The 71,843-nt window shown below is 43.0% G+C and overlaps 3 protein-coding genes across 3 annotated transcripts; 1 reads left to right on the forward strand and 2 right to left on the reverse strand.

Moving 5' to 3' along the window:
* Positions 1-9,324: 9,324 nt before the first annotated feature.
* Positions 9,325-18,728, reverse strand: LOC308133589 (ras-related protein Rab-5A-like). Its single transcript, XM_080501038.1, has 6 exons — positions 18,590-18,728; positions 16,164-16,394; positions 15,427-15,578; positions 13,587-13,709; positions 12,471-12,564; positions 9,325-10,927 (listed from the first exon to the last, which is right to left on the reverse strand). Exons 2-6 carry the CDS (start codon positions 16,327-16,329, stop codon positions 10,812-10,814), a joined length of 651 nt encoding a protein of 216 aa, XP_080357164.1. The 5' UTR covers positions 16,330-16,394; positions 18,590-18,728; the 3' UTR covers positions 9,325-10,811.
* A 799-nt stretch (positions 18,729-19,527) lies between these two features.
* efhb (EF-hand domain family, member B) lies at positions 19,528-27,793 on the forward strand (the record flags this gene model as incomplete). Its single annotated transcript, XM_080501277.1, has 12 exons — positions 19,528-19,609; positions 19,701-19,760; positions 20,732-20,869; positions 21,411-21,564; positions 21,651-21,761; positions 21,985-22,114; positions 23,741-23,808; positions 23,895-24,031; positions 24,126-24,333; positions 24,435-24,653; positions 25,705-25,886; positions 27,758-27,793. Exons 1-12 carry the CDS (start codon positions 19,553-19,555, stop codon positions 27,791-27,793), a joined length of 1,500 nt encoding a protein of 499 aa, XP_080357403.1. The 5' UTR covers positions 19,528-19,552.
* A 2,063-nt stretch (positions 27,794-29,856) lies between these two features.
* On the reverse strand, positions 29,857-36,150 carry LOC308133657 (m-AAA protease-interacting protein 1, mitochondrial). Its single transcript, XM_080501122.1, has 5 exons — positions 35,726-36,150; positions 34,754-34,825; positions 34,042-34,168; positions 33,625-33,769; positions 29,857-30,802 (listed from the first exon to the last, which is right to left on the reverse strand). The coding sequence occupies exons 1-5, from the start codon at positions 36,143-36,145 to the stop codon at positions 30,700-30,702; spliced, it is 867 nt and encodes a 288-aa protein (XP_080357248.1). The 5' UTR covers positions 36,146-36,150; the 3' UTR covers positions 29,857-30,699.
* Between the last annotated feature and the right edge of the window lie 35,693 nt (positions 36,151-71,843).

Genomic DNA, 71,843 nt, shown 5'->3' on the forward strand with positions numbered 1-71,843 from the left:
TTGTGTTTGTGGAGTTCTTCTCAAGTCCTGAAGCACGTTCAGTCCTTGTGAAGGTCCCTGGTCTCACTTTTGGAAAATCAGGCACCGTTGGTCGAAGCCCTAAAACCCGAAATCAAAATCATCAAATCAAACTTTATTTATAAAACACTTTTCACACACAAAATGTTTCACATAAAATAAAAATACGTGCACACCCTCACCACCAACCCCAACGGCCTGGGACAAAATATAAAACCTGATGTAAGAATGTCCGGGTCCTGGTGATCCAGCAGGCTGATCCACTACTGTGGGCGTAGTGACAGAACTCACCATGACCAATGAGACATTTAAAAACTAATTTTTAAATCTTAAAATCAATCCTGAAAGGCACGGCAAGCCAATGCAGTGACGTTAAAACAGGTGGAATGTGCTCCCGTTCTCTGAATTCGAAGGCTGCTGAAGGCTGCTGATAGTTTTCTGGGAAACATACTGTACACACACATATATATATATATTACATTCTCTTGTGTGCAACTATCCTGTCATTTAATTATTTGTGCAATGCCGAGTTGTTGAAATGACTGAATTTCCAAACGTGGGATTAATAAAATCTGACCTTATAAAACACCGGAACGTCTTTCCTGTATGTTTTGTTTCATTAAACCTTTTGTTTTAGAAATGGATGACATTCTGTACTGAAATGTTCCAAGACATACTCGAGACAGTATTTTCCATAAAGCTTTTCAAATACTGTGTGTCAGCAGGAATGTGTTGCGTGTAAACAAAAACTAGTTTCCCCTATGTGGCATTAGGAGATAAAGTTACACTGAATAACAAAACCCATTGGAGTCATATAAACATTTTATTTACAGTTTTCAGTTCACATCTGTTCATACAAGTTTTCCACATTTTCAAAACATACAAAATAACAGTAGTGTTAAAAATAAAGCTAAATGTGCTTCTCTAAAATGTATTGATCAACCAGATGACAGTTTTTGAGCCTTTGTGTATCTCAACAGAAATAGAAACAATTTTAAGAAAAGGTTCTCATTTTATGTGGAAAAACTTGAAATTTAAAATGTTCCTGAAGCAAAGTCTCGACAGTGTTTGATTCAGTCACGTTTCCTTTTCAACTGGATGTTAACTTCTTATTCTGGGCTCAAGCTCCACTTCCTGAATGAAATCTCCCAGTCTTCATGACTTCATCCATTATGAGTTTTCACATGACGCCGCAATGAATTACCATGACGAAAGCTTTCCCCACATGTTTCACAAGAGTACGGCTTCTCACCTGTGTGAGTTCTCATGTGGACCAACAAATTAATGTTTACACTGAAACTTTCCCCACATGTTTCACAAGAGTACGGCTTCTCACCTGTGTGAGTTCTCATGTGGACCAACAAATTAATGTTTACACTGAAACTTTCCCCACATGTTTCACAAGAGTACGGCTTCTCACCTGTGTGAGTTCTCATGTGGGCCAACAAATTAATGTTTACACTGAAACTTTCCCCACATGTTTCCCAAGAGTACGGCTTCTCACCTGTGTGAGTTCTCATGTGGGCCAACAAATTAATGTTTACACTGAAACTTTCCCCACATGTTTCACAAGAGTACGGCTTCTCACCTGTGTGAGTTCTCATGTGGGCCAACAAATTAATGTTTACACTGAAACTTTCCCCACATGTTTCACAAGAGTACGGCTTCTCACCTGTGTGAGTTCTCATGTGGGCCAACAAATTAATGTTTACACTGAAACTTTCCCCACATGTGTCACAAGAGTACGGCTTCTCACCTGTGTGAGTTCTCATGTGGGCCAACAAATTAATGTTTACACTGAAACTTTCCCCACATGTTTCACAAGAGTACGGCTTCTCACCTGTGTGAGTTCTCATGTGGGCCAACAAATTAATGTTTACACTGAAACTTTCCCCACATGTTTCACAAGAGTACGGCTTCTCACCTGTGTGAGTTCTCATGTGGGCCAACAAATTAATGTTTACACTGAAACTTTCCCCACATGTGTCACAAGAGTACGGCTTCTCACCTGTGTGAGTTCTCATGTGGGCCAACAAATTAATGTTTACACTGAAACTTTCCCCACATGTTTCACAAGAGTACGGCTTCTCACCTGTGTGAGTTCTCATGTGGGCCAACAAACTAATGTTTACACTGAAACTTTCCCCACATGTGTCACAAGAGTACGGCTTCTCACCTGTGTGAGTTCTCATGTGGGCCAACAAACTAATGTTTACACTGAAACTTTCCCCACATGTGTCACAAGAGTACGGCTTCTCACCTGTGTGAGTTCTCATGTGGACCAACAAATTAATGTTTACACTGAAACTTTCCCCACATGTTTCACAAGAGTACGGCTTCTCACCTGTGTGAGTTCTCATGTGGACCAACAAATTAATGTTTACACTGAAACTTTCCCCACATGTTTCACAAGAGTACGGCTTCTCACCTGTGTGAGTTCTCATGTGGACCAACAAATTAATGTTTACACTGAAACTTTCCCCACATGTGTCACAAGAGTACGGCTTCTCACCTGTGTGAGTTCTCATGTGGGCCAACAGATGACTGTGCTTCATGAAACCGTTTCCGCATGTTTGACAAGAATGGGGCTTCTCACCTGCGTGAATTCTCATGTGGCGCAACAAATTACTCCATACTTTGAAACTGTTCACACATGTTTCACAATGATACATCTTCTCAGCTGTGTGAATTCTCATGTGGCTTAACAAACTAGTGCTTGTACAGTAACTTTTACCACACGTTTCACAATCATACGGCTTCTTACTTGTGTAAGTTCTCGTGTGGGCCAACAAATCACTATGGACACGGAATCTTTTCCCACACGTTCCACAAGGATACGGCTTCTCACCTGTGTGAGTTTATCTTGTGGACCAACAAATGACTGTGCTGACTGAAACTTTAACCACATGTTCAACATGAATATAGCTTTTCACCTGTGTGAGTTTGCATGTGGATCAACAACCTTCTCCGTACAGAGAAACATTTGCCACATGCTCCACAACAGTACGGCTTCTCACCTGTGTGAGTTCTTATGTGGATCAACAAATAATCCTGTCGGCTGAAACTTTTACCACACGTTTCACAAGGACACGGCTTCTCACCTGTGTGAGTTCTCATGTGGGCCAACAAATTAATGTTTACACTGAAACCTTTACCACACGTTTCACAAGGATACGGCTTCTCACCTGTGTGAGTTCTCATGTGGATCAACAAATGATCCTTTCGGCTGAAACTTTTACCACACGTTTCACAAGGGTACGGTTTCTCACCTGTGTGAGTTCTCATGTGGCACAACAAAGTACTGTACCTACTGAAACTTTTCCCACATGTTTCACAGCGATACGGTTTCTCGCCTGTGTGAGTTCTGATGTGATTCAACAAATTACCGCGGTGAATGAAACTTTTACCACACGTTTCACAAGGATACGGCTTCTCACCTGTGTGAATTCCCATGTGGCGCAACAAATAATCCGGTCGGCTGAAACTTTTACCACAGAGTTCACAAGTTACTTTCTTCTTATCAGTGAGAGTTTCTAAGTTCTGATGTAATTTAGGTTTTTTACAGACATTTCCACCACGTGTCTCCTCACAAAGAAGCTCTTCACATTGGGCCTGGTTGTCTGATGCAGGGACGTCGCCCAGACCGTCACGATGAAATATGCTGCTTTCTTTCAGCTCTGCATTTACAGTTGATTCTGAGTCCAGACATCTTCTAAGAGGGTGGACTTCAGAGTCACGAGAGACGAACTGATCAGTGTCCAGTACTTCTTCTCGTTCATTCAGGAAACTTTGCTCCTCAATAGAAGGAATCTTAAAGAAACCACTTTCAAACTTCAGTGTGAGTCGCTCTCCCTCCTGGCTGGTACCGAGGTGCCGGTGCTCCTTAATCTGTGGAGGTTCTGCTTCCTCTTTTAACTGGAGAAGTTGTGGTTCCTCTTTAATCTGTAGAAGTTGTGGTTCCTCTTTGATCTGTAGAAGTGCTGGTTCCTCTTTAATCTGTAGAAGTTGTGGTTTCTCTTTGAATTGTAGAAGTTGTGGTTCCTCTTTGATCTGTAGAAGTTCTGGTTCCTCTGGTTCCTCTTTGAATTGTAGAAGTTCTGGTTCCTCTTTGATCTGTAGAAGTTGTGGTTCCTCTTCGAATTGTAGAAGTTCTGGTTCCTCTTTAATCTGTAGAAGTTGTGGTTCCTCTTTGAATTGTAGAGGTTCTGGTTCCTCTTTAATCTGTAGAAGTTGTGGTTCCTCTTTGAATTGTAGAAGTTCTGGTTCCTCTTTGGTCTGTGGAGGTTCTGGCTCCTCCTGTTCTTGAGAGTAGTTTGTTTCCTGTTCAAAGAGCGTCTCTACTCCACTGTCACGGTGCTGTGGGAGTTCTGGAGGGACAAGAAAGTACAAGATCAAAGGTTAGTTACATTACTTTGGAGGGTTCAGATTTAATAAAAAACTAGCACTGCAGCAGTGAAAATAAAAATAATTCATTCACCTTTTAAAAACAGCGCGCAGTTGTGTAATTAACAATGATGGATTAATAATTACTTTTGTTTGGAGTAACTTTTTCTAGGTGGTATATTCACTAATCCTCTCTTATATCCCCAGGACATTCTGTTAACTGTGTACCATGCCACCAAGGCCCTCCAGGATTTCACGATGTTGCGATCGCAACTATTAACACAAAGTCAACACAGCCAGTCGTGGTGCGACAAAGACTGTGACTATGGCTGCAACACCGAATCGATTATGTCGATAATAATCGACTGATAAAAGTGTTGGCGATTAATACGCTTATCTAGTTGTTGTGTCGTGCAATAAATGAGTGAGTCGCCGTGTTGTGGAGCCGTTTACGTCACTTGCAGAGCCTTGTCAATGTTGACTGACTGGAATAAATGTAAAAAAATTATTTTTATTTTTAATCAAATTGCCAAGTGAGTTTAACGGAGCGAGGCAGAGCCAGAGTGGAAAAGCAGGCCCCTGACTGCTGATGGCCAGCAGGGCAGAATGAAGGAGCCTGTGAGCCTGAGCTCAGGGCAGTAAAACCCAGGCTTTACAGATTCAAATCCTTCAGACTCCAGAAGTGTAGCAAAAGTCACTTGTACAAAATCAGCCGATTGTGAAAATGAGTGACGCGAGTTGTCTGTATTTTCAGGATGTGAATTCAAATGCGTAGACTTTTCAGATTCAGGTTCACGTCGACACGTTCTTCTACACATTGACAACTAGTTTTGCTCCAATAAAACCCCCACAGGGAGGGGAGAAGTTGTGGTGACTAAAGTGTAATGCTGTGTTGTTGCTGTGATTACACTTCAACAACAGAGGGGGCGCTGTGTTGAGATGAAGAATGAGTGTAAATTAAGTTACACAAGTTATGTGCCACTGAAAAAGGACAATGCCTCGTTGAAATCACTTCTGTCTTGTCTTGACGACATCAAAACCTGGATGTCACTGAACTTTTTAAAATTCAACGAAAAAACGACAGAAGTGATGGTGTTCGGCCCGAGCGCCACTAGTCAACCGCCCTCGGTCGATTTCGGCCCTCTGAGACAATACATTAAGCCTTTAGTCTCCAACTTGGGTTTTAAAATGGACAGTGGTTTTAAATTGGAGCGGCAGAGAGGAGCTATAGTGAAGTCCAGCTTCTTTCACCTGAGGCAGCTGGCGAAAGTAACCAACTCACTTTATTCTGGAGTCAGCCAGTCTTCCCTCACCAACTCACTTTATTCTGGAGTCAGCCAGTCTTCCCTCACCAACTCACTTTATTCTGGAGTCAGCCAGTCTTCCCTCACCAACTCACTTTATTCTGGAGTCAGCCAGTCTTCCCTCACCAACTCACTTTATTCTGGAGTCAGCCAGTCTTCCCTCACAACTCACTTTATTCTGGAGTCAGCCAGTCTTCCCTCACCAACTCACTTTATTCTGGAGTCAGCCAGTCTTCCCTCACCAACTCACTTTATTCTGGAGTCAGCCAGTCTTCCCTCACAACTCACTTTATTCTGGAGTCAGCCAGTCTTCCCTCACCGACTCTCTTTATTCTGGAGTCAGCCAGTCTTCCCTCACAACTCACTTTATTCTGGAGTCACCAGTCTTCCCTCACCAACTCACTTTATTCTGGAGTCAGCCAGTCTTCCCTCACAACTCACTTTATTCTGGAGTCAGCCAGTCTTCCCTCACAACTCACTTTATTCTGGAGTCAGCCAGTCTTCCCTCACAACTCACTTTATTCTGGAGTCAGCCAGTCTTCCCTCACCAACTCACTTTATTCTGGAGTCAGCCAGTCTTCCCTCACAACTCACTTTACTTTGGAGTCACCAGTCTTCCCTCACCCTCCAGTTGGTGCAGAACGCTGCTGCTCGCCTCTTAACTGGGGCAGGGAAGAGCGAGCACATCACCCCCATCCTGGCTTCCCTCCACTGGCTGCCTGTGTATTTGAGAGTCCGTTTTAAGATTATTTTATTTGTTTTTAAATCTTTAAATGGTCTGGCCCCGCCTTACCTCTCTGAGCTTCTTCATCCATACGCTCCTGCTCGGTGCCTCCTGGAGGTCCCGAGGTCCAAACGGAAGCTCAGAGGGGAAAGAGCCTTTTCCACTGCCGGTCCTCACCTCTGGAATGCCACCCCCCCCCTCCCTCCCCCTCCCTGTTAGACAAGCCCCCTCACTGCCCATTTTTAAAACTCGTCTTAAAACCCATTTTTATTCTTTGGCTTTTACCTCAGCGTGAGACTCTGGTCTGGTTTTAGTGCCTTCGTTTTTTATTGTTTTAACTTTTTATGTTTTGTTTATTGTTTTAACTTTTTATGTTTTGTTTATTGTTTTACCATCTGATTGTTTTTATTGCTTTAACATGTTTATTGTTTTAATGTTTTAATGTTTTGTTTATTGTTTTACCATCTGATTGTTTTTATTGCTTTAACTTGTTTATTGTTTTAATGTTTTTATGTTGCCTCTTATATTTGTATTTCAATGTACAGCACGTTGTCTCAGCTACGGCTGCTTAAAGCGCTTTATAAATAAAGTTGAGTTGAATTGAGTTGAGTTACAAGCCCCGTTGATCCTGCTCGTGGCTGCCGTGGATAAATAAAACGATGGAGATCCTCCACGAGGCACAGTCACGTGTTCATTCACACTTTTCCACACCTGCTCTGTGTGACTTCATTTCAGGTTCCAGGTGATTTACAGAAGCCTGCGCTGAAGATCAATCTCCTCCTCGTGCTGGACGATACTTTCCTCAAACACGGTGAAACGTTCCGCAGCAGTCAGTCTCTCGGTGATCAAATCTCTCAAAGCCTGAACGGAACTAAACTGAGCAGCAGGAGATTAAATATTCCCTCTGTGAGACGCGTTCAAACAGCTTCCCTCCGAAGTTTCTTCTTCTCGCTGTCATGGAGGCTCACAGCGTTTCAGCTTCATACGGACCCCTGCTGGACGGAGGCGGAACTGCAGGTTATTAAACTACGTCTGAAATAGTAGGAGCTCGTTTATGAACGGGCTGTCACGTGTATTCTTCAACTAGCCATTATTGATGTTCACTGTAAGACCCAACTAATGACCATTGTTGTGGAATTTTGAGGGTACAAACACAAGCCAATTGACTGAAAGCAAGGACTCCGCTCCAACAGACGTTTTAAAATTGTTAGCTTTATTGATCTTAAGGTTTTATCATTGGTTTTTAAATGTCTTAATGGTCATGTTGAGGCCTGGTTCTGTCACTATGGCCCACGGTTGTGGAACAGAGCTGTGGAACAGAGAAGTTACTCGTATTAAAACTAATAACTGCAGTTCGTTGCAGGCTGCCAGAAATGTTGCTGCCGCCATATAGAACAACTTCTGACACAACCACATTGAGTAAACTCAAGAGTTCTGAGGATTGGCATGAAGCCAGAAACGATCCATCCCGAACCATCCGTGACCTTGGCGCCTCTGCACACGAGCCACAAAGTCATCAGTAATTTCCCGATCAACCTTTATTCACCGCGGCCCGGCCCGGTGAGGCTTCAAGAGGCCGAGGCCACTTCAGCTGCCAGTTTAATTGGTTATTTATCCCCCGAGCCGTGAAGCCTCACGACCTCCTCGCTCTCATCTCCTTGAGAGAGAGAGAGTGGGTGAGTGAGAGAGAGAGAGAGAGAGAGAGGGAGCTGCTAAATAAGGTTGCGAGACCTGTGAGTCTTGTGATTGGGCTTGTTGAGAGTTCAGAGGCTGTAATGTGGAGTGTGTGTGTGTGTGTGTGTGTGTGTGTGTGTGTGTGTGTGTGTGTGTGTGTGTGTGTGTGTGTGTGTGTGTGTGTGTGTGTGTGTGTGTGTGTGTGTGTGTGCGTGTGTGGCATCAAGCCAAAAGCGGAGAGGAGGCAGGAGACGGAGAAACACTAAAAACCCGGCCGAACTGAAGAGACACTCGAGTGAGAAATTGCAAAAATGAGTCTGTCGAAGGCGCCGATGATTCACAGGTTCACACTTTAAAAAAAACAAACAAAAAAAAAACAGTTATCTGGGAATACAACCCCCCTCTGATCCACACACTTCACACCAACAACATTTTGTAACCACCTTTGTTTGTAGCGTAGCATTGTCTGCGTACACCTTTGTGTGGTTTTGTTATCAATTAAAAAACAACAACCAACAGCTCCCACTAGTGGCCCAACATGAACGCTACATTGGCGCAGTGGAAACGCAAATCTTTTCTGGAACAAACAAAAAAAAGCAAAAAACTTTTTTTCAATGGAAATGTGATGGAAACGGAACATGAAAGTTTGAATTCCTGGACCTTGGAAGGATTCGTCTTCTACGTCAGCGAGTCCAGTTGACTTGAGAAGAGTCTCTTTCCTGTACAGAGAAAATACATGAACACACAACGTGTTTCCCCCTTTGTTTGGCACATAGAAACTGAAGGTGAGAGACTAGAATTCCACTTCTGATAGCACAAAGTCACAAGACGTTATTTTACGGAGGTGCCAGCAAAGTGATGCAAACTTTGGTACCTTTGTTTTTATTTTGATAGATTTTTTCAAATTCTTTTTGTTGTTGATTTTTTTTTTGGAGGGGGGGGGGGGGGGTTGCTTCTCCCAACTTATGGACTGACTCACTCGTGAAAAATGATGCGTGTTTTTAAACCACCGTCTCTTTACAGATTGGCTTTCAGTACAGTATTTGTGTGTGCAGCAGATAACCTCAAGTTCTGATTCACCAAAAAAAACTTTAAAAGAAATAAATTGGAAATTTTTCCACCTTTTGTTGGATAAAGTTCTGGTTTTAAATTGAATATTGATCTTAGGTGTTCAATTACTTACAAATGTGAGTGAAAATAAGGAGCGAACAGGCGTACAAGAGACCTCTTTATTGAATTTATTAAGTTGTATTCAGACACTCAAAACTGATCAGCCCATCACTAGTAATGCTGTTTTACATCATTAAAATTCATTGAGCTGAGAGAGAGAGAGAGAGAGAGAGAGAGGTTAATGATGCTACCCGCTCATAGCCGAAGGTTAGCAAGTTCAATACAGTCCGTCATATAAAATCGAAGGGCAGTCATCAATAATTAAAACATGATCAACACTGTGCAATGCAATAAAAGTTCCTTTCAAACACGACCATGAGGAAAAAAAAAAAGAAAGAAGAAGAAGAAAGTAACAAGACACCAGAGAGGGATTTTTTGTCTTTTTTGTGTGTTAATAACACTACATTTACCTAAAAAGACCAACCACTGCTTAACATCCGACCAGTTGGTGACGGAGGTCTAGAATGAAACCAAAAGAAAAAGAAAAGGAAAGCAGACCCACATGGAACTGTACAATTGTTCGGAATCTCTTGAGAACATTTTCCCCGGTGACTTTTACGAGCGCTGCAAGCTGGAGGAAGAAGACGACGCTGCCACATTGCACCCAGAAGCAACAGTTTGTTTTTTTTTTAATTATAATGCCGTTTTGTTTTTTTGTGACAATGGGTTGTAGTCCGATTCTATGTGTGCCGTTTGAACTCTAATCTAAGAACAATTCCACCCACTGTTGAACCCTCCACGACCCAGAGATGAACAGAAAGTGACCAGATGAACAGTTTCACACAGAGTTTCGCAAGAAAACTCACCAATCGGGACGTTCAACAGTCTTTATGTTTGTATCGACTTGTGGCGAAGCGAAAGAAGAAGAAGAAGACAAAAACCCTATGACACCGTCTTCATGTGGTCCTCGACACGTTCCAGAGCTTTTCCCCCGCAACGTGGCGGCGGCCATTTGTTTTTTTTCCTTCTTTATTTGGGAAATGACAATTTATCCCCCTGCAGGTTTTCCCAGGAGGAGGCTTGGATCACACGATGGATGGAGGGATGGAGGGATTCCCCGGTTTTTATCGGAACCATTTGAGCAATAGAAAACAAACAAACAAACAAAACCTGCACTCAAATAGATTATTACAGAGGAGGCGGGGGGGACACGAACACAGTCACACGTTTCTCGCTCTTCTTTCTTAAAACGGGGGTTAGCTTTCCAACCAAATGACAAGATGGAAATGTGTGTTTTCTTTTAGGCGTTGTAGTGATACATGCATCCATTATACTGATATACACTTCTTAAAAAAAGTTTAAAAAAAAAAAAAAAAGAACATAAAAAAAAAAAAAAAAAGTATTAGAAATGCAGCTATACAGAGTCTTTTAGCTATTCCAGGGGAGTGAGGAGGAGGAGGAGGAGGAGGAGGAGGAGGAGGATGAAGGTCAGGTCTGACGTCAGGAAGCAGAGGAGCCCCATGTCCACGTGGTGTGAGGATGTGTGTGTGTGTGTGTGTGGAGGTGTGTGTGTAGCTGGGTGGTGGTGGGGGGAGGGGTTAGTTACTGCAGCAGGGGCGGCTGGTGGGCTGAGCCGTCTCTGTGAGGTCGACGCCCCGGGTCCGGCCGCTGCCGCCGCTCGCCGCCTGCGGCTCGTTCTTGGGGAGCTTCTTTGCTGCAGAGACAAAACAGGGCTTAATGAGGGCTCACGCTTTTATTCTGAAGTGGGCGCTTTTAATGTGAACGGCCTTCCTTTCTCCCCCCCCCCCCCGTAGCGCCGAGCCCCGGGCGCAGTGGTGGTGAGAATTAAAACGCTTAAAAGAATGTTAATAGACTGTTGTTCACGTACTTTTGCGCCGACTGCCAAATATCACATTTCATCAAGTCGCGTTTGATTCTCCGAGCTGCGTTGAGCATAAACTACATTTCCCACAATGCATGGCGATGAGTTCACCCACGAAGTGACGGCGCCCCGCCACCAGATGGCGTTGTACAAACACCGACGCAATTTTCGACAAGTAGATTTGAGAAATCCAGGGTTCGTCTTTGTTGAAGTTATATTTGGGTGTATTTAGAATCTCCGATGGGGCTGCAGGTGTCGACAGCAGGGTTTCAGGATCGGAGCAGGTTGACTCAATATTCGTGGGAATATGTGGGAAATCTGGACATATAATACCGTCTGAACTGCTGCAGAGGGTTTTTTTTTTATGTTATTAAAAAATAAATCTGCTCTAAAACTGTGCGTTTACAAAATAATTTAGTAAACAATAGTTTACAATCCAGTTTTTAATGGTGATTTATCCACACATCTCACTGTCTGGGTGTCGTTTACACAACGGTGCTGGGAGCCACTGGAAATGCATCGTTTAAAAAAAACATTCCAGGGTGGAACTTTTCACAAACTCTCGGGCTCAAACACAACTTTCCTGAAAGACTGCTTCTGTGCACGCAACAAACTTCCAATTTCTACTCTACTAAAATATTCCCAGAACTTTAAACATGATGATGACGTGAACTTCACCATTACTTCACCAAGACAGGCGAAGAAAAAGCAGATTTCGGGGAGATTTCCTTCATTTTTTTTGTTATTCTGTAGACATTTTTAAATCAATCTTGAGCAGTTTAATCAATAGCGTAAAGATCATAATGTAAAAATATTAAATCTACTCTTAAGGCAGAAATCCCACGACTAAGACAAACAGCACATGATTTTTTCCCTCTAGAAACTCATCAATTAACACATTTCCGTGTTGATCCGCCTCCACGTGTATGTGCACACACACTTCATATATACTGATATACTCAACTCTCATCTCCACCTCCAGGTGAAAACAAGCCTTACAGCGCCCTCTGCTGGAAAGATTTAGTCACAACAGCTTCGTCCCAATTCAATCTTTAACACTAAATCTGATCAAACACTTTTTGAAAACGTAAAATGTGTGAAAATTGCTTCATTTTGGGATTAAACAGTAATGAAAAAGGCGAGTGCGGCAAATAATTGGTGAGTGGATTAAGACTATTTAATTAGGCTTGTGTGTATCTGCAGTTGAATTTAAATGAAACATCTCAATGTGAATCCAACAGGTTAAAACTGAGTGCTATTCACTCATTCACACATATCACAAGTCGAAGAAGATGTATTTGTCGAGCTGAGATTGAATAATTGTGTTGTAAATTATTATTAGACTGAGGAAGAACTGAGGCAGAGCTGCTCTCACCGATGGCCATGAAGATCTCATTGACGTTCATCGAGGTCTTTGCTGACGTTTCCATGAAGAGCAAGCTGTTGTCATCTGCGTACGACTGTGCATCCTGCAGGAGCCACAACAACAACAACAACAACAGGAAGTGTTTAGACAAACAATCATGACATAGAAGTAGAGATGCACCATGCTGCCCCAAGTATTCGTACTCTTATTGTGAAAAACATCCCTGATAAAAGCCGTCAGGTGACGTGACATTGTGCTTCAGCAGCGTCGCCATGGGAACACGGGAGAACAGGAGCCACTGGTTAGATCCTTCAATGTTAATGACTGAAGTAAGACAGACTAAATTATGTTCAAAGTACCACATAACAAACTAATATGAAATAAGTAAATGAATGAATAAAATAAATAAATGCAGGCATTAATACACCAATAAATCAATCAATCAAAAATCAATCAAATAAAATAATAAAATACAAATAATTAAATCGGAACATTTCAGATGCAATTGCGACTCGTATCGTCTCCTGTTTTGTGTTTTTCTGGTCATTTATTTTTGTGGTTTCTTCAGAAACTGTTTGCTGAATTGTCAATAATAAATAATAGTTCGTTTGTGCTCTTTGTGTACGTGCTCCCACTTTCCCCCCAAACCCCCAAATCCCTGACACTTTGACTGGCAACCTTTTCACCTTTTTGTTTTTTGGGTGCAATTTTTTTCTAAAACCGTTTGTCGAATCGTAAACAACACTAAACACTATTCCCAAACCTTCTGCACGCTTTGAGGCTTTTTTTTGTACTCATGCACCCAAAAGAGTTGGCAAACAAAAATAAACAGGCACCGAGGAGAGGAACCAGGCACACAGAATACAAAGTGAACTAAATAAACATCCTGGTTAAACAGGAGGTCTCTCTTTTAAATAAGTGGCTCTTCTGCTCTAACTTTAGACTGCAGCAGCAGAGCTGAAGGCTTTTCAAGCTTCAGATGATAAAAACAAGCCTGATGAGCCGCTCAGAAGAGAAGTTTGGGCTCCTCTCCAGAACGAACCCAGCAAGAATCCCTCTGTGACGTGTTTGAAGGCAGAGCGTCGCCGGAACCTCCCGGAAGGTGAAGCTGAAGTTCAGACTGACCTGGAAGTCCAGCGCTCTCTTGTTCGCCAGGTCCGCCTTGTTCCCCGCCAGAGCTATTACAATATTTGGACTGGCTTGTCTCTGGAGCTCCTTCACCCAGTTCTTCGCCCGTACGAACGACTCCTGGCAAACAGGGGGGGGAGAGAGAGAGAGAGAGAGAGAGAGAGAGAGAGACAGAGACACAGAGAGAGAGAGAGAGAGAGAGAGAGAGAGAGAGAGAGAGAGAGAGAGAGAGAGAGAGAGAGAGAGACAGAGAGACAGAGACAGAGAGAGAGACAGAGAGAGACAGAGAGAGAGAGAGAGACAGAGAGACAGACAGAGAGACAGAGAGACAGAGAGACAGAGAGACAGAGAGACAGAGAGACAGAGAGAGAGACAGAGAGAGAGAGAGAGAGAGACAGAGAGAGAGACAGAGACAGAGACAGAGAGAGAGAGAGAGAGACAGAGAGACAGAGAGAGAGAGAGAGAGACAGAGAGAGAGAGAGAGAGAGAGAGAGACAGAGAGACAGAGAGAGAGACAGAGAGAGAGAGAGACAGAGGGAGAGAGAGAGAGAGAGAGAGACAGAGGGAGAGAGAGAGAGACAGAGGGAGAGAGAGAGAGAGAGAGGGAGAGAGAGACAGAGAGACAGAGAGACAGAGAGAGAGACAGAGAGAGGGAGAGACAGAGAGAGGGAGAGAGGGAGAGACAGAGAGACAGAGAGACAGAGAGACAGAGAGACAGAGAGACAGAGAGACAGAGAGAGAGAGACAGAGAGACAGAGAGAGAGAGAGAGCGAGAGAGACAGAGAGAGAGAGAGAGAGAGAGAGCGAGAGAGACAGAGAGAGAGAGAGAGAGGACGGTTACAGATCCTGTGACGAGTCGAGCAACAAGGAAGAACAAAAACCATCCTGCACTTTCAAATATCTGCTTGATATTCAAGAAACCTGAACCTGAGCCAGAATTGTACGGTGAGAATAAAAGAATAAGTGGCAGATTAATGGATTGACGGAGACAAACAACGCAAGAAATCCTAAAAGATGCACCACGATGAAGCGCCGTGCAGGCAGCTGCTTCGTTCTCTTCTTCTTCAGGCTTTTCCGCAGATTTAATCCAGATTTCTTCGGCTCAGAGGCTGAAAAGTGGTTGATGATTGTTGGAAAACACTGATGTCAATAATCTCTGTGATACTTTGTCAATATCAGGTTGAAAAATAAGAAAAAAATATTTTAAGTTGGGTTGAAGAGAAATAATTGTGTATTTGATTGTTTTATTTCTATTTAATCTGAACCAATTCTATTGCCACGACGCCAACTAACCTCACCGTTCACTTTTTTTTTTTTTTTTAAATGTGTTTAAAAAAAAAAAATTTTTTTCATGTTTGTAGAAACATTTTCTGGCATGAAATCAACAATTATTAAAATATTTATTCTTTTATTTATTTTTCTAATAAATTTTAGTCACAAAAATACTACAATTCTTTTATTTGTAATGATAAAAAACAAGTTTCAAGAAATGAGAATTAATATAATAATAATAATAATAATAAATATGCACGAAAGGGAATTTTAATGAGCTATCAAAATGTTGCTGTTCTAATACAACAAATAAATGTTTTTTCATCTTTTCACTCCATTTTGAGCACAAACTAAATCCTTCATATTTCAAAAGGAGTTAATCCCTATACCTCATCTACTCTCACCACTACCTCATTGATCCGACTGACAATAATCAGATTACTCAGGTCCTACTCGACTACTTTGGGGATATTTGAGTCTCTGAATGAGGAACTTTTCTCCAATCAAGGAGCCTGAAAGGAGAACGAGGATCCACAAACACCTCCGGAGCCCGACGGCTCCTCACCTCGTTTGTGATGTCATAGACCACGATGGCGGCCTGCGCTCCTCTGTAGTACATGGGAGCCAGACTGTGGTAGCGCTCCTGACCGGCCGTGTCCCAGATCTCAAACTTGACTGTCGTGTCGTCCAAACATACCGTCTGGGTCAGGAAGGCCGCTGCAGGGGACACGGAGAGGGACATTGAGGGACGGGCGGGACAGTGCAGAGGTCCGTGCTGGACATACACATTTTTATCTTTCATTTCATTCATACGTCACGAGGGCTTTGAGCGGAATCGGCTAAATAATGCTTAGAGAAGGTCAAACTGATTAGAGTAGACAAAATAGCTTTACCTAGAAAAGGTCAAAAGGATAAACACTCAAAACTCAACTAAAACTAGTAAATCCACCAAATTAAAAAAATCCCAAAACAGCTGAAAATGCAGTAAAACGTCAACCTTCCCAAACTGTCGTGAAGAAACTTCCTAAACACGAAGCGAGTTTTTGTTTCTACATCAGACTATGTTTCCACTTCAGAAGCTATTTTGTCATGTAAAGTTAGTGTGTGGGATCTGATTGGCCCGTACAGCTTCCAGGAAGAAGTCCACTGGCCCCGGAACATGGATTGTAAAATTAGCGGCAGACCAAAGCAGGAACTGGCGCCTAATTGCTGCTTCTGACCGGTTCCATCATTTAATTGTTCGGTGTGGCTTCTCGCTGAAACGCCACGTCTCTCACGGCGTCCAGCCTCAGGGGCACGTACCTCCGATCGTGCTCTCCTGGAACTCGTGGAACTGACCCTTGACGAATCGGAGCACGAGGCTGGACTTGCCCACCGCCGACTCTCCGAGGAGCACCAGTTTGAACTGGCAGATCTTGTTGCCTGCGTTGGGCCCGTTGGGCCGCGTGGCTCCGCCCCTGTTTGCCATGTCGCGCTGCGCGGTGTCGTCCCCCCGGGGAAGCTGACGGACTGGGAAGGACGAGAGGAAACCACCTGAGGGACGAGCGAGAGAGAGAGATGAAGAGACGAGAAAAGTTTTAATGACCTTTGAGGGTCTTTGAATTTGGAATGTATTTCGTCAGTCTTCAGAAAACAAAACTGAACAAACGACTCAATTATGAGACGAATCAGCTGAAAGGTTTTCGTATAAAGCAAAAGCTTATTCACACCTTCTCCGTGAGGCTCTCAAGATAATGTCACACAATCTGGTTTACAATACACATTCAATATATACGACACACAAGTTTTATATATACAGTTTATATATAAACATCAAACATATATTTATACATACACACACATTTACACGTACACATGAATGTACATGACCTACACATGATATTAATAATATACTATTTAAATTTCAATTACATTTTAAATACAAAATTTAGTATGGCAACATTTAAATTAATATTCTTCTGTATCACATTATATACTTTGAATTATGTTTATTAAGAAACAATATATGTTATGCTGTTATATACATATTCTATGTCATTGCTGTCTTCGGTAAAACTGTTGCTCTTCTTTCTTATACTTACTGATGAAATATGATTTAAAAAGCTTTTTAAACTGGGTTCCTGTTGGCTCTTTGCCATGATTACATGCTAAACCAACCACAAGAAGACTTTAACGTCGACCTAATGTTTTGTATTTATCGCAGGTTCTACCCGTCTTCGGATTGTGGCGATCCGATTAAATGAGCGAACGAACAATCGTTCTTCATCCACCAAATGTGGGTCTGACGTGAGCATCGGCAGCGCTTCAGCAAGTTATTGATAAGTCAAGATGTTAAACGCGACTCAAACGTGATTGACTGTGCTTGTCTTTATAATTTATGTAAACTTGAAAGGTTCTGATTCCTATGTGGTCAAATTTGCATGTCTGCATGACAGAAATTGCAAAATAGGTAAGAATTGAGGATGAAGACGGCGGGCCAAACACGCTGGGACACTGGGCCTCGTCTGGCCCTGGGGCCAGAGTTTGGACAAACCTGTCTGAGTTATGGCTTTTCATAACACAGATGAGTAAAATCTTTGAAACAATACAGTCACTCACATAACACCCGTCCGAAAATGTTGGTAAGACTCTCAAAAACTGTGAAATACTTCATATTTGGTGGCCTGCGTGGTAGAAGGGAGGTAAATGTACTAATAACAAATATGGAGAAAGACTCTGACTGCTCATGTTTTAGGGCTGATTTGAGATGATTGGGTTCACACACTTGCAAACGATCACAGATTTTTTTTTCAAAAACAAGGTGTAGCGACAGGTACAACACATTAAGAATCCTACTTCGCCCTGCGGTCTCAGCAATCTGATCGTAAAGGTCAGAAATACACTGAAGTGTTCCATTGCGTGAAAAAGTTGTCCAACTGGTGTGACTGTGGGAATCTGAGCAAAACAACACGTCTGTGGGGCTGGCTGTTTTACAGGGGATTATGACACTGATCGGGGCTCATGTGAAGGTAAAGTTACAACAGAGATCTGAAGTTCAGACATGACCAAAAAACAACAACAACAACAACAAACAACAGCCATATTAACACACAACAACAACAACAGATTATCTCCATAACCTCGGACGTGTGTCATCGCCGCCGTACGAGCAGACACGGGCGTGGAAATCCAAAAATAATGCTTTGTAACTTGGTTGAAATCGCATTACGACACAAGAGATAACCACAAATAACCTGTTCTGTTAGTTGCTAGCGTTAGCACCCAGTGCTACTAGCTGCCCAGTTCAAAACAGACACACAACCACAACAACACACATCCGGACGATTTAACGGAAAGCTTTGCTTCGGGGTCGGGTCGCAAACACGAACCGACCTGCACCGATGTGTGACATTTACGTAACGTTTGAGAAACGCCAGCTGATCAGAGGGCTTCTTTTTTTTTTTTTTTTTTTTTTTGGGTGTGTACAGCTAGTGACAGCTAGCCAGCATTAGCTCCATGACGGGGGATTTGTGATCAACCAGCACCTCTGATCGGGCTGATCGGTGTTTCTGTTCTCACACGCGGCCGCTCGTAAACGTGTTTATGATATAATAGCAGGAACTCGTTAGGTTTACAAGCTAAGATAACTCGCACGGCCCTCTGTCAGGGCTGGTGGAGCTAACGTTAGTCGTCGGGAGGAGCCCTGCTGTTAGCCATTAGCATAGCCGCGGCTCATCTCAGATACTCACCTACAGAACGAAGAGTGTAATTAATGATGTCTCCGGAACAGGATCGGTAGCACGGATCACAGCGTGTCGGCTAGCTGGATTTCATAAGGCTCTGCGATGATCTCCCTCTGCCACTTCTTTCAACTTCCCTTTTCGCATCGTACGAACGATGATGACAGATCGGATGACATCGGAGAGCTTCGGAGCACTTCGGAAATGTTCGGACAACTTCGGCTCGACAGTCCGCCAGAGCCCAACACCACTCATTTACTCCCACTTTTATACCAAAACATCACAAATAAAACATGTTTTATGTATATATATATATATACACACACACACACACACACACACACACACATATATATATGACGAGAAAGATATATAAAAACGAAAAACCAGAAAATAATCATAAATAGAATGTGTTTGACGATCAAGAATGAATAAATGAGCATAAATAGAAGTAAACAATTTCTCACTTCTCACAAATTTCAAGTACATTTAACACTCAATAGGACACGTATTGAAATGAGTGTTGTAGCTTAAAATTGCTTCTCTGTACTGTACATGGAATTTAAAAAAAAAGAGTAAACTGTTAAAAAAAAAAAAGCAAAAAAAAAACCTTGAGGATAAAATTTAATGAAAAAAAAGTTTTAACTTTTTAACAGTTAAAATATTAAGAAAATATCTCATATTGAACATTCATTTTGATTTAATATAATTTAGTTATAAAGTTGGCAGAGTAAATTAGTATGTTTCGCTGAATTTTAGAATGAATATCTTTTTTTTATTATTATTTTCATCTATTTATCTCGATTGAAGCTTCTACTCAATTGTGACGTCGTTGCTAGGCAACGGGACTCAAACAGGCTCGCGGCTCCGGGACGTCTAAAAGTTTCTGTCTCAATACACTCCTTTCTCCTTTAAACCTCTAGAAACTGCTCCAGCGGCCAGAGAAGAGGAGAATAAACAGGTGAAGTGAAGATGAGTGAAGCTGACGAGCTGAAACATGAAGATAAACGTGTGGACATGACGGCGGCGGTGAGTCCGGAGAGTTAACGTGTTTTATTTTACACTGAATGAAGTGAAAGAAAGCGAGCTTCGTTTTTTGTGTCCGTTTCTTTAAAACCAGGCGGGGAAAGTAAAACCTGCAGGAGACCGAGCTCAGAGCTGCTTCCAACAGGAGGAGCGGGTGAGAGAGAGTGTGTGTGTGTGTGTGTGTGTGTGTGTGTGTGTGTGTGTGTGTGTGTGTGTGTGTGTGTGTGTGTGTGTGTGTGTGTGTGTGTGTGTGTGTGTGTGTGTGTGTGTGTGTGTGTGTGTGTGTGTGTGTGTGTGTGTGTGTGTGTGTGTGTGTGTGTGTGTGTGTGTGTGTGTGTGAGAGAGAGCGAGAGAGAGAGAGAGAGTGTGTGTGTGTGTGTGTGCGTGTGTGTGTGAGAGAGAGAGAGAGAGAGAGAGAGAGAGTGTGTGCGTGTGAGAGAGAGAGGGTGTGTGCGTGTGTGTGAGAGAGAGAGAGAGAGAGTGTGTGTGTGTGTGTGTGTGTGTGTGTGTGTGTGTGTGTGTGTGTGTGTGTGTATGTGTGTGTGTGTGAGAGAGAGAGAGAGAGAGAAAGAGTGTGTGTGTGTGTGTGTGAGAGAGAGAGAGAGAGTGTGTGTGTGAGAGAGAGAGAGAGAGTGTGAGAGTATGTGTGTGTGTGAGAGAGAGAGAGAGAGAGAGAAAGAGTGTGTGTGTGTGTGAGAGAGAGAGAGAGAGTGTGTGTGTGTGTGTGTGTGTGTGTGTGTGTGTGTGTGTGTGTGTGTGTGTGTGTGAGAGAGAGAGAGAGAGAGAGAAAGAGAGAGAGAGAAAGAGTGTGTGTGTGTGTGTGAGAGAGAGAGAGAGAGAGTGTGTGTGTGAGAGAGAGAGAGAGAGTGTGAGAGTATGTGTGTGTGTGTGAGAGAGAGAGAGAGAGAGAAAGAGTGTGTGTGTGTGTGTGAGAGAGAGAGAGAGAGTGTGTGTGTGTGTGTGTGTGTGTGTGTGTGTGTGTGTGTGTGTGTGTGTGTGTGTGTGTGTGTGTGTGTGTGTGTGTGTGTGTGTGTGTGTGTGTAAAACCTTTAGAACAGTGAATGTTGCAGCATATAAAGTGGTACATCGTTGGTTCATTCTTCAATCTGCTGGTTCCGGCCCCAGACTCCGCCGGTGGTGAGGAAACACCGTGACGGCCTCCAGCCGGGAGCGGGAGCCGCCCGGCTGCACCGGGGGAAGGCCTACGACCTGAACATGGCCGACTCCCTCGTACATGGCGTCACCACCAAGTCCTCCATGGCGGTGAGTTTCCCTTCGCCACAAACCTGCCTGGCGTGTGTTCAGGGCTCGTTTCTACCACAGTTCCAAGTGAAAATGCAAAACCTCTGTTGAGCTTTGGGTCTGTTTACACAACAACAACAACAACAACAGTAGCACTGAAAATTCAACTTTTTTTCAAAAACGGCAGATGTTTCATTACAAAAACAAACAACAGCACCAACTCGTGGCCCGACATGAAAACTACATGGTTATCAGGGTGTTTTTTTTTGCTGTTGCCATGTAAACGGACATCGTTTTTAGAACGTTGCCATGTAAACAAAACTTTTCTCAAACGAAAAACACAAAAACGAACACTTTTCATAAAAGACCTTTAAATTCAAACTTTTCATATGAAACCCCCGAAGTCCTCAGAACGAGGTTCATTCCGCGGTTCAGAGTCAGGTTTTGGTTTGTCTGCTCCTCACTTCAACCGACCGATCCATTCACTCATTCTCAGGACTTGAGGCGATGTTTGTTGAGGCTTTACAGTAAATATCCCGATGACTCCACGACCTCTTGACAGGGTGGAAGCTTGATCAACCCTCCGCAGAAGACAGCGTTCCAGGAGAAGCTGCAGCAGGTCAGTGAGTCGGTGTACAGGAAGGCGGCGCTCGGCCGCGCCCAGCTGCCCGCCTGGTGCGACCGCGACGCCACGTTTGGCGTGAGAACGGAGAAAGGTCGAGCAAACCACAAGGCATACAAAGTCTTCACACCGTCGCCTTTCAGCCGCTGCTTGAATGTGGCCTTTTTATTTTTTGTGAAGGTCTGGATGTACGTGACATCATCAACCCTCCCAAAACAGCGGAGGAGCTGGAGAGGGAAGCCCAGGACCAGCACGAACTTTATATCAGAAGCCACAAAGCCTATTTTGTTGGTAAGAAGTATAAAATAAAACAAACAAACAAACCAAAAACAAAACATTAACACAGCGAAGAATGTCTTTTATCACAATATGCCGATTTTGCTGTATTTGGCCCCGTTTACACGTTTCAAGTGAAAACGCAAGCTTTTGTTGTTGTTATTGCCACGTCTACTCACACGTGTGCCGTCATGCTGTTTACTTGTTTGTGTACCACGCTGTGTAATCTGGGCTTCAGGGGAACAAGTGGACAGAAAGTACGACTGGAGCCACTCCAGTAAAGACGCCAGGTTTGGGATGGCAACGCCTCATCATGACGACGGGCGGACGATGGGGGAAACTCTTCACTGGACTGGAGAGACACGGAGGTAAAGTGCTGGAAGAACAAGTGACCCTTGACCCTTGACCCTTGTTTCCAGTACCAGCCGGTCTGGTACCAGACGGAATTTGTGGATGTTTCCCCGAAAGCATCGTGACCAACCGTTACTGTTTTTCGCCAACCCCCTCCATTGACGTACAGGAACTACGGAACGGAAGCAGCAACTTTATTTAATGAACAAAACTGCTAAATTGCATAAACAGTGTAGCGTCCAGTCGATATTGTAGAAAGCCAGAACCGGTGGTAAATTACTGTATTGCCATCCGTGTCATCAACCAACGTAAGAGCTGGCTATAAAAACAAATAAACAATAATCACAATTACATTTTGACCGTTACCCAGCTATTACATCGGTTAGCGTTCCAAATCACAATTTTGTGATAAACATTTCAATTAGATCGAATAATATTTCTCAGTAACATAACAAACTTTATTCCCCCATTGACTGAAGCTAAACTTTAAAGTTTTAAACGTTTTCCGTGACCTTTTTCCGTTTTAAGCCATGAACCTTTTCTTTCGTCTTTTTTCTCCGTTGGTCAAGCATTTCTGTTACCGAACTTCCGGTCGCTATGGTTACCAAAATAAAAGCTCAATGCCGTAAAAATAAAACTGTAGCTATAATGTAAATAGTACAAAACTACTCTGTTGGTCTTTACAAACAGTAAGAAAATGTGGCGTTAATACAGAGAACTATATGTCAACGTCTGTGGTGTAAATGGAAATGTATAAATGAACATCTCTCTGTGAAATAAGCATCTAATCTGTAAACATACATTACCTGAATTAGATAGTATTTTTTGAATTATTTGACCTTAAATTGTATAAAAATCATGCTAATTAGTTTATTTGACAAGTAGAAAATGGTTCGTTGTTTTTGTGTGACCTTGTCTTGTTTTTTGTGACGGGTCGGTGTGAATAAGCTTTTGACTCAACCGACAACCTTTCAGCTGATTAGTTGGACAACTGAGTGCCGCTTGTACTATTTTGTTTTCTGACGACTGCAGAAATAATAATAAGAAAAAATTAGTAAAAAAAATATAAAAAGACTCATATCATGAAATAATATTTTCCTGACTATTAGCTGATACCTTCTTGACACTTAATTACAAATAAGTTATGGATTTTTATGGTTCATGAGCTTCATGCCTCCGATACATGGGTGATGCGTTCAGGTGCATCATGTAACTTCAATACGTCTTTCTTTCGTTTTTTTCGTTTTAATTTGGTGAGTACGGCTTATATGCAGGTGCGCTCAATAATCCGGAAATTACAGTAGTCGTCCCAAACCTCGTGTCGAGTTTTCAGTCATGGATGTTTGTATTTAATCTGGAAAAATGAAATGTTAAATTTGTTTTGTGAAAGGTTTTACAATCCAAACAGTGTTTGGAAGAGAGCCAGCGACACTGCAACCATGACAACTGAAATCGGAGCAGCCGGCAATGAGTAAGTTCTGCTCACAATTAATCCAGTGGCTTTTTATTTATTATAGTTTGTTTGTTTGTTTGTGTATGTGTGTATTTGTTATTTCTTTCTTTATTCATGCATTCATTTATTTATTTGTTTAAATTTGGATTTATTTATTTTCAAACAGACATTCAACTTCTGTTTTTCCCAGGACGGAAATCAAACTCCCTGTTCCACCCGACCACCGCTTTGGAATTGTCTTGACAGCAGATAAATTTGGTAAAAAAAAATAAAATAAAAAAAATTAATAATTAAGTATTCCATGCTGTATTAAATACACACAGTGAAATTGTTTGTCTGCTCAGGTGTTGCTGAAATGTTCCAGTGGGCCCGAGGAGCAGAGCGGCAGCGCAGCCTGGTCGGTGCAGTGCAGCACCGCCTCAAGAAGACCAACTTCAACAGGTTCGACTCGCTGCTGCAGGCCTTCAGGCACTACGACAAGGTGCAGACAGTCACTGCAGGCCTCAAATAAGCCACGGGTGTTAAATTAAAAAAACAAAAAAACAAAAACCTTGTTCTGAAATGTGTTTTATTAGAAAGGGAAAGGAATGATTGACAGAGAGGACCTGCACGCAGTGTGCCGTGAGTTTGGGCTGGACGTGAGCCAGTCGGTCATCGACGACCTGATGGAGTACTGCGACGCCGACCGGGACGGAGCCATCAACTTCCTGGAGTTCGGGAACTTCCTCAACTGGAAGGACAAGATGCCCATCAGCCGCCAGGAGGAGCAGGTCTTGACCCAAGGCGAGTTCACGTCCCGGCGCTTTACATCCGAAAACAGACGAGTGCAAAGTGGAAACCACAGAACTGGTGGGAGTTCAATTAGTGTCTTTTGGTTGTTTCAGAGCTTCAGATGGACGCGACTCCAGTGGACATAGAAAGCAAATCCTCCGAATCAGAGGAGCTCCGTCCCTCTCAGACCCTGGTCCGAGCCGAGGACCTGGAGCCCGTCGAGCCAGCGAGTTCACTGAAGACCCTCAGGGTCCTGAGGCGACTGAAAACTTCCACAGACCACTTCAAGACCTCGTCCTCCTTCATCGGCGCCGAGGTTCCCTTCATCCCAGGTAATAACCTCGAGCAGGGGTCGGCGACCTTTAATGCTCAAAGAGACAGTTGGTCCCGTTTCACACTGAACACAACACCCAGGGACACACACACCTACACTGTCACTCACAATATCACTGTGATATTATGGTGGGTAAGATCAAAGAAGCACGCTAGAGAAAACACTTATACTTTACAACAGGCGTGTACATCAGTCTTTTATTTTGACAGTCCCACAGGCGGACCATGCCAGGAGGACACGACACACAAAACCTTCTTCACTGCTGGTTGACAACTTACAACTAATAAACTAAACTACATGAACTAAGCAACAAAAACACAACACAACACAATTATTAGCAACACTACAAACCTAATATAACCCCCAATAATTACATTTAAAACGCGACAAACAGGAACTCCCATGATGCATTGCAGCTCTCAGCTCCTTTATTGCTACACATTATTAAAATGGAAGATCAATGTGTGAGATGTGGATTGTTAGAACCATGAGTGTGATGGTGTGTCTTTAATGTCCTGTAGTTGTTGTGTAATTCACTAGAATGTTCCGTCACTCTCAACAAGACTGTAATGAACATCCTGGAACTGTCGGCTTTTACTGTGAAAGGTACAGGAAGCTCCCAGCTTCAGACACCAGTTGAGCCGCTGTCATGACCTGCAGCCGCAATTCTACGTTCTTCATCCATTATTGTTGTAATGACGTCACATCGCTGCTCGTTCACGACCCTACATTTTACCACTCTTTGTAGGGACTGCGCTCTGGATGGCCTTGCCTCCTTACGTCCCTCTCTGGGTGGCCTTGCCTCCTTACGTCCCTCTCTGGATGGCCTTGCCTCCTTACGTCCCTCTCTGGATGGCCTTGCCTCCTTACGTCCCTCCAGGATGAACGGCAGTGGGACGGAGGCTCCAGGAGCCGCAGTAGAGGGACCAAAGAGTGGAGGCTCCGGAGCCACGGGTTGCCGACCCCTGACCTAGAGGAATTGCTGAGTCGGCGTTGCATGGGACTGTACATCTTCACTAACAGATATCATTTCTCACTTCTCTCGACAGATGCTCGTGCCTTCGGCGTCCCCACGGTGCGCCACGACCTCCCGCCCCCACGCATCAAGAGAGTCAGCGACACCACCAACTACGGCGAGACGTCCACGGCAGCCAACCTGCTGCACCCGTCACTGGCGGCTCGCCAAGGCATGTTGGAGGAACACTACTTCTGCCCTCGCTCCAAGACAGAGGTACCGACACATCACTGTCACTGCTGCTCTCTGGAGCTCCGCCCACTAACACACTGAGCAGTTTGACTTTAGTTTTGATATTAGCAGTGATGTGAGTGGATTTCTATCTGTCTTCATCCATCCATCCATCATCTATCTATCTATCTATCTATCTATCTATCTATCTATCTATCTATCATCTATCTATCATCTATCTATCTATCTATCTATCTATCTATCTATCTATCTATCTATCTATCATCTATCTATCATCTATCTATCTATCTATCTATCTATCTATCTATCTATCTATCATCTATCTATCTATCTATCTATCTATCTATCTATCTATCTATCTATCATCTATCTATCATCTATCTATCTATCTATCTATCTATCTATCTATCATCTATCTATCATCTATCTATCTATCTATCTATCTATCTATCTATCTATCTATCTATCATCTATCTATCTATCTATCATCTATCTATCATCTATCTATCTATCTATCTATCTATCTATCTATCTATCATCTATCTATCATCTATCTATCTATCTATCTATCTATCTATCTATCTATCATCTATCTATCATCTATCTATCTATCTATCTATCTATCTATCTATCTATCTATCTATCATCTATCTATCATCTATCTATCTATCTATCTATCTATCTATCTATCTATCTATCATCTATCTATCTATCTATCTATCTATCTATCTATCTATCTATCTATCATCTATCTATCATCTATCTATCTATCTATCTATCTATCTATCTATCTATCATCTATCTATCTATCTATCTATCTATCTATCTATCTATCTATCTATCTATCTATCTATCTATCTATCTATCTATCTATCTATCATCTATCTATCTATCTATCATCTATCTATCATCTATCTATCTATCTATCTATCACAGATGGGTGAGATCTTCCAGAACATCGGGGTGAGTCTTCCTGAGGAGAGGTTTGAGGAGGTCTGGCAGGAGGCGTCCAGCTCTCACCCCAACGGGGACGTTTGTGTGGAGAGTTTCCGGAACGCCCTCAGAAAAATAAAAGCAATGTGAAACGTTCCTGTCACTGGTTCACTGTTTGCTCACAATCACCATCGAGGGTTCGGTTGAATCTTCGCGAAAGACTTGATTGTTTGACAGAATAGAATAGAATAGAAATACTTTATGAATCCCAGAGGAAACATCTTTGTCTATATTCAAACAATCTGCCTGGAAACAATGAGATGGATCTATATCTACTGTTTAGTGTTTTACTCAATTATTAGTAACCGTCTGTGTCAGAAACTGTGATAATAGTTATTATTTACTAATTAACACTCAATTTGACATCAAAAACGTAGAGCTGTGTGAGGAAACTAGTACCTGGAGAGTAGGAACCCCTCAGGGAGAGCCGGGAAACTCCAAACAGAAAAGTCCCCAAGCCCCAAACGCCAATATTCTCTCTGTGAGGAACACGCGCCAAGTGAAAGGTTGAATTTATACAAACGTAGAAGAACAAAAAAAAGTGTGGAAAATGTGTTTTTGTGACTACTTCTTCTATTTTAATAACTTTACTGGATTATGAAGTGAAGAGAAACGTTGCACCTCCTGGGTAATCCACAATATTTGTGTTTTTTTCACCTTTGTCAAGTTGATCGTCGGTAATAAAGCACAGAAGGACCGAGTTGGTCTTTGAAGCTATATTTTTATGATTGGGAACTGCAACAAACAACTCATCTGATGCAGTTCTAAACGCAGCATTACAAAGCAGCGGTACATTTATATCTATATTTGTTTGGGTTTTTTTTTTTTTCCCTCTGAGAATCCCTGACGTGTGTTTTTGTAGATTTCGCTCACGTTCGGGAATCGTCTCAATTCGTATTCAGTTTGACAGGAACGCACAAAGGAGCTTCGACGCTTGACTCCGAACAGCGTCAGTAATACTGAGACGTCTGTCGACACACAAAAGAGCTCGTTTTCATGTCGTCTATCACTGCAGGAAACCTGATCCACCTAATCTGCTGTGAAACGGCGTTAAATGACATCTTTGAACTCAACAATCAACTATTAATACGGGCTAAAAAAAAAAATTAAAAAAACCCAACAGATTTACGTAAATATAAAGAGACGCCTCCTCTGTATCCTGCCGTTTGTTGTGTCAGACTATTAGGTTTGATTTGCAAGCGTATTTATCTGCTAATTGTATTAATCAAGCCTTAAATGAGAGTGTGACAGAGATAACACAAAGGATTTGCGGCGGAGATGCGTGCAGACAGACGCCATCTCAAAAAGGTAGCGCCGATTGTTTGCAATCGGTCTCGCTGCCGGGATTAATGGAGCGGGCTGGCGTGCGGCCGCGGCCCATCTATGTCGGAATCCACGATAAAAATAACCAATAAAAAAAGAAAAAAGTCGCCTTTGTGGAATCGGCACGTGTTTTTTTGTCTCCTTGTTTGATTTTCCATTAGACGTTGTGATGCGCAGGCGGGCTAAACGGTTTAATGCACTCGCACTGTGACCACGTTGACATGTGCAGAGCAAACCACACACATCTAATCTCATTACGACTCCGCGAGATGCTCGACTGGAACCATCGAGAAGAAGAAGGAGAAAGAGAACCTCCCACACGAACTTCCAGGGAACATTAGAATAACCCCCCCCCCCCCCCTGTATTTCATTATGTATGAATTAGTGGCCGCTAATGACAGAATCCTCTGTTTGTGTGAATGTTGTCAGCATTAATAATATCGCAGGCGGCAGGAGCAGAATGCGCCATTCAGGAGGCTGTTGGAGGCGATGTGTGACGAGCGACGTGTTCCTGGCAGTGGCCGCCGGCGAAGGTGGAGAAAATTTCCCCCTTGAAAATGAGCGACTCCCGTCTGCAGCAACGCATACAGAAATATTAGTTTACCGGTGTTGGTCTAGTTCTGGGGCGACGTTCAGTCCCGTTTCATCTGGAGCGGGCCGGGACTGGGACAACCGTGGAATAGTAACCTTTGAAATCCAACTTTAAAGTGACGACAATCTCAATAGAGTCAATTTTCGTCAAACCCTCCGGTGCAAAATACAGTGAAATGTTCTGTTGGAGGAAAAAACTAGACGGAAATGAGTGGATCAAGTTGATGATAGTGCAAATATGTACTTAAAAAAAAAAGTAAAAATGATCGTGAACATTCAAGAAAACCAATCTTGTACTAAATAGAATTCAAATTAAAATGAGACGTGACACCAAACATTTAGAGGATGGATCTTAAGACTTTCCGTTCAAAGTCAAAGCATGAAGTCCTCCAGAGGACGGACGCATGACGACCACCTCTGAAGGCTGTTGCACACCTTCTGAATAAACACACCTTCCAGCAGCGTTCCATTAAATAATCCACCAAACAGAAATCCCCTCTTTATGTACCCGTGTCCCTGAACAGTCGACTATAAAGCGAGATCGTAGCCCTTCATGTCCTGCGTTGTTCAAAGGAGCAGCTTCAGTTAAAGCACCAAATTAGTCGTGTTCATTATGTATTTGAAATTGATCAGTAGAGAGAAAACCTTATTAATTGTAAAAACTACAGGAGGCACTTCTCCAGTTTAGCACTGCAGTTGTCCAACACGGATTAAAAAAAAGAACATGAAATCTTTCTTCTCTCTTGTTAAAACGCCTGATACGTGATAATGAAAGCGACTGGTTTGCAATCAGAGCGACGAGACCGAGTAAAAATAACTAGAAAAGCATTTAGGTCTTGGTTTTTTAACTGGCAAAAGTCCGCCAAAGTAAGACTGAAGTTTTAGCTGATATAATCCATATGAACCTGAAAGTAAAGGCGCTGGCCTCAATCAACCCAGTGTGACATCATTTACCCAGAGACGCTGGAATCCCGCCTGGCCTGACACGGTGAGGCCCGAGGCTACGACTTGGTGATACCAGGAAGCAATTTATTGATACGCGTTATTGATTGGACAAACTGAGAAGACACTGAGCGTCATTCTTGACCTTTATAATACAGTGACATGACAAGAAAAAGACATCTATTAACGATCTTATTTTGATCTCGGGAGCGACAAAATATTAAAATTGTACCGGTAAATGGAAAAATAAAAAGGATGCAGCTGAAAGTTCCAGAAGACTCGTACAAAGATCAAGAGCGTTTTAGCGCCACACTTAACGGAGAATGTCTTTCTCCAGTGACTTTACACTTCATATAAAAAAAAAAACCAGTGCTAATAATTGTGCCCGTCTCTTTAAGAGGCAAGAACAATTACTATCCTTGGCGGCAGTTTATTTTTATAATTATTTTTCTGTGAGTAACTAGTTCCACGCCATTGGGAACACATCAAATCAAAATGTGCAGAACTTTGGGCGATATGTTGCCAATACTTGTTGACAAAGTGGATGAGAGAGGCACCGCAGGCACACAACATTTCTTCTGGAATTTTCTAGTTAATGCATATATCATGCATGTTGATGCAGAGAAGAGACTCGAGAATCTCCTAATAGATTCACACTGGAGACAGAATTATGATACGCCTTCAATTCCAGCATGGGCTGCCACATATTTGAGTTTTACAGAAAAACGCCCATTTTTTTTGGAGCACTTGCTGATCAAACATGGAGGAGTGAACGAACCCTTTCAGAACTCTTTCAAACTGCTTGAATGCAAAGTCACTGGAGGAGAACGTTAAAAGCGTTGCGCGGCACAGGAAGTCAACTTATTTACAGGCTGTCAACGCTCTGAGGTCTTCGGTTGGTCGGTGCAAAAGGGTCCCGCTTCGCGTTCTTCTGCCTGCTCACATGATAATTCCTCCACGGGAGAGTCAACGCAGCAGGGACGCGTCGTCAAGGTTCCCCTGACTCGGAGTCCACGAGCGTCCAGTTGTAGTGCCAGACCGTGGTGACCGTCCAGTCGTCGGACGCCCCCCTCGTCAGTGCTCGGTGGAACCTGTGAGGGAAACGGGCAGATATGTTGAAAAGTCACGTTAAATAATAACCAGAAACAAAAATATGAATATAAACAGTAATTAGAGACTAATATACGTACAGGAGCTGAATAAGATAGTGGATAACAGTGCAGTGGGTAAGTAGTGCACATAATGAAGAGTGGCATGAGGTCGTGAGTCTTTACAATAAAATGGAGTAGATGGTCGTTAAAAAATGAATAATATGCATGTAGGGTCCAGCCGCAGTGACGGTGGTTCCCAGGTTACTCCAGGACATTCCCAGACCGTCTCTAAAAAAAGGCTACGTACACCACACCGAAGCCAAACAGTGCTCAAAATGCCCAAACTACTCCACTTACAAAAGCAAAACCTTCAAAATAAAAGCAACGGGCTGTTTCCCAAAGCTTTAGACCTCCTGTGTTACAGACTGGGGCTGCATGGTATCAGCTAAACGTGCAATAATAATAATAAATGGTAGGAATGGCAAAAAAAATACAAACATTTAGGCGCAAACAACAATGTTGTTCAGTGAAGATGGAAAACTTTCATTGTTTGTTTACACAACAACGGTGACCGCAGCCAGTGAAAAAACAACAACTCTTTGAAAACACGACAAGTCCATGGAAATAGTTCTGCACGTGTGATCGATGGACAGTAAGATTTTCCTCCAGTGTCATGACTTCCCGTCTTGTTACTTTTATTTTGACAGTCACTGTAATAACAATCCAGCCTCGTCGTCTGTCCGTACAAACATCGGTATAGTCCCATTGTCAATGTTTCGATTATTTTGTTCCACGTGAGCATGTGTGTGGTTTTAATTACAAAAACAATCAACAGTGCCACCTTGTGGCCTGGCATATTAACTACATCATTTTCCATGTAAAACGGACACCGTTTTCAAAATGTTGCCATGGAGACGCGCCACTTTACTGAAACGGAAACACAAAAACGCTGCGTTTTTTTCACTCCAGATGCGTCGTAAACCGAGCGTTTGTGTAAATGACCTCAAACGTGTCTCTTCAGACAACGGCGTTTTCTCTCTTGGCCCTGAATTCACCACAGCTGGGACTGTTTTGTGTTTTGTGGTCAACCCCCCCCCCCCCCCCCCCCCCCCCCTTATTTGTCCACATGGAGCAGCCCAGCTGGGATCCGCCATCCTAGAACCTCCTGGATCCTCAGTGTCAACCTGGTTTGTTTTTTTTTGCTTCAGGGCTTCAAACTAAGTTTCCTCTCCTGTTTAACCTTGAACAAACACAAAGAGGGGAGGATTGTGAAAAACGGCTCCCTGCTCCTGCCAAACTCTCTGCTGGCTACCGTTTAGGATAACATTTGCAGTGTGACAGTCTTTCTCTGGGGGGGGGGGGGGGGGGGGTTCAGGAACCTGGAACAATGGGGAGTGAGAATGTGTGTAGCTAGATAGGTGGGTGTTAGGTAGGGTAGCCATACAGTGTGGTCCAAACCCCTAACTGGATTACCCACTGGGAACTGAAAGAGGCTTTGAGTGTGAACAGAGTGACATGATCTTCACTGGTTGTTGAAGCAGCAGAGTTTCCTGAAGAATTTCACACAACCAAAGCTGGATTCTTAACTTTCAGTTTAGTTTAACAAGTGGTGGCCTCTTTCAGGAGAAGACAACACTTCTGGCTTTCTGCTCCAGTGGAAGGGCTTTTCCTCACATGGACGCCCTGTTGTGCAAATATTCTTCATGACTTTACCGAGACGGGGGGGGGGGGGAGGTATGAAGTATAAAAAGAATAATTGTTTTAGACAATACGCAGCTCAAAAAACTTAGTGACTCTATATTTACCCTCAAAAAGGACACAACAGGGTTATTGTATGAGTTCCTGATCACTTTTACTGGGAACAATCATTTTTTTTCAGTTTCTTAAAAACTTAAAAACGGAGATTCAAGAGAACATGCAGGTTCAACAAGCTCTATTAATAAGTCATACACACGGTATTCAATTCACACTTGAACCACAAGATGTGCTTCCAAGTGGCTCCGACCAAACACGCGGCGCCGGGTGTGAATCAATCACGTGCACACTCTTTCTGCTAGGAACCTTTTTCTTTCTCGAATTGAAATTCCAAGTAGGAAACTACCACTTCCAGGAAACCTGTTCTGTTACTATCGCTCTCTAAGCACAAGTGAAAACATTAGTTTCACACCATTCGTGATGACATTGACTGAGAACTATAGGTGTTGAAATGGTTGCATATATATATATATATATATATCTATCTCAGAATTCTGACATCAAGCTTTAACAACTAAAAACCTCCAGGGATTTCTAAGTTTGGAGGATATTTGACTGATGCGCTTGCTAATGCGTCGACGTTGCCAAGTACGAATACGTTTATGAAAACTGCATCTCTCTTGGCTTGGTACTGCGTTATTTTGGCCGGTACTTGTCCAGACAATGAATAAGTAAATAAATAAAATCACCTTTAAATGGTAAAGCACACTTGTGAAGAGACTCCAGTGGGAAAAAAAAAACAAAACAAAACTTCCTAAAATGACACGAACTCTTTGTCCAGCGACGTTCCTGGAAAGCGTAGCTGGGAGCGCGGCGGCTCTGTTCGCCGCCCAGCGAAGACGCACACACACCATGAAAGGCCTGCAGGAAGCTTTGAGCCGCTGCCAACATAGAAGTATCCTGCTTTAAGTCAATTATTCCTACCTTTTAATTGTAATTATGTGGGAAATAAAGCAAACTTTTTGGCAGCTTCGCATTTTTTTTTTGGGGGGGGGGGGCAAATTACCGATGAAAAAAGCATCTCAAAGCTCAGGGAGACGGGACGTATGGAGGCGCGAGGCTCTTACTCGTACACAGCCGTGGCGATTCTCTTGCGGGGGCGGCCGTCCTGGGCGGAGGACACTCTGAAGATCTTGATCCCCTCGGGGTCGTCGGGACCTTGGTGCTCCGAGAGCAGCCAGAACCTCATGACCACGGAGCAGAACTTCCTCCCTGGAAGACGGGAGGGGGAAAAAAAAGCCGGCAGCGGAACATAAATCTCAAGATTTAAAATTTGGAAGCACGAACATTTCTTTTTTTTTCCTTTAACGACCCTCGACTGATGAGATCTCGCCGGAGAAGTGCTATAATTTGCTGGTAGCGCCGGCCGAGTGCCTCGCTTGACGGCGTGGATGACCTGGTCTGACCAGGGTCAGCCTCTGGTCAGACCAGGTGGGGGGGGGCGGAGGGGGGGGTCCATTCCCCCGTCCGGTGTTGTGACTTACCGAACTTGTCGAAGGTGACCGAGACCTCGTCGGGGAGAACAAATATGATGTCGTCCATCTTGACGGCGAGCTGCTGCCTGTGAGCGGCGCTGAGCCGCCTGCACCTGTCCTCCACGTAGTCCCTGGTCTGGAAGACCAGCAGTGACGAGACGTCATTGGAACCAAGTACATGGTATATATTTATGGGGATAGTTTTTTGATATATGTGTATATATATATGTATGTGTAAGTATGTATGTGCTGTATATATATATATGTGTGTGTATGTAGTATATTGTTCTAATTATAAACTTGTACAGATATGTATGAAGTGTATATATGGCCTATATTTATATAGCGGTATTATGTAATTAGAAGGACATCTGTGTACAAACTAAAGAATAGGAAATAAAGGGTGGGAAATTAAAAGTTTGGTACTTCTTCCTACTCCTTTTTCAAACAATGTGTGGTGTTTTGTTATGTATTGGCTCTATGTTTATATTGTTTTTATTTTATTTTCTATGTACGAATAGTTACATATTATTTTATACATGATTGAAATAAAACCTGCATTCATTCATTCCTTCATTAAGTAAATCACCAGGACTTTTTTTTTTTTTTTTAATACTTCCACAGTGATGGATCACTCTAAATGACAGGCGGATGTTTACTTCGTCCGTCACGATGAGAAAAGTGAAGTTTTCTCTGACATCCGTGGGTCATGAGGATTTACCTCCGGGGCCACCAGGCCGTGCAGCTCGTGGAATCTTCCCCGGGACATCTTGTCCGAGACGTGGACCAGAGCCTGAGACGGACGGGAAAGAAGACAAAATGGTGAACAAGTGCATCGTGTGACTTCCTGCAGCAGCGCCGCTGAAGTTCTGCACTGAAGTCACGTGTCTAGAGCGCAGAAGGAATTGAATGAGGTGGGGAAACACTTCAGTTTGGTTCCCGCCTGGAGTTTCACATGGCTACTGCAAACGCAACTTTTTGCAAACGCAACTTTTTGCAAACGCGGTAAATAGTTCTTCTGCAAACGTGAGACCGCCATAATTTCCACACCTGAACATAAGCCGGTAAATTTAAAAAGAAGAAAAAGAAAAGTCGGAGTTCCGCGATGGTAGTTTTATTTTGACAGTCACTGTAATAACAATCTTAACTCTGTCCACACAAATGTCCCTGTTCTCCCATTGTTGACGTTTACAGCGTATTGTTCTCCGTCTGTCTGGTTTCGTTGCTAAATACGAGCCACAGTGCCAACTAGTGGCCTGGCATGCCAACTACACTGACCACAAACCTCAAGGTCCTCCAATCACGTTCTGAAACATGGCGTCCAATGCAGATAAATCTCAAATTGGATGAGTCAGCTTCCACTCCAGAGGTCGCAAATGCCATATGTGCAAGAAGATCACTGTGAAGCAAATAACGAGATTCATCGTTTATCTTTTTTAACTTTGTATTTGGATCAAAAGTGCACCTTTAATGTGTATTTTGAAGATTAACGGGAGAACCTCCAGGCTCCATCTCCATCATCTGACCTCTGTGAATCACCTCATGACCTCATCATGGCACAAGTCCTACTTTCTTATATATATTTCATGTTGAAATTGAGATGAAGTGACGAATAAACGAGTTTATTAAAAAGGAGCGACTGTGCCTCAGGGTGTTATTGTGGAGGGTCCAGGGCCAGGTGATGAAGCGCTACCTGCTTGGCCCCCCGGTGGAACTCCTCACAGTCCATGTCCAGGCCGAAGTACAGCTCGATCAGACTCATCTGGACTTTGCAGCGGATCCAGGTGAGCGGGTCCGGGATGCCCACCACGGAGACGGCGGGCCGGGGCTCGGGGCCCCCCGGCGGGCTCTCGGATCCACTCTGCGTGCACAACAGCCTGCGCGTGTCCTCCCCGGCGAACGCGACGACCGTCCGGCGCGCTCTCTGCCTGCGTCCGGGCTGCGTGCAGAGAAGACGCGCGGCACGCGCAGCGCGGTGGTGCGTCGTCGCCGCCGCCGCCGCTGCCGCCGCCGGGCCGCGGCCGCCGCTCCGGAAGTGCAGCCCGCCGGCGGCCGCGCACGCCGCCAGGCCGCCGAGCTGCCGGCGGGCGGCCAGGCTGGTGAGCCGCTGCATCAGGGGGGAGAGGTCGCGGAGGAAACAGGCTCCATTGACACGGGCGTCCCTTTACGCAACTCACCCCATGTTTGTACCCACAATGCTCCAGGAGCCGGCTGCTGCCTTCACGTACCGTGGGAAAACTGAGCACTGCGTCTGTCTGCTCCTCAAACTCTATTTAATAACGTTTTCATCACGATCAGATGGAATAAGAAGTTGATTTCACTTACAATTTGCGTGAATATTTGAAATGTGTAAAGTATTGTGAGAAGAATTTAGCACAAGAGTTTTTAATGAGGGTTTTCCCCCCCAAAAAACGGTATGATTAACCAAGTGTCCCACTTGTTTCCCAATTAGTCATTCAATACATTTCCATAAATACACAGTTGTTTACACATTTTTGCAGCTCAATTTGCATTTTAACAAGTTAACAAGTCTTTCATAATAACCTCATGTCAAAATAAATGTATTCTCACTCTTAAGCCATTAATGTTATAGCTGACTCTAACCCCGTTGACCTATTTATACAAGCTCCAACCCTAACTACATACATATGAGGGATACAGGAATGTTTAAACTAATCATGCTTTTTTATTACCAGAGTTACAATTATCTACATGCAAACAATATAATCATCAAAACATAAAAAAAACCTTTGTAATATCTAAATAATTTAAATGGAATAGTTGTAGCTTTTAATTCATTTTGGATTTTAGCTCATCAGACATTAATGAAATACAGCATCTAAGACTTCTTTATTTAAAATGTTCTATTCATCACAATAAAAAGTTTAAAAATGCTTCAAAGTTTTAGGTGTATATGTTTAGTTTGTAGAAATAACAGACACAACACGAACCTTTTTCACAATATTTTTGGATGCAGTTGTAATTTACACGTTTTTAAACGCAGATTTGGTGAAACATTCTTCCACTCAGCTGATCAAATCAGAACATTTGTAACATTTTGTCCCTTGGAGCACATATATGCAGCAAAAGTGGCATTTCTTATTGGATCCAGTAGAGGGCGCTAAATACTAACTTATCCGACTCGAGGCCTCTTCTTGAGGTGAGGTGCAAAACTTTTCATGCGTCTGTGTGCATAAATGATTGTTAAAATTGCATGAAAATAGTGTAAAAAAAACCGTCAAACAAAACAAAAAATGTCAGCATTTCTGTTCGTAATTGCGCGCTCACGTTGACGCGTCCCCGTGTTGCGTTCACGGGCCAGCGCTTTGAGCTCAGCCTTTGTTTTTTTGTGGGGTTTTTTTGTATTGTTTTTCTGCGCAGGTGCCCAAAAATGATTGTGCGTAAATGTGAAATTTGATCAGCAGACCAAAACATCATTAAGTCCCCGCTGTTCTCGGTGATTGCGGGTCAGCGCAGTTTCCCTGCGCACGCGCCCCCGCACGCGGCAGACACCTGCGCGCGGCCCCGCCCACCTGAAGTTTCTCCCCTCAACTAATTTTATTTATCAATAATTAGCCGCGCGCCGCCGCTCGGTTATTTGGAATTGCGCTCAGACACGGAAACCTTTCCGGGATGTATCACAGTAATTACATGTGTCAGTTGAGAATGCTTTTTACATCTGCGAGTCGAATGGAGCAGAATATTAACGAGTCGCGCGCTGGATGGGATTAATTGTTGGAGGAGCTGCAGACAAACGGGAGCAGAGGAGGAGAGGAGCTGCAGTCCTGAACACGTTCATGAAAAAACACACTGAAACATGATGATGAAATGAGGTAAACAAACAACAAAATCACAGGATTCACACTCGACATGCTTCTTCTTTTTTTTTTTTTTTTTTTTAACTAACTTCATGCACTCTTTAGATATGTGAAACCAAATGGAAGATAAGAATCCAGATTTACAAAACATTAGAAAAATCGACAATTTTCCCCATTAAAGAATAAAATATCAACAAGCTTTATATATATGTATATGTATATGTGTGTGTGTTCAAACTGACTGCACTAGTGTCAATAATAAAGACACATTAATGCATTTACAAAGATTTAAAATGTGTAAATCTTTCTCTTTCCCCTAAGATAATTTCTCTGGAGAGACCCCCCCCCATCAGGTAAGTGGCCATATTTGCTCATTTATTTTTCATTTTGCCCTTCTGTCTTAGAAAAGCATCTCTTACTCCCAATAACTGTTTAAAATGATCATCAACAGACAAAATATGGATGATTGAATATCAAGAAACCTTGTGTTTGCAGTTTTACTGATACTCGTACTCGTGTACGTTACATATAAACTACAGTATGAAATATACCAGCTACATAACTTCTTATAGACAACCAATATATATATATATATATATATATGCACAATTTTTGGAAGTTTTACACTTTCCCAACATACTTTATTACAAATATATGAACTGTCATGGGTTGATTTCTTATTTTTTTTATGACTTTAAAACGTCTCAGGGATGTTTGACATTTGAAATGTCCTTTAAAAAAAAGAAAGAAAAAGAAAAGGGTTGACATCTTTCGGGCCTCGACCCGTGTGGCCCAGCAGGGGTCAGCCAGAAACCCTGTAATGGGATTCCTCGGTGCAGAAGTTCACAGCTGTTTGCTGCATTGAAAGACACTTTCAATCAGCTTTATCAGTGAGAAAAATAAGGGCAACGATTGTCTGATGCAGCAGCTTGTTCAATGCATGTGACAATAACAATTGTTACATATTGACGAGGCTGAGAATTAGAACAACACATCAGATAATTCAGTTATCACTTCTGGTTCTACATGGACACTTCCGGGTATTTTAAGGACAGTTTAAAATAAAAAAAATGTATTGACTGAGTGAGGGTAAAGAGTTTTTAAACTGATCAAGTTTAGTGAAGAAGAAAAAATACGGAATATTTGAGATTTGAAATTGACATAATATTGTAATATCTGCTGAATTAAAAAGTTCAAGTTAAAAAAGGACGCTATTTTACCAAAAAAGTGGACAGAAATGGTTCAAAACTATGTGTTAATGACTTATGAAGTGACGCATAAATCCATATAACAGTGATTCAAGAAGTCCATCATAGAAACGTTGGATATTTGAATGTTTATCTCTTTGTTTCTCGGTAAATAAATTAAGCTGAACTGCAGAAAGCACTTTATTTAGACGAGCCCAGTTGAAAGACCACCGACTCTCAGCGTCACTTCTCCACTATGTGGAATCCAGTTTCGATGGTTTCTTCCTGTGGAACCAGTGACTGCAGCGAGTCAAGGCCAGTGAGTTCCCCTCCCTGCTGAGGTGTCTTTTCCTCCGTCGTGCCACTAAAAGGCACTGTTGTCCACGGCCGGCGAGCTCCGGCTGGGATGAAGACGTTCCCGCTGCACAAACCTCCAGAGTGTCGGCGGCCACCGGCGGAGAGAGAGCGCCGCTCTCGGCAGTGATGACACGGCTTCATCACGTTTAATGCTCTCGGCAACATTTTCCCTCCAAAAGAAGAAACTAAACGGCCTCCTGGACATTTTTCTGACGATGCAGGGATTCAAACTTGTTACTTGTCAGCACTCCTCCTTCGCCACCTGGAACGTGGCACCTCCAAATGAGATTCTTTTTTTTTTTTAAACGACAAAAAAAAACAACAACACATATTTTAACTCCAACCCGACACGTTTCATCCCTTTGTGGTAATTTTATCTCACTACAGTCAAGTCAAAGTCGACGTGAGCTTCATTGTCAGTTCTGCTGGACGGACGAGACACACGGTGGAATCCGGGCCGCGTGGCGCCTGCCCTCCTACGGCGAAGACGCACATCAGCCAGAATAGAATGGACAGGAGAAAACAGAGAATATGAGCAGAGTGCAACGACGCTTTAGAGGAGAAGTCAAAAAATTGAAGTACGCAAATACTGTGTACCTCAGAAATTTACAAATGTCATACAAAATACACAATAAATGTGCAAATACAATACAATATACACTTGAAATGTGCAAATATCCACATCCTCCTAAAATGTACAAATAAAATACAATATACACCAGAAATGTGCAAATATCATACAATATACACCCAAAATTTGTAAATGTCATACAATATACCCCTGAAATGTGCAAATAAAATACAATATACACTCTAAATGTGTAAATACAATATAATATACTCCTACAATGTGTAAATAACAATACCGTATCCTCCTGAAATGTACAAATAAAATACAACATACACCCGAAATGTGCAAATATCATACAATATAACCGTAAATGTACCAATACAGTACAGTTTCCCCCTGAAACGTGCGATATACAAGATAATATAGCCTTGACATGAGCAAACACACGACAGTGGAGCTTCAGAGTAGCTGCGATTGTCATTGGGTGAAAAAGGTGCATTAAAACCTCCCAGGTCATGAAGCAGCAGTTCACATTTATAAGCGTCTGAAAATCTCACTTTGTAGCTTTGAAGTGATTAAACTCTCCAGTGTCTGCAAACTTACACTGATGCTCTTTGTTGTTTGATTTTTTGATTTTTTGATTTTATTTTGAGCTTTTAAAAAAAATAATAAAAATTAGCAGTTGGGGAAAAAAAACAGGATCAGAAAAAGATGTCGGAGCTCAAAAGTGCAGACAATATAAAATATGTTTTCCACAGTGATTTGAACTTCATCACTCAGCGGTTGATGATTCTAGACTCCAAACTGCAGATATTAGCTTTTATTTATGCATTTGATTGAAGAGTTCGTAGCACAGCTTGGTGAACTTTATGCAGGGAAACATGTTGTTGTTGTCCATTTGACTGTAATGTGGTCTACAGGTATGGGGTTCCTGTGTTTGCTGGCAGCGAGCCGCACGCAGTCGCAGGCACAGGTGTTGACCAGGGAGGAGAGAGAAAACTAGACAGAGAGGCAAAGAAGAGGCAGACTTGTGAATAGCTTTGGCTCGTCTGCAAAGAATAAAGTTTTCCCTTAAATGGACATTTCCCAAAAATGTATGTTTCTGTATTTTCAAGGCTTTTGACAAACTCTCAATTTTCAAAACGTGGCGCTTTGTTGATCAAGAGATATCTTTGACTTAAACGCCTGCTAATGAGAGAAATTAGCACAAAACGCTCTAAGTAATAGTTCCTGATTCATTTTTTTTTTTTTTGCCCCTCACTCACAAATTATTTCCCAACTTGTTTTTGTATGTGCGCATAAATTAAAAAATCGGCTGAAATTTATTATTCATCTGAGATGTGATTAATATGCAAAATTATGCAAATTAAGATGCAATTAGGCTCCAATTCTCTAGTGGAATTTTCCATTATAATTTAATACAAAGTAACAGAGTAATTGGTGTCACGTGTAATTACGGTTACTCAAGTGCACTTTCAGGCATGCAAATGATTCGCTATATGTTGGTTATCCTATGCAAATGTACCATGTGGTGTTTTAACAAGTTGGGGGGAAAAAAAACACAATGGGGTGAGCGTGGATCCCCCCGGTGGGCTCCGAGGTAAACACGCCAGCTGGGAAAGTTTTCGCAGCGAGTCGGATCCTCGCCGGTTTTACCGGGAAACTTTCTGCAGCGCCGGGCGGATCAACGGGGAAAACTGTTGCTTCAACCAGAGCCTCACTAGTTGCTGGAGTTTCACCGGGGAGGGGGTGGGGGTGTGTGTGTGTGTGTGTGTGGTGGGGGGCGGGGGGGGGGGGGGGGGGGGGGGGGGGGGGATTTACCGCCCTGGTGTGGCAAAGTTTAAAAAAAAAGAGAGAGAGACCATGTAAGCGATGTAGCGGCGTTTCCTCGGACGGAACGAAAGTCCTGGGAATTGCTCGGAGGATGGAAGGAAGGAAGGACAGAAGGAAGGATGGAAGGAAGGAAGGAAGGCAGGAAGGTAGGACGGAAGGGAGAAGAAAGAGGGAGGGAGAGAGAGAGAGAGAGAAAAAAATTCCTTCTTGGGAGGCAAATTGATTTTAAATTGTTACATGGCTGGTTACATGTCCTGACATCTTGCTTTGAACTGACACACACACACACACACACACACACACACACACACACACACACACACACACACACACACACTGCTATCTGTCTTGTTCATGATCAACGCTCTGAACAAAGACATCCTCCCTCCTTCCTCGTGCCCCTCCACTGCCTCACCCATCCCCTCTCTCTCTCTCCCTCTCTCTCTCGCTCTCTCTCTCTCTCTCTCTCTCGCTCTCTCTCTCTCTCTCTCTCTCTCGCTCTCTCTCTCCGCCTCCACTCTGTGTGCATGCCTGCTTGCACAACTCTCTCAAAGAACATAATCCCTCAACAAAATGGAAACACAAAGGAAACTTGAGCTCAATCCTATAAACGCACGGACACAGCAGACAATGCCTCCTCCCACCCGTCCACCCCCCCCCTAAACCCCCACACAACCCCCCCCCCCCTCCCCCACCCTCCCCCTCCCCAACAGCCATAAATGCCCCGTGGCACAGATCAGGCTTTATCAATCCTCCCCCTTCCTCCTCCTCCTCCTCTTCCATCATCCCTCCTTCCCATTCCCAGAGTCCCACCGCCGTCTCCTCCTCGTGCCTCCACACACAGGCAGCACCACGGTGGGGGGGGGGGGGGGGAGGGGTCAAAGGTCACCCGGTGGTTTGTCGGCTTCTCTTCCGCGTCTTTGACGCCGCAGGTAGACGCTCCTCAGAAAGTTGAAATTCTTTTGGCTGCTTCCGAGTGGTTTTGAATTCCCGTCCTGTTAATTCAGCTCAATTCATCTCCTCTCCTTCTTTCTTGTTTCGCCGCCGCTCCGGTCGCACGTCAATCAGACCGACGTCTCGTCTCGCCGCCACTCGCCGATGACTTTCACATCTCTGCAGGTGGTGCTCAGCCACGATTTTACACTTTGTTCCATTTTATCCCAAACCAACATTGAAGAAGCCTTCTTTCCTGTGTGACAGAAGAAGAAGAAGAAAAATGTATTGCAGGTTTTTTTTTTTGATTTAACACGGTAAAATATGAAAGTTTGCACAAAGTAAATGAAACTAATTTGCCAGAAAAGTCAATTAATTTGAAGAATGAAATCTGTTATTCAAACTTAGCTCAGTGTTAGATTACATAATCCCAATAAAACAATATTAACTTATATATTTGTGGTTCTTATAAGATTTGTAGACTTCTTAAAAATGTGCATTGAGTGAGTGCTTCTGGCCTTTTTGTCTAATATAACTTGTACTTTTAACAACAATCTGTCGCTTTATTTCTGTGCTTTCTGGATCTTTTTTTTCTTCTTTTTAGATATAAGTGCTGTATGAATTGTGATTATGAAAAGTACTCAAGCAAAATCGTGTTCATTGGAGACTAAATAGGAACAAAAGTAGTTTACTCAGTGTACCTTTAAAGTAAAATGTAGATGCTTGATGTTATATTTTAGATAGTAAAGCATCCTGCAGCTTTATGTGAGCGCTGAAAGGATGAAGGTGCCTTCAGTCATAAGCTTGTAATTAAAAAAAATACACCTGTTTCAGGAGCCCTAGATTAAAGACCCTAAAATAAATATTTAAAAAAGAAGATGACGTTTTTAGCTCATGTTGTGGGATTATTGTTCATGTGCCGAATAATTGTCCCAAAAAAAATTAAAAAATAAGCGTTGTATTTTTGTTTCTTCAATAAATTCTCATAGTTTGTGTTTTGGCAGTACGACTGACTCGTCTTGAACAAAGGGGCGTGTCCTATCTCTTCGTCCAACAGAAATGTTTGCTTGGGTTTCTTAGCCCCGCCCTATAAATGTAGGGAAGTCAAATAGATAAGGATGTACTGATACCGACGACACTACCGGGCCCGATACTGTCTGGAGTACTACGTACTCTACTACGTACTACATACTGGAGTACTATACTTCAACAGCGTCGGCCACAGGCCCACGAGAGAGCCTGAGCGACGACAGCGGTTTGGAGGTTCTTTAAAATAAATGAGAACGATGGAAAGTAACGCAGTGTGTGTGTGCGATATTCTGCCAAAATATCAGGAGGAGGCTTGTAATTCTTATTAATATCAAAGAATCTCCAAACCGCTGACATGGCCCGTGCTCTCTTGATGACGTAGTGAGTAACAGAGCAGTATCGGACCGATACTGGAGTCGGTATCGGTCCGATACTGGAGTCGGTATCGGTGCACCCCCAGTTAGAATTCTATCCATCCAGATCAAACTAAGCCGTATCAGTTCACTGGTTCAAACTTGTCTCAATGAAAAGTTTGCTAAGCCCTTCAGAAGTTTCCGCTCTGGACAGAAAACAGCCACAATCATCCGTGAGTTGGGCGAGAAGGTGTGATAGAGTCAGAGTTGTGATCACGACGCCGCCTGGGTGCAGAGATGTGATGTAGAGACGGCCTGTGGCTTCCACAATGTAGGTCAGTGTCGGTTTCCGCTTCCCACTGAACCATCCTGCACCCGTTTAGTTTATGAGAGCTTCGCCGAACCGAAACTGGCACTTTGAATACAACGTGAAGCCCCCCCCCCCCCCCCAACCGCCCCCCACCCTACCTCGTGATTCCTGCTCGGAGGTGCAGCCTCGCTGGGAAAGGACACCCCCCCCGGACGTGGAGGTGAGGTTTGATGTCCCTTAATCTGCTCATAGGTAGGAGGAGCAGACGATGGAGGGGGTGGGTGGTGGGGGAGGGGGGGAGGGGGGGGTGTTTGGCACCAGCTCTCTGTGACTGTGAGGTCTTCAGAGAACGACTCGCCGCCCCCGTGTTGCTCCTCGAGTACCAGGCCTTGGGAAAGGTGAGGCACCACCCCCCCCCCCCCCCTCCCCCCCACCAACCACCACCTCCTCCTTTGCCTCCCATCCCCTGGCAGATTAAATCAGCCGTGCACTGAGCAGAAGCGAGATAACGGAGGTAAAGTAGGCCGCGCCGCTCGCTCTCACAGGAAGAGGAAGCGCCCTGGCGTGGCTTCACCTGTTCTCGCTGCCGCGCAGCTGGAGACGAGCAGCAGCAGCGCCGCCGCCGCCGCCTCACATCACACGCGTTCGGCTTCCTGCTTCTGCGGCGTGAGTCCAGTGACCGGCTCAGACACGCCACCAGCACACGCTTCGGTTCCCGGGTGCCATTTGTGAGAGAGGAAGAAAAGAAAAGAGAGGCCATCAAGTAAAAGAGGGCATGAAACTGACATAACGCAAAGTTTCATTATGTGTGCATTTTTAAGTTGCAAAGCCAAGAACCTTACATGAAATAAAAACCAGTATTGCTCTATAGTCTCTCTCCTCAGTGAATCAGTCACCGACACCTGTTATTGATGAGCAAACTGCTCCAAATCTCCTAAAAAGTCAGGTATTGTTTATGTATCATCATAAAACTGGCCTTAGTTTTTTTTACATTTTCAATACATTTCTTTATTGCCACTTCAGTAAAACCCGATTGGCCCCAAAATTCTGTCACACTATTATTAAGTTGTCTTGTCATTGGTTTTTATCACATTTAAAATGATGACATTATTTGCAGGTTTTTGCAGGTCGTCGCTTTATTGGTTGTTACACACGTTGACCAGAGCAACGTTAGCATGTTAATCGTTATTCAGTTTTCTCCGAAAGGAGTGAGCAACACATTTTCTGCTCTTTATGGCTATTTGCGGCTTCACTGAGTTGACAGAATAGCGCAAGTTGGGATTTTAGTTTGGCGTCATACTATTTTCTGCTCTTCATGTCTGTGGAAAAACTGTGACTGGTGATTTAAAAAAAATGTTTTAATCACGGTAATAATGTTTGCTGAAGAAGTTGGTGATTTAGTCTGCGGAACAGTATTTCCTGCTCTTCATATCTGTGGAACAGACGTGAAAACCTCAATAAGTTACGACTTTCCTCCATCTTTACGTCGAAACTCCTCCAGTTTACGGCAACGCCATTGTCGGGAAACTAAAAGCATTCAAGTTAGCGACGCTATTTTCTGCTCTTTATATCTGTGGAACAGCCGTGAACACTTCAATCTGTTGTGATTTTAATACTTTTCAAACCATAAGCACACCGTTTCGAGTCGACCGCAGAGCTGGGAAGCAGAAGGAGTTTACCTTGATTTTATCTTCGCACTAATATATGCATTTAAAACATTTTAAAAAAAAAGAAAACTTATTCCTCCCACCAAATCACACCTTGCTTAATTTCTTTTTACTCTTTTAAAAGTACCCACGCGACTTCATAAGGCGGGAATTTACTCAATAATGCAGAATTTTTAAGCACATTTAATCCCTTCGCCTCACTGACGCAAAGAAATCTGCGAATAACTTTTGATTTCGTGAGCGAATAACGAGCAAGAAGTCTGGAGATTCGCTTTAAAAACGTGTTCCCACATGTCTTAATAATTAACCAACCTGAACCTAAATCAATTTGGAAAAAAAAACCAGGTTGGGATTATTATATATATTTCTCCCCGTATTTCCCATGCCAGTGAGCAAATCCCACAAACATCAGAGATCTGGAATGGCGAGTCCTTCTCTATAAATTCTATAAATGTCTGGTCTCTTTTCATGGATTACTGTCATTTGCCATCCACCATTGTGAGCGGCTGCCAGCCCGGCTTGCCATTTCTGGGCCTGTGTTTCCAACCTTGATATATTTGCCAAATGAATATTTGAAGCTGTAATTAAATTTATCCCACCTCTACACCTCCTGTAAGACGGCCACCTTGCACATTTCTCACATGCCATATTTCAGTTTGTTTTTTTTCCCTGTGAAGAAGAAGAAGGAAAAAAAAAAAAAAAAAAAAACACCACAGCTTGTTGCCATTTTTTAATGATTTGGAATGAGGATATTTTTACTGAAATAAATCTGATTTCAGGACATTCATAATGGTCCTGCTTACGTATTCAGACATAAATACACGCGGTGTGATGAGAGGAGCCTTCATAGCTGTCACACACAAACTTCATAAAGCCTCAGTAAATATGACAAAAAATTAGGAGATGAAATTATGGGAGAATTTAATGCGTTAAGCAAAAAAAAAAAAAGAAATCAGGTGCAGGTCCCGACAAACACGTTGCTATTTCCAGGAGAAGGTGCTTTGGAATTAGCACAAATGTGTCCCAAAAACTCGTCTCGTTAACAAATTAACATGTCTGCCATGGAGTTGTGTCGCTTTCTCACATTTCAAAGGAGGATCTGGAAAGTTTTTGCTTTTTTGTTTTGTTTTTTGTTTGTGATAGAAATGGGGGAGTATTATTAAAAGACGGCAGGATTGTTCAAACTTGAGACACGTGACCTTGATGCACCCAAGACACAAAGTGTTTGATTAATTTATGACAAACAACGACGCAGCGTCAATACAAAGTGAACACAATGCCTTTTTTTTCACCCACTGACAGCGTATTTGTGAAGGAATTAAACGGAGATCCCATTTGGCAGCTTGAGAAACTTTTTTTTTGTTCCATTTTAATTGTTTAGAAACAAAACCAAAAACTATTATTTAATTAAAACACACATTTTTAGAGCCGATGCCACCGACATTGGCGTCAGAGTAAAACTAGATCCGAGATCATCGTGAAAAAAAAAAATAGAAAAGAAATTTGAAGCACAAATACATCAACATCATCTGCATACGTGATTATATTCATCCACATCTTCAACCTTGAGCACATTGAATTTAAAACCCATTTAACTCTACCGGAGGGCCAATTGTTTCTACTGTAGGTTTCTATCTACTCCAAATTATATCGGCTAAAACAATTCAAGCAACTAATTTTATCTCCTTAATTCAACTCTGCATCATTGATGCTTTGGGAATATTTTACCCTGAAGTAAACCGAGTTTTTAAGAGCATTTATTGAGGAGATCATCAGAAAAGAAAATTGTTCTGTAGCTGTTATTGGGTCAGGAAAAGGCAGAAGAGACCATGATTACATATTATACATTACCTAGAGTACAAGTCATTCTCTAGTTTAAGTCTTATTTGAAAAAAAAAAAATAGAAAGGAAAATAAACAAAAAAGTGTCTAAGATGCATTTTTTTGTTTAACAGAACCATTAATTCTGTAAATATATTCCTCAGCTTTAGACATTTAGGTTTTAGCATTTAGCTTTCTTCGTGACAGTCATAGTTTATTTTCTCCGGGCACTTACAAGTGTCTGTTTCTGTTTTCTGATGAACATTTGATCATTTTTTAATGAAATGCTGTTTTGTAGATTTTTCTCTTTGTGGCTAGTTTTCTTTTCTTCTCGGTGGTTCTGCAGCACCTTTCTGTCATCTTCCAGTGACATCGACAGGTAACATAGGGTATATACCAGTATATTTTAAAATCTAAGTCACTGCATAGTATAAGTTGCATGACCAGGTAAACTAAACAAAAGAAAGTCCCACCTATAGTCTGGGAATTGCGGTAATGTCTTTAAATAGGGGATCTGTATCCTCTCAAATGAAGAGGTTTTTTTTTTTTTTCGTAAAATGGATTTATTTCATCTTCTCTTGATTCTCGTTACCTTGTCTGCCCTCTTCCTTCCTTCCTTTCTTCCGTTCCCTCCGACGTGTCCCATCATTGCCCTCCATCTGAATCCTTTTAGTTACACTTTGAAGGAGCTCACTCCTGATAATTAAAATCTCCCAAGACCAATAATTACCAGCGGCTCGCCCGCACTTTTGAATCGCACTTGGTGGTGACATAATTCATTAGTGTTTGTCCAAAGAAGTGATTTAGAGTCTTTAAAGTGCTCCTCCATGCAGAATAACTATTAAAGCAGCCATATGCACATATGCTCGCGGCGTTAAACGCTTTGTCGGTGTCGGCCGGGGTACAAGAGATGATAAACATAAATTATGACTAATACGCTGCACCAGTGGCTTGGCGGAAAATAAAAAGCTACTGACACAGGGAAACCCTCACTTTTATTTATTTATTTATTTATTTTGTACCTCCGCTCCTCTGGGGTGTGTGTGTGTGTGTGTGTGTGTGTGTGTGTGTGTGTGTGTGTGTGTGTGTGTGTGTGTGTGTGTGTGTGTGTGTGTGCGCTCAGGCGAGGATGTAGGAAGTACAACACAAATGGCTCGGGCATCACCTTGAATATTCAGATGGGTAGGCTAATTGTTTCTGCATGGATACGCCATTGTCATTACCTGGCGCCACTCCTCAGCCCTCTTTTGTTTTCCATTAACAAAAGTTTCAGGCCACACAATTACGATTCGTCTCCCCCCCCCCCAGTTCACGCCGCAGATTTTGCGCCGATAAACGTCATTTCTGGGTGCTTTAGATCCTACGATTGCTGCACAGCGTGCAAACCAGACGCTCTTTTCCCTTTCTTTTTTGGCGACAGACACCGTCGGTGGTGAGGAGTGTGTGACTCAAATGGCAAAACATGAGTTTTTCAAACCACCCAACAGCTGGCGCAGGTGTCATTTTTACACCGGCGTTGTCACTTTGTGGATGTTACTAGAACATTTCTCATATAGTGCAAGAAAAGAAACACAAGAATTATCACTTACCAGCATTAAATGTTTTATTTGTCGTAAGAGCTGTAATTTATTCTTTGTTTGGCAGGTTTCCAACTCTTGAGTCTATTTCAACATTTATGTTTAAGTAGAGAACAAAGGAAAGTAATTGCAGTTGGCTTAGTGGAGTAATCCAAAGGTGGCGACCTCCTGAAGAGGAAAATGCTCCAACAACAGCATAAAAAATGTTTATTTAGTCGGCTTCATGTGAGAAGAAGGAGATGTTTCTACAGCGTGAACAGAATGTGGTCTGCTTTAACGGTTAGCGAGTCACTGAAAAGCCCATTTTCTACTGAAGCCACCGGGTGACGACAATCACACGCTGAGGAGAAACACATCAGGGTGGAGAAGAGCAATCAAGCACGAAGGGGGAAGCCAAAAGCCAAGTGGCCTGAAACGAGAGACGGAGTGAGGGCACGTTCATATTTTCCCTGGTTCATCCGGACCAGAGTTCTCTTTACGGACTTTCTCAGAAAGTCCGTTTTGTTTGGACGTCTTCGAGTCCTGAGCTCTGAACCGGAGCTAACAATGGAACTCCGGTCCCCTTGAAAATGTCGTAAAAAAACCCAGAGCTAAACACGTGAATCAGAAGAAGCAGACGCAGAGAGAAGAACTCGGAGTAGTAAGGAGGAAGTAGTTAGAAAGACTCTCATTGATATCTGGTCTGAAGACTTTGTATCGCAGTTGTTTGTGGCTACCCATTAGCCACGAGCTAGTTAGCCTAGCCACTTCCACTTTCGGACCAATCAATGAGCCGTGTTTCTTCTTCACTTCCTCTCTGGTCAGCGTTCGTTCCAGGTGACGGCGCCCCCAAACGAGCAGCTGTTGCAACTGCAGGACGTTTTCCAGGCGGTTTGATCCGCACTTAAAACGCAAACTGAACCAAATGAACCCCATGGATGAGCCACGATGTCGTTCACCGCCATGACGCGAGGGAGCGGAGAAGCATCGCTTGCAAAACCGCATGAAACTCATTGGTAGCATTTATGTTCACAAAGATTGGCAGCAGCGTTGTGAGCTTTAGCTTTGGGTGCTAGCCAGCAGGCTGTAACTACGAACTACAGGCGCGCTTCCTGCGCAGTGTCGGCCATATTATGGGACGTTGCCGAAGCACGACCCGTATTTTTACATTTTTGTGGTTTTGAGTTGTTGGTTTGCAGCAACGCACAACCGTTGCATATCGTTTGTGTGTGGAATGTAAAATGTGCTTTCGTGTCTGTTAGCTGCGAACTGTTAATAGTGGCTAAGTCCTAGCGGCTATCAGTTAGCTGCACCACAATTCAAAGTTTCATGACAAACAATATTAATGTTGACCTACAGACTGAAAATATGAATATTTTGAAACACATCGTGCCATTTAGAAGCCAGTCTTGGTCTTCGCATGCGTCTGTATCGGAGAGAAGTGAGTTTCTTTGTGGCTATGGAGGCCTCAGAGGGACAAAAAGGTCTCTATTGTTCAGTGGCTGAGGCGTAATGGACTGTCATTGTTTTTATGTTAACAGGAGGAGCAGGTTTTGAACTGATACAAAATTATTAAATTGGATAGAATGATCACAAATGCTAAAATGCTCAATTTCAAATGATTATTGTGGGGGGGGGGGGGGGGGGGGGTAAATAAAGGAAATGTACTATATATTTCTTGAGTTCGGACTGATGGTGTAATAGTACTGCAGAGTTAAATTGAAAACTGGCCCTGACTCAACATTGGATCTGTTTATTAGCAGAAATGTTTATTAGCTGCAGCCTTTTGTTTCCTTTATTATTTGTGCATTAAAGTGCTTTCACCATCACTATCGTTGACCCATCTCAGCGCCCCTCTCACCCTGAAAGCCCCCCCTGATGGTTTACCAGGCACCCTGCATTCATCACTTTGTCTCCCCTTTGTGTTTCTCCTTTTTTTTTTTAAACACAACTGCAGGAATTATTAGCGGCTTAGCACCGAGAGGCCTCTAAGTAGCTCTTGGGGTGTAAGCCTCTCTCCCAAGTCAAGGCCAACATAAACCCCCACCTCCCCCCCCCACCTCCCCACCCCCCCCTTCTCCCCCACCCCCCACATTCAGTCATAATGTATATGTCAGCAGGGACGTGCAATGATCCCTCACTTCTTCATGCTAAATGATCATTTTCTTTCATTCAAAGTAAATCCACTCCCCTTAAAAAACAAAACAAAACAAAAAAGAAGAAAATATTAAGGGGCTGTCAAACAATAGTCGGCAGAAAGCATGAATCAGCAGATGATTCCCAATTCCATGCACACAACAGGGGATTGTATTGAGGCCATGTGTGTGTGTGTGTGTGTGTGTGTGTGTGTATAGTGTGTGTGAGAGCACCGACACTCCCATCCTGCAAAAAAAAAAAAAAGAAAGAAAGAAAGAAATTTCCAAGCAGAGCTTCTGATCTGTGGGAAAGCCGAGGCGAGCGGCGGCGGCGGCGGCGGCGGCGGCGGCGGCGCAGCACCTCGCCCCAGTCTCCAGACGGCCTGATTTGGGAACGCCGTGAAATCCGTGGCACCTCTCCTGGCTTCCCAGGGCTGAACGCTTGCCATATCTTGTGATGGACTGAGGCAGGAGAGAGCGAGGCAGCCAGGGATGAATACGGCTTAATCTTTACCCAGGCCACATGTGTGTGCATGATAACATGGTGGCTTTCTTCCTGCGCAGGGTTATTCTCCGCCGGCTGCCAGGTTAGCTGCCTCGCACAGCCGTGTTTCGCTGCGATATTTGCCCGCTGTAAAAAGAACTATTGCACCTAAGGTGGGGGCTAATGCATGTTTTTGGAATTGGTGGTAATTCCTGACACATTTCGAGAGACAGATAGGGTGTCTTATAGCAAATGACAATATATGTAAAGACACCTAGCTTTCTCCTCCCTCCTCCCCCCCATCCCCTCTTCCTCCTCTCTTTTTAGTTCCTAATATTTCATTTGTGAGGAGCCTTCCTTCCTGGAGTTTATTTTTATAATTAAATGGCGGCATTGTGATCTAAAGTGGCAAGACACCCCGAGACAGGGTGGAAAAAAAAAAAAAAAATCTATTTTTTGCACCTAAAAAATAAATCACACCCATTTCCTTGCATGCCTTCAGAAAAGTTGCACGTCTTATCCACGCTGAAGCGGCTTCATCCCCTCTTCCTCCACTCCACAAGCATCAGCTCATTACTCCCTTTTTATTTATTTTTTCTCCCCTCCCCAAACTTTCTCCTCCTCCACTCGTCTGCGCGGCTGCACAAAGCCCATCTATTATGATTGCATTACCATAAATGATTTTATAACATCTGCTTGTCAATAATTACGGTAGAAACCGGCGCGCCCTCTGACCTGTGCTCTGGAGGAACCCCAGGTGTAAGGCGCCGCCTGGTTAATGAGCGCATCGTCCCCACGTCACTGCACATTCAATTAGAGCCTCCATATTAGCCCCCCCCCCCCCCCCCCCCAAAAAAAAGCTGAGGGTTCCCCGGCTAATTGAAAATATTGCATTCAAGAAGAGGAGATAAAGGCGAGGACATCTGATCTAATATCCAGGCTGATGCACCGAAAAAGCGCCGCTTTTCATTTTCTGCGAGTGAATTTCTAATCTCCTCGTCTAAAAAAAAACAGAAAATTACAAGTAGGCACACACTTGTGCACTTCATTAGTCACTATAGCCTCTTATCAGATTCATTACGGCTGTGTTAACAATCCAAACACATAAAATAATAAAACGTACGTATTTGTGTATATAGTGCTGAAGTACGTCTTTTGTTATTTGATGAAACATCCCGAAAGCTTGATTCTTTTTTCTGCTATATAGTAAACATCATGTATATGTGTGTCTGTGTGTGTGTGTGTGTGTGTGTATACATACATGTATATATTCACTACTTCTTTCCACCCACTGTATTTGAGACATTTTTCCTCTTGTTTTTTTCAAATGAACAATTCACTTTTCTCTATAGATTTTTCATTTTTGCTTTACTTATTATATTTTCATTATTTTTAACTATATTTGTGCAAAATGTCTTCCTTTTTTGATACATTTCCTTCCATATGTATTACTTTTTTAATCAAGTTGCAATCATTTTTAATTAATTACTACATTTTTTGAATAATTTCAAAAATGGTTTCCAACATTGAATACTTTTTCTAAAAACATTAAAATGTTTTAATAGGTTTTTTTTTTTAAATTGGATACATTGTCAATTGGTAACTCATCACTTTGTATGATACTTTCTTTTTTTTCTTTTTTTTTTTAACAATATTTGATGTAGTTTTTGCTTCAGTTCATCCTTTATTGATACATTTCATAATGTTATTACATTGTTAATATGTATCAAGCTACATCAAGCTTTTTTATATTTTCATGCAATAGTACAAACATGTGTTATTCTCTTCAATTATATAAAATGTAAAAATGATTTAAAAATGCCTTAAGACATATCGAATTCAATTATATTGTAATATTCTTTTGAGAAACACTTACATTTGCATTACATTTTTTCATTATACTTTGTTATAAAACTAACAAAAAAACTGGAAAAATGTTGATCGCCTAAATCAAGGGAGTTAAATAAAATCCTATGTAAATATATAGATGTATTTTGAATATTAATACAACAAAATACATCCATAAATAATAACACATACATATAATATTGTTAGAAATGATAATAAGAAATAATACAAAACAAAAATAAATAATGACATAATGTTATAGCAGAAAAACGTATCAAGATTTTTTTATAATATACATTTTTGTCCTTTGCTAACAGTGTTACTCCACTTATTTCTTATCAAGGGGAAGAAACTCATGCTGGGACAAGGCCTCCCCCCGACCCCTACCTTTTGAAAAGCAGAAATCGTCTTGAAAACAAACAAAAGCCACATATTAGAATTAATAGAAACTCATAGTGGAGTTCACATTACAAACAACTATTGAAGCGCTTTTAGAAGACGCTGGAGTCTCCGTCTATTACACCAGGCTGAACAACAATGTTGTTCCTGCAATGTCAGACTCAGTCTTAATTGAAAAGTTAATTAACTTTTTCAAGTCATCAGCTGTCACTCTCACGTCCGACACCCCCCCTGAGACCGCCGTTAGATCCGTCCTAATGGCTGGGGACCTCCGCTCGGCTACGTGGGAACATTTGGTCATTGAAAGTACCATTTATAGAGTATTGTTTAATTAAAGTCAAATTAAGAGAACTGTATGCAGAATTTAATTTCTGCTACAAATTACTGTTGAAAACAAGTGCAACTCAGATAATCAAACTTTTCATTATCCTCTTCTCCCTCCTGAGGTGTCGCCGCCGCCGCCGCTTCACGTCTTTGTCTGACGACTCCTGAAACATAAATGAGAGGAAGTTACCCACAATGCACTGCATAGCTGCAGGTTTTTTTCTCTCACGCGTCACTTTCCGTGGGTCCAGTGTTTTTGTTTTCAAGCCAACAAAAGCTTCGGTCCGTCGCCGAGTCTGGAGCAGATAAGTGGAGCGAAAATGTCGCTATCGGTGGGATTTTATATTCAACATGATAAGAGCAACAAGTTACGTGGAACTTGGAATGGATGTTTCTGTCCTGACACAAGAGGCCTCGTCAGTTCGTGCAGGACACGACGAAGAGAAAATCCAGGAAGGAAACGTCTTCCAATCACGTCCAGTTGGTTCAAGTTGATTCAAGATGCAGGACAGAGGAGGTCATGCATAGATATTCAAACTAATTCAGAACCGCCTCACGGTGATGTGGAACCTTCTGATTTTCAATCAAATAGTTATTTTTTTGGGACTGACGATGTCACCAATATGGCAAAGAACATACAGATGTGACATTTCAAGTGAAAACACATCACTTTTTGTGTTTTTATATTCAGAAAAGCTTCGTGTTTACATGGTAACGTTTTGGAAATGATGTCTCTGAAAACGATGTCATTTTCATGCAGGGCCACTCGTGGGTGCTGTTTATTTGTAATCATTATACGTGACCAGCCCCTCTGTTGAAGCTCCTTTAAACTGACTTTCTTTGTCTTCACATGCGATCCGGATGACGGTGGAGTAAATGTATTTTATTGAAGAATCACCATTAAATTCAAGAGGGAGCAGCACACACAACGTTCATTGTTATGATTGAATCCTTCTCGCACATGCACGGAATTATTTAGCACCGACTCAGTGTGCATGTGAAGCAGCAGCATTTCAGAAAAGTCAAATGTTCCTTGTTTACGTGGGGATGGAATCTAAGCTTTTTCATAAAGTCTTATTTTCAGTGACTCTGAATGTAGCATGTCTCTCAAACAAATTGAAAAGGTCGTGTAAACTGGGACAACGTAGCCAATCACAGTCTACGCACCAGCACCTCAAACATACCTGAGTTGAGTCAAAGACACTTGAGCCCAGAAATCATCTGACATTTTCACTAAACGACAACATAGTGTTGAAAATGTAATTTAACCGTTGTGATTTCCACTGCGTAGGGGCCTTTCTCAATGGCAGTGCATTAATGCATTGGTGCAGACTGTGTCATGAAAAAATAGAATGTAAATCTAATCACAACCATTTTTATATATATAGTCACCTGCCTGAAGCAACAGCTGCTAGCCAGACTCAAGCTAATTTGATATCATTTTCCCAGAGACACTGTAATCATGTCAATAATAATAATAACCCTGAATGATCCACTTCCTTTTTAACTTCATTGAAGGTAAAAAAAAAAACAAATTAAGAGAATTTTCAGCCTAATTTTTTACACAAAATCTTGAGTGCTTTCTGAGTGTTTTTAATTTTTTTTTTAGATGAGTTCTCAACTCTTAGTTTAATTAGGTCCACAGAGAAATTAGTAGCAGGAACATCACTATTAGAAACTATTGTCACAGAAAATGAGGATATTTTTTTTCGATATTTCAACTGTTACAATGTTTGAAAAATAGCAGCATCTCCATAAAGCATTGAAACTTCTAAATAATGCAACATCTTTAGAAAGTAGCAAGTGTTATAAATCCATTGCGTCTCATTAGATACTTAAAGTGCTGTTTGGATTTCAGACCAGAGCGCTGAAGCTAGCGACTCTTTCCCAGGCGGAAGCACATCAGGACGACGGCGATTTAAAGTGTTGGTGGCTGCGTCATGCTGAAGTCGGGCTGGCGCTGGCGCTGGCGCATTCAGCGGAAGAGGGCCTGAATCCCCAACGTCATGCTGCCGCCTCACTTCGAGGGCTCGGTGCGGAGACGCAGCCTTCCCTTGTTGTCGCAGGGGTCAGCGCAGGTTTAATTGATTCTCCTTCTCCCTCCGTCTCTTATTAAGGCCACGGCGCCTCTCCATGGGAACTGCTAATTGGCCCTCCCCTGTGGCCACTTGGAGAAGCAGGCAGACGTGGCCCGGTAGACACTCCTGCCGCTCCGCCGGGACGGTGGCGGATAAGAGATGCGCGCCGGCGACGGATCGCTTCTTTAGGGACGTCAGTCTGATGCCTCCCTCCTTCACCATCTGGACTCCAGATTTACCGACAAACTGATCGGGACCAGAGAGACTCATGAAACACGATGAGACATGATGTTTTTAGGAAGATAACATTTGGGGGGGGGGGGATGAACGCTGCGTTTGGGCTTCTGCTACTCCTACGTTTGTGAGGGCCAAATGTTCCTTTTTAGGTCAGGATGTTCTGATATTTATGAAACAATGGGGGCACTCTTATTAAGGAAGAGTTCTTTTACAAATCTTAGTTTTGAAATGGAACGAGCAGAGCACATTGAACCTATCCTTAAAGTTCCTCGACCAGAATCCACACGGGAGAAATCAGAACATTTAGGACCCAGTTCTCGTTCTGGATGTACGTCTCCAATACACTACGATACCTTTCTGAATGAAATTCGTAGTTATGTGTCTTTTTTTTCCAGCATTCAGGTTTCACGAAACATATGTTTGTTGACATCTCAGCGTCATGGAAACGAACGACGATACCTGAGGCCAGATCCCGTTTGGTCACTTGATCTCGATTCGCTCTGGAAACACGATCTGGGATCATTTTCACAACATTTCAGACTTTTCTTGTGGCTTGAAGACTCTTTTCTTTGAGAAAGTCTGCATTTTTCGTCTTTGCTTGAGCAGCCGCATCGCCATCTTTGATTTCCCAGAAACCCTTGCGGCAGGTTTCTCAAGATGACGTCAGTGAGCAAAACATAAACAATGTTTGATGGCTACGAATTCCGGTTTCATTGTAAACATATCAGCTTTGGTGTGATTGATAGGAAACTGTGGTTTGGAAGAAATGAGTGGAATTGAGTGGTGATGGTCTTCTGTCTGTCTATCTATCTATCTATCTATCTATCTATCTATCTATCTATCTATCTATCTATCTATCTATCTATCTATCTATCTATCTATCTATCTATCCATCTATCTATCTATCCATCTATCTATCTATCTATCTATCTATCTAGTCATGTATAAGACAGGAGAGCCACGAGAGTAAATAAATTGTAATATTCCCATGAAGACAAAAGAAAAAACTAAATGACAATACACGGACCAACATTTTTGACAGGAGTATATATTTTGTCCAAGTCTTCTTGACAAGTCAGCACAATAAATCAATAAAACAATAAAACAATAATAAATAAAACAATGCATCAATAAAACAATACATCAATAAAACAATAAAAAAAAGTTGTCTTTCAATTGACAATTGATAAATCAATTATTTTATTGATTTATCAATAAATCAATAAAACAATGAATCAATAAAACTATAAATCAAGAAAGAAAGATATAAGACTATATAGACTATTTCCACATATATTTCCAGATAAAAGTCCTAGTTGTTTGGCAGGTCTCAGTGTCCTCTGGTCCAGATGTGTCTCATCAGCAGCAGCTGCTCTTCATGCAGTGAGCTGCTGGACCTCCTGGTGGCGCTGCGGTCAGAGCAGGTGATGGGCGGCAGCAGGAGGGTGGCTGTGGTCAGTCTGCTGGACACGGGGGATGGAGACTGAGACGCCATGCGGCTCATCCAGGACAGTCCTGTGGGTCGTGAGGACGTGTCCTGGTTGCTGCTGCAACGTCCCTGAAGGAGGAAGACGATTGTTAGCAGAGGCGTTCACCAGGTGATGGAGCAACGCAGCTCCTCCCTTCCTGGAGCACCACCCTACTCCTCTCTGTCTCCCACGCTTCTTCTAGTCTTTCTGGGGCCTGTCCCTCCTCTCTCTCCTGCCTCTGTCTGTCCTCTCTCTCCTGTCTCTGTCCCTCCGCTCTCTCCTGCCTCTCTCCCTCCTCTCTCTCCTGCCTCTCTCCCTCCTCTCTCGCCTGCCTCTGTCTGTCCTCTCTCTCCTGCCTCTCTCCCTCCTCTCTCTCCTGTCTCTGTCCCTCCTCTCTCTCCTGCCTCTCTCCCTCCTCTCTCTCCTGCACTCAAAAAAATGATTCATTGGACTAACTCAATTTAATTGTGGGCAGAAGTTCCATCCAAAAAATATATTTCAACTCAACTCAAACCAAGTTTTTCTGTATATGTTAATATTGTTTAGTTTGTCCAGAAGTATATTTCTTCATTTGGTTGACTAAAAGGAAAGGCTTTCACGTAAAAAAAATGAAATTGGTTTGGGCAATCAATTTTTAGCAATTAATAGCTCAACTAAAAGGTTTTTATGTAAAGAAATATAAATGAGTTTGGTCAAGCCATTTTTAATAATTATATCGAAAGCTATTGTTATATTCTAAATGTATTATTATAATTTGTGGTTGTTCAACTCAAAGGTTTTCATTCTAAATAAAGCATACAAATTTGATCCAGACTACAATATTTGTTGTAAAAGATTTATTTCTTTGTACAAGTTAAAACTTTACTTTAAAACTGTATTCTGAAAAAGCTGATAATAAAACAGTCAGCGTTAAATGGAGCGAGAATCCCCATGACGGCATTTTTATCAGGATAGCTCAGAACTAGTATCAATGCCCAAGTCACAATCTCAACCTCAGAGTTGTTACATACATTTGACTGATAATTAACAACGTTGCTCATGTCCAAACCCTATTAACAATTTGGCTTGTTGCACAATGTGGCTACGCTAGTTGCTCTGAGCTGAAGTTGTGGGCGCTAGTACGACTCGTTCGAATCATCATATTTCCTATAGATTCTGTGGTGGACAGTGAGTTCCTGGTAGATGATCACTTCCTGCAGGTTAACGAGTTGCTGTACAGTGTAAATATTTCCGTAGAGGAGACGTTTATGTTTATAAGGATCAGTGAGTTTGTCTTGAAGCTAAAGGCTAACATTAATTTCATGCATTATACAATTTGAAATAGTATATAGCATCTTAGCCTTTAGCTTCAAGACAAACTATCAATCCTTTATGATCACAGGTGTTTCCTCTGAACTTGTTGCATCAAGATTTGAACACACAGTAAATGATCTGCCGGGAACTCACTGCCCACCACGTAATCTTTAGAAAATATGATTATTACTCCAGGAAAAGAATACAGACCGTAAGTACTGGCACTCACAATTTCAGGACAGAGGAACTAGCATAGCCAAACCGTGCAACAAGCCTGCAGACCTCTAGTCACATGTTGGGATCCAGAAAAAAAAAAGTCCCATTCTTTTCTTTTTTTATGTTCTTTCAAAAATACTAGCACAGAGCGGATTAGCCGGCGCTGTGCTTTTAGACTCTTAAACATTAGAATTTTCTAAAAATTAGTGCGAAATAAGAATCAGATGTTTTCTTTCGGGACCCCAGCATGTGATCAGAAGTGGATAGGAATGTTGAGCTCTATAATCACTGTAAAACCATACAGTCATTATATTAAAATTTCCACAAATTGTACACTCTCCCTTAAATTTTCACTGCTCTTGAACAAGTATAAAATGAGCACAATTAACAAAATATTTTATAACAAATCATAATAACATAGGTTTGTGCATTTGAGATTTTGAAAGTATTTCACATCAACTCTAAATCAATCTGTCCAAGTAATCAGATTTTCAAAGAACTTCTAAACAAAGTGTTCACAAAACACAAAGAGTGGACCTCCATTACTGGAACATCTTCATTTTGAGTTGCTGAATTTTGCTGTTCAGCCTATGTCCATCCATGTGCATGATAACTTTCTGAACAAACTCAAACGTGTGTTTGAGATTGCCTGGGTAGCTTAGATCAAGGGCATAGATCAGTCCAAACAAGATGATGAATGCCATGATGACACTTCCAGCCCGACTGATGACCTTGACACCTTCAACAATGATCCAGACATCATCAGCAAACCCATGTTGGGCCCTCCTGAAGACAAAGATGCCCATCATGGTGGTCTCCACATCGTTTTCAGCGTCCTCCACCTCATCAATCTGAAATAAAACAAAAATTTACATATTTACATCTCTACCACCATAATTGATTGACTAAAATCTGCTCTAGGGAGCCGCTATGCTCCCCAGCTCTGGAACTCTCTCCCCTCTGACCTCCGTACCATAGACTCCCTGCCACTCTTCAAATCCAAACTCAAAACTCACCTGTTCAGACAGTCCTACACCACCTAGCTATTCGCTCACCTTCTCAATCGTTTGTACCGTTTGATTGAACAGAAATTAACATTGTTCAAACGTCAATGTAGATCAAAGTGTGATGCATCTGCCAAACACAAATCATGACTTACCTTTACAGAGCTTTTACTGGGATGAAAGTTTACAATTATACTTGTACTTGTACACGGCAGGAGAGATCTGCAAAACAAAAACCTTCTTTTAGCTCATGCAGCACATACAGAAAAAAGAAAGGTAAAATGAAATATAGTTAACAGACATGCAAACACGTAGCCTACATAGTAAAAAAGGTGACACTTTATGGGCCGATTTCTAAATATAGATTTTAAACTTTTATTGATTATTTATAGGAATATAGATACGCTTAAGAATAAAATGGTCATAAAATCAGTTTTTTTTTTATGGCTACAGTAGGCTACTAAAAGTTTACAAATGGTTTGACATATAGTTGCAAGTCTTTCTAGACACGTTCAGTTTTGGTAAACTTGCCAACGTTCACATCTCTGATCAGCAGAAACATATCCGTGAGCACCCAATGACCACACGGTCCACCCGGAGAGGTCAGCCATCTCCTCGCTGACCACACGGTCCACCTGAGGGTGTCAGCCCTCTTCTCACTAACCGCAACCGCGGTAACGAGCGCAGAGCGCGCGCAGAACCACGGGCACTTGCCCTGTCAATTTAGCCATAGGATTTAGCCTCACAGTAAATGTAGCTATCCGTTAGCTTTGCATGTTTTAGCTTGTAGATCCTCTAATGTTTCACGCGGCTATTGTCAAATATGAAAACTACAGTCATCACAAAACTTGGATTAGTTTTGTGCAGAGTTGCGCACTGTGTCGGTGTAACTCTGTTGTATACTGCTACATTAGCCGCTACCGTTAGCTACGAAGTGAAAAGCAGTAAAAGCCCATACAGCGGAATAACTTTCACCTCAGCGTCAGCGCGATGTCTCGTGCGGTTCATCGCCCTCAGTGGTGGGTCTTTTGGAGCGGGGTTAGCGAGTAGACGAGCTACAGTCAGCCGGCTCATGCGGGCGGCTGTAGCGCTGCCCAGGTGAAGTGAGCGAGCGCACGCGGGGCAGCGGGGCTCACGCAGCCTGGAGCTGGAGGCTCCTCCGGCTGCAGCCACGGAGAAATGGCATATTTGGCGCAACAGCACCAGTGAACATTTTACAAGCCTCAGCCAGTGCATTTAAGCGTCACACGCCATAAACCCCCTCTCCCCTTATTATTATTATTTTTTTTTCTGATGACAGATCTTCACGATTCACGTGAACGGCGAATATCTTTGACTGACTCAATTTACTGCGCGAGCCGCAGGCGAAAAACTTGAGTTTGAGCAAACGGCTGGCTAATGATTTTAGCTGAACACTAAAACAATGAGCAGCTAAAGCGTCTGTCCAAATGTGTGCCCTGATATACACCTTCAAGACAGACCTCGTCTTGCTTACATCCAAAATCTGGAATGATTAGCTTGACTTGCTTGTTTGAAAAGTTTAGTTTCTATGCAGCCTGAGGTAAATTATCAACAGAAAGCGTCTTACCGCGAGCGAGACAATTAGGCTACTCTTGCACAACGAGTATATGAGTTTTCATAATGCTAAATACATTTGCATATTCGTTCATAAAAAAAGAAAACTTACCATTTGGACATCTAGCCTTGACTGCCAACCGAGTCCAACGACGCACATGGTCAAAATGGCTGGTGAACTCCTGGAAGTGAAAATTCAAATCCCGCCCTCCTCGCCAAATCTTTTTTAAATGTGTTGGGGCATGTCCAAAGACTCACATATGAACGTAGTTTAGGTTAGAATTATTTAATCTATTTAGGTTTTCATGAAAAGTATTTAATGTTTGTTAGGCAAACTATGTGTGAATGTGTTTAGCCTGATTGATAATGAAAAACGTTTTGGTTACACGGATTAACACTATTTGGTTATTAACAAAATCATATGTTTTCTTTAAGCAAATGAATGATTAATGTGTTTGCATCTAAGAGGGGCTCATTTAATGAAAATATTTTAGGTTACATTGAATACACTTTTTCGGATGCTGCCAAAATAAATGTATATTCTTCAGTCAAATAAAATATAAATGTGTCACCTCAAAGATCGGCTGAACAAACAAAAAGAATTTACTTTACAGTGAATAGTTCTTTTTAGGTTTGGGTTGTACTTAATATAGTATTATCCAGTGAATTAATGTTTAATGTGTTCATTTTAAGAGTGGCTTGAGTCCGTTTTTTGAGTGTGCCTCTCTCCCTCCTCTCTCTCCTGCCTCTCTCCCTCCTCTCTCGCCTGCCTCTGTCTGTCCTCTCTCTCCTGCCTCTCTCCCTCCTCTCTCTCCTGCCTCTCTCCCTCCTCTCTCTCCTGCCTCTGTCTGTCCTCTCTCTCCTGCCTCTGTCTGTCCTCTCTCTCCTGCCTCTCTCCCTCCTCTCTCTCCTGCCTCTCTCCCTCCTCTCTCTCCTGCCTCTGTCTGTCCTCTCTCTCCTGCCTCTCTCCCTCCTCTCTCTCCTGCCTCTGTCTGTCCTCTCTCTCCTGCCTCTCTCCCTCCTCTCTCTCCTGCCTCTCTCCCTCCTCTCTCTCCTGCCTCTGTCTGTCCTCTCTCTCCTGCCTCTCTCCCTCCTCTCTCTCCTGCCTCTGTCTCTCCTCTCTCTCCTGCCTCTGTCTGTCCTCTCTCTCCTGCCTCTGTCTGTCCTCTCTCTCCTGCCTCTCTCCTTCCTCTCTCTCCTGCCTCTGTCTGTCCTCTCTCTCCTGTCTCTGTCCCTCATCTCTCTCCTGCCTCTGTCTGTCCTCTCTCTCCTGCCTCTCTCCCTCCTCTCTCTCCTGCCTCTGTCTCTCCTCTCTCTCCTGCCTCTGTCTGTCCTCCCTCTCCTGCCTCTCTCCCTCCTCTCTCTCCTGCCTCTCTCCCTCCTCTCTCTCCTGCCTCTGTCTCTCCTCTCTCTCCTGCCTCTGTCTGTCCTCTCTCTCCTGCCTCTGTCTGTCCTCTCTCTCCTGCCTCTGTCTGTCCTCTCTCTCCTGCCTCTCTCCCTCCTCTCTCTCCTGCCTCTGTCTCTCCTCTCTCTCCTGCCTCTGTCTGTCCTCTCTCTCCTGCCTCTGTCTGTCCTCTCTCTCCTGCCTCTCTCCCTCCTCTCTCTCCTGCCTCTGTCTGTCCTCTCTCTCCTGCCTCTCTCCCTCCTCTCTCTCCTGCCTCTGTCTCTCCTCTCTCTCCTGCCTCTGTCTGTCCTCTCTCTCCTGCCTCTGTCTGTCCTCTCTCTCCTGCCTCTCTCCCTCCTCTCTCTCCTGCCTCTGTCTGTCCTCTCTCTCCTGTCTCTGTCCCTCGTCTCTCTCCTGTCTCTGTCTGTCCTCTCTCTCCTGTCTCTGTCTGTCCTCTCTCTCCTGTCTCTGTCCCTCGTCTCTCTCCTGCCTCTCTCCCTCCTCTCTCTCCTGTCTCTGTCTGTCCTCTCTCTCCTGCCTCTGTCTGTCCTCTCTCTCCTGTCTCTGTCCCTCGTCTCTCTCCTGTCTCTGTCTGTCCTCTCTCTCCTGTCTCTGTCTGTCCTCTCTCTCCTGTCTCTGTCTGTCCTCTCTCTCCTGTCTCTGTCCCTCGTCTCTCTCCTGCCTCTCTCCCTCCTCTCTCTCCTCTCTCTCCTGTCTCTGTCTGTCCTCTCTCCTGCCTCTCTCCCTCCTCTCTCTCCTGCCTTTGTCTGTCCTCTCTCTCCTGTCTCTGTCCCTCGTCTCTCTCCTGTCTGTCTGTCCTCTCTCTCCTGTCTCTGTCCCTCGTCTCTCTCCTGTCTCTGTCTTTCCTCTCTCTCCTGCCTCTATCTATCCCTCTCTCCCTCTCCTGTCTCTCTCCCTCCCTCCTCTCTCTCCTGCTTCTCTCCCTCCCTCCTTTCTCTCTCCCTCTCATGTCTCCCACCACTCCTGAATCTCCTGCCTCACTCTGTCCAGTCTCTCCCTCCTCTTCCTCTGCCTCTCACTCTTCTCTGGATCCCTTCTTTTCCTCCACAGGCCGAGAATCCATTCTCTCGCTTGACTCTTGCGTCTCTCCTCCTTCTCTCTCTGCTCTTGCATCAGGGCCTCCATCCACTCCATCGTCCTCCTCTCTCTCAAGTCCTCCTTTGTGTTTGTGGAGTTCTTCTCAAGTCCTGAAGCACGTTCAGTCCTTGTGAAGGTCCCTGGTCTCACTTTTGGAAAATCAGGCACCGTTGGTCGAAGCCCTGAAACCCGAAATCAAAATCATCAAATCAAACTTTATTTATAGTTTTGATTTGATGATGGTTGTAGAGTTTGACACTTTTCAGACATGAAGTGTTTCACATAAAATAAAAATAGAATAAAACCAAATAAAAGCATGTGCACAAACACACCCTCACCACCAACCCCAACTGCCTGGGACAAAATATAAAACCTGATGTAAGAATGTCCGGGTCCTGGTGATCCAGGAGAGAAAACACCACCCTGGGGGGTCGTCCCCCCCGAGAGGAGCTACAGCCTACAGCTATGGAGGCTCCGCCACAGGGACCGCCCCCACCCAGCCGGTCAGGAGCCCCCACCACAGTGAACCACAGTGCTGAGCTCCACCGCCGGGGACACTGGTCCCCAGGAAGACGCCCCCCACATGCAGACCAGACTCAACTCTCGATGCGGAGCGCCCCCATGAGGAGACACTGGGATAGAATACATAGGAGCTGACTACATTAGAAAAAGGAACAACAGCTATTTAGAATAGTCAACTAATTAAATGCTAAATTAAAAAAAGTGGGTTTTGAGCCAGCTTTTAAAAAGCTCAGCTTTTAAAACACCAACAGTCTCTGCGGCCCTGAAACTCTTTAGCATGTAGCATGTAGCATGTAGCATGTAGCTCGGCTTGGCGTTGCACACTGAGCGACATCGTTGTAACTCTGCTGGTCCAAATGTCTCTGGTGATCAAGTTGCTGTACGATCTATCGTTCGCCTCCTCTTGATGTTTTAGCAGAGCATAATAGAACTACAATCTTATTTTTAGCATCCTCATAAATAATAAGAATCTTCATGGTGGATAAAGTGTGTTCGTGGAGTGAAGATGTCATAACAGAGGAATAAAACGTGACATATTGAGAAATTGAGTCGGAATGACTTGTTTGAAGAGGTGTGGAAACGTTGTTACCTTAAAAACTAGAGAACTTGTTCCTCAATAATCCCTTTTGGGAAACAAAATAATCCCAAAATGGTTATTTATTATTATAGAATGTAATATGCCAAATCTATATATTTGCAATTGTACATCATCTTCCTTATTTGCATTACAATGATTTGGTCCATTTTGTGTCAGAGTGCCAGTAAGTTAAAGCCTCTGACTTCAACATGTCAACCATTGTCATACTTTGCTGGATCTGCCTTTGACAAGCAAATATATTATTTTAAACATAAAGAATTTTTTATGATTCAGTCATAGAGTGAATCACTTTCAACATGTGTACGATGTTCTTATTTACTAAGATTCTAAAGACATTTTTTTGTTTGTTTGTTTGTTTTCCTGGCCTGTTGGTGAGGTAGCTGTGATCACAATAAGGGGACAAACATTTTACCGCCCAAAGGCAAATGCATATACCCCCCTCAGCAAATCCCATGCTGATAATACCCTAATCCTATTAAAATGGTTATGAAATACAGTTTACCATGCGAGCAGTAGTTATTCATCTGTCAGTTAAACAGTATACATGGTTGAATATAGATCCATTTGTTCTACAGCTTTATATTTAGCTGTAATAAAACCCCTCTTGAGAACGGTTATTGCCTCGCCAGTAAAAATGGAATTAGTCCAGAAAATCTGGGGTGTGAAAGTGTTTACTGGGAGGAATTGAAGAAAATATAGTTTGCACGGTGAAAATACTTTACGTTGGGTCGATAGGCTGAAGCCTACGAGGTGTGTGTGTGTGTGTGTGTGTGTGTGTGTGTGTGTGTGTGTGTGTGTGTGTGTGTGTGTGTGTGTGTGTGTGTGTGTGTGTGTGTGTGTGTGTGTGTGTGTGTGTGTAGTATTGAGAATTGTAGGCTTCACGAGTGTGTTGTGAATTGTTGGGTTAGACGTGCGAGACGGTGCTTTGTGCAGCTGACTTTGGTGTGTGTGTGTGTGTGTGTGTGTGTGTGTGTGTGTGTGTGTGTGTGTGTGTGCTCACGCTACGTGACATCTGTGTAACTGACCTTCATGTCTAACTGACTGCCGGTTGTCACCTCAGCTTCTTTTCTCGCCTCGCTTCAACCTCAAACACACGAACTCTTTGTCTTCCACATCAAACTGAAGTTTGCTCAACCTTTACATCCTGTCTTGATATAAAAACCAGCTCGTTTCTTCGAATATGACATTTATAACTCTGACAGGTAAAGTGTTTTTGATCCACCTGACTGGCGATGACAGTTGTTTTTATTAAATGTTTTTCTGGTTTTGCTTCACAGGTTTCATGTGTGCATGTTGAGATATTCTCACGGTGTTCAAAGGAGGATTTTTACAGTAACTTGAATAATACCAAAACATTCAGGTTTTTATTTTTATGACTCATCAAGTGGTTAAAAGTTTTGTCTTTCTGTTTCTTTTTTGTGGCGCACGTTTTTGATGAAACGCCCCAAATTTACACGAAATGCCCGTTACCCCTTTTTCAGTTTCGGTTTTTGTAGGGCATCAAACGAAAAAAGAAAAAAAAAAATCATCAAACAATAAAGGGTTTTCCACCAGAATACAGACCCTCTCAGATATTTTTTAAGATTGTAGAAAACACGTAAAGAGATCTTTTTTTTTCTTCCCCACTTGCATAAATTGTTTCAAAACTAAGCGAGGAGACATTAAAAAAAAAAAAAAAAAAGTGTAAAATCACATTGAAACTCACCAGTCATAATGGTTGTAAAACCACAGCGGAGGCACAACTGTGCGGCAAGAGTGGAATTGAAAAATGAATCAGGCGTGAAGTTTCTCAGCGTGAGCACAGAGAAATCACAGTGGATTCCAGCGAGAGCCTGGGAGTCAGGATTAGCGTTTGAAGGCTAAATAGTGTTATCGGTTCTGATTAAGGGGCATGTACGTGGCGCCCGCTCCACCTCTGAGACAGCCATGGATGTCAATAGGGCTAATTGGCTCATTAGACCAGGTATTTAACTGTGCTGTAATCATTCTGTGTCATCACTTAAGCCCCGGCGGAGCGCGAGGGGCTGCGGCGACTGAATACCCCTCTAACCTCGGCAGTAATCTGCGATACGAGGTGGAGAGGCTCGTCTGGCAGGCGGGGTGCGGGGCGCGCTCGCCACGTCTCCTGCTTCAGCTCGCTTTCCGGGAACCAGACGGAACAAAGAATCCACCCCCAAAACCGGTGGATTTTACAAGCTTGGTAAAGACCTGAACCGAAGCCCTCTGTGACGGTTGAAGAATGTGTTCATGAAGCTGTCGGACATTTCGAATTAAGCAATGGAAATAGTTCTACTTGACCCCAACAGGCATTAACAATAAAGCCTTAGAGCAGCGTTAGAAAGTTAACCTCTCAACCAAATCAAGACAAAGCAATGTGGCTCAACTACACACTTTAAAAACTGTTTCAATATAAAAACTGAAATAATCATATTGTTTTGTTTCCTTAATCCGACAGTGAAGTTTCCGAATACTGTACGGTGGACAAATGTACGACAAAACAGGGAAGGAGGCATGAATTGGAATGAAGTTGGACACAGTGGTGTGGAAGAGGAACAGACGGATGATGATGTGCTTTTTGTCAAGTGTCGACCATGATGGTCTGAAGAAAGGGGATTTCTAGGGTTCACGGCTCGGGTTGTAGAATTTGAATACGTTTTGAGGGTTGATGGAAGTTGTGTTCGTGTTGCAACGGATCGTTGTGCCCGTCAGTGAGTCGCGGAGTACGAGCTCCGTCACGTCATCCCTGCTGGAAAGCAGAGATCCACGAGCTCACTGCAACCCGGTCAAATGTAGAGTCGGTGTTTCTAGTTTTGCAGTTTAGTGCGGAGCCGACGGGACACGACGCTCCTCGAAACCAGATGGTCTTGATCCAACACCACAGTGGACACATTCAGAGACATGTTGTCTTCTGGTTCCCACACACACTGTGTGATTTTAACAATCATGTAACGAGAAGACTCGAATGAACTTTAGGCCACGGCGTGAAGTATGAAGTATGAACGTTGAACGTCGAAAGCCTCGCCGTTGTGGCGTTTACGTTCAGATAGAAATCAGACAGAAGGAGAGTGTGGACTCAGAGAGGCCGTCTTACAAGGAAGTTGTTTTAAATACCTTCGAGCATTTTAGATGAGCATTTCCTGTTATGGTCTTTCATTTTCCAACAAAACAAGCAACATGTAAATATAGCGAACAGGTCGCAGCAGGAGTTATGATCAACCCAACTATCTAACCTGTCTGAAGTTTATTGTAGGTTCTCTTTGGTCGCGAGACGATGACATCGTTCGTCTTTGAACCGGTGTCACATAGAAAAGTGACCCACGGGTCAGAACTCGACAAATCTGGAAAAGTGATCTATGTCTCAACACCTTACATACTATACTATACTATACTATACTATACCATACTATACTATACTAGACTAGACTAGACTAGACTAGACTAGACTAGACTAGACTAGACTAGACTAGACTAGACTATACTATACTATACTATACCATACTATACTAGACTAGACTAGACTAGACTAGACTAGACTAGACTAGACTAGACTAGACTAGACTATACTATACTATACTATACTATACTAGGATAGAATAGAATAGAATAGAATAGAATAGAATAGAATAGAATAGAATGTCTATTGTCATCGTAACACAGGTACAATGAAATACAAAGGAAATTGATTCTATTTTGTAAACACAGACTTGTAGATTTCATTTCTGTGTATGTAATAGGATTTAGTAGTGTCTTATTTTGAAATTGTATCGATGAAAGGAAAGCTCAAATATTTATATTAGATATTGCTTAATTAAAACATCCATATTAGCAAAAGCTCAAGTTTCATATTAGGGGTCAAAATTCTATGGAGGAAAGTGACCCGGGGTCATAGTTCTATGTGACACCGGTCTTCAGAGTGCCGTAAACCCAAACACAATTTATACCCCAAAAATCCCTGTTTCCTTTAAGCATGCAGCTGAATGGGTTTGATATGTGGAAAACACGAAGATGGCGAATATTAAGTGCAGATTCTGAGCCCATCACTTTAACTATGTGTCTGCCCTTGAATTAAAATGCAAGGATATAAAACAGGAGGGGAGAAGACAAATTAAAAAAACATGAATTTTAATACGAGGTGTTTTGTGAAATACATGTAACATAACAGAGATATTCTTTGAAATGTGTGGTTTGCTTGTGCAAAAAAATGTGTTTTATCAAAGTCAAATGAAAAGCAAAAAACAACTGTGGCCTGAAAAGAAAAAGACAACAACAACAACAACAACAAAAAAATCACAAAAGTTGAGAACAAGCACCTTTTTTTCTAGTTTGTTTGTTTTTCCCACTCGCACTGTTCCACACGTTTGTTGGAAGTTGGTGCCATCGCTGCCATGGTCTTTGCTTAAAGGGAGGAGGAGGAGGGAGGGGTGGAGGGGTGGAGGGTGGAGGGTGGAGGGGCGGAGGAGCGGCGTCCTGAGGGCCCGGGGAACCTGGCATGGTGCTGACCGCGCCGCCGTTTCCTCTGAAAGGAATGTCTGGTGTGGCATCAGTCACTGCTGGCATTCTGGAGATGGTCTGCCAGTCCCTCATCATTGTGCCACCGCTGCACACACACACACACACACACACACACGCGCGCACACACAGAAACATAAACGCGTCACACTCGGCTCCCACCCTGTGCAGGGTAGTGATAGGCAGAGGACGAAGAGCGCACATCCTTATCGACGCCAATCCAGATGAACCTACAGACACGCTTCCCAACACCCCAGACCCACTCGCTGCACAGTTGGCCACCATTAGCCTTCTTTTTTAGCTATGGCAGTCCTAAGGCTAAGGGGAGGGGGATGAGGGGAGGAGGGGTGGGGGGGGGGGTCCCCATTGCCAAGGTGCACCCTTGATTTGCTGCATCCCCCCCGGGCTGCGGCGGCCTCTAGGCTTGCTGGCCCATGGAGACATAAGCCCCGGCCTCCCTGGAGGCTCTCGGCCAACCTAGACGCTTGGCATGGACCGAACCGCCCAATGGGAGCCATCCAAGAGCTGTGGATGGCTATGATATGTTTCCACCGAGGGCAATTTCAATCATGTGGAATTTCGATGGATGAAAGGAATGCGTCTTTTCGCCGGGGGTGGACTGGAGCGAGCGTGAGTCAGGCTGCCGCTTTCACACATTAGCCCCCGTCTCATGGCACGGAGGTACAAAAGAATCCTCCCATCAAAACAAGCAGCGAGTGGATTCAGGCTGAAGCCTTCCCCAGTTTTTAACAACGGGAACTTCACTAAACCTGCAATAAAGCAAACACCTTTTTTTTTTTTTTCTTTCTTTCTTCTCTCTTTTGTAAATCGCATTAGCAAATCCATTAAAAGTTGCTCCCTCACTTTTATTTCACCGCTAAGTTCCTCTGAGTTCCAAATGTCTTTCAGGTTTGAGGCGGCGGCCGTCCCCCGGTGGTGCCCTGGAATCCACCGCTGGATATTAACGTATCCAACTTCAGATCTCTTTGCAAGTTCTTCCAAAACCACACGGCAAATAAAAGCACTTCTTCTTCTTCTTTCTTTTTTTTTTTTCCTCTCCTCCAAATCCATCCAGCCTTCAGGCACATTAATAGGAAACCACTTGTTAATGTTATCTGCCAGTTTCCAGAAGGGTTCACACATCACACAGTGACGTTATCATCAGGCTCCAAACACTTCGCACTGCGTTTTATTTTGTTTTTTG

This window comes from Blennius ocellaris (assembly GCF_963422515.1).
Source record: "Blennius ocellaris genome assembly, chromosome: 8".
NCBI lineage: Eukaryota > Metazoa > Chordata > Actinopteri > Blenniiformes > Blenniidae > Blennius > Blennius ocellaris.

Bases quoted from the DNA above. Each gene is read 5' to 3' on its own strand.
- LOC308133589 (XM_080501038.1), bottom strand. From the start codon at position 16,329: ATGGCAAACAGGGGCGGAGCCACGCGGCCCAACGGGCCCAACGCAGGC. The intron at 13,710-15,426 runs GTGAGGAGCCGT...CCTGTTTGCCAG, and splicing joins TCTATGACATCACAAACGAG to GAGTCGTTCGTACGGGCGAA. The intron at 12,565-13,586 runs GTCAGTCTGAAC...TGGCTCCTGCAG, and splicing joins AGAGAGCGCTGGACTTCCAG to GATGCACAGTCGTACGCAGA.
- LOC308133657 (XM_080501122.1), bottom strand. From the start codon at position 36,145: ATGCAGCGGCTCACCAGCCTGGCCGCCCGCCGGCAGCTCGGCGGCCTG. The intron at 34,169-34,753 runs GTAAATCCTCAT...CTGGTCTTCCAG, and splicing joins ACGGCCTGGTGGCCCCGGAG to ACCAGGGACTACGTGGAGGA. The intron at 30,803-33,624 runs GTAAGAGCCTCG...TTTCCCTCACAG, and splicing joins ATCGCCACGGCTGTGTACGA to GTTCCACCGAGCACTGACGA.